Source organism: Ptychodera flava, chromosome 17 (assembly GCF_041260155.1).
Source record: "Ptychodera flava strain L36383 chromosome 17, AS_Pfla_20210202, whole genome shotgun sequence".
NCBI lineage: Eukaryota > Metazoa > Hemichordata > Enteropneusta > Ptychoderidae > Ptychodera > Ptychodera flava.
The window spans coordinates 3,452,919-3,512,500 of NC_091944.1; the positions used below are offsets into that span (position 1 = coordinate 3,452,919).

At 38.9% G+C, this 59,582-nt stretch overlaps 1 protein-coding gene across 1 annotated transcript; it reads right to left on the minus strand.

Moving 5' to 3' along the window:
• Positions 1 to 3,588: 3,588 nt before the first annotated feature.
• On the minus strand, positions 3,589 to 53,458 carry LOC139116592 (NACHT, LRR and PYD domains-containing protein 3-like). The gene is made up of 5 exons (XM_070679187.1): positions 53,321 to 53,458; positions 51,316 to 51,477; positions 49,076 to 49,204; positions 4,677 to 6,128; positions 3,589 to 4,148 (listed from the first exon to the last, which is right to left on the minus strand). The coding sequence occupies exons 2-5, from the start codon at positions 51,323 to 51,325 to the stop codon at positions 3,589 to 3,591; spliced, it is 2,151 nt and encodes a 716-aa protein (XP_070535288.1). The 5' UTR covers positions 51,326 to 51,477; positions 53,321 to 53,458.
• Between the last annotated feature and the right edge of the window lie 6,124 nt (positions 53,459 to 59,582).

Consider the following 59,582-nt stretch of genomic DNA (forward strand, 5'->3'; position numbering starts at 1 on the left):
AGCAGCCCATCAAGAGAAAAAAGCATTTAAAATAATTCAAGAAATCTGTAATTAACTAACTTTTCCTCTGACATTCATGTAATCAGTTCGCCCGCTCAGTCAAATTTACACAATAATGACTGAATCAAATTCACTCTAATGAAAGAAAATTGTACATGTTACACATACTAGTATTTAATAGGTTAAAAGAAATTCCAGAAATTCCTGAATTAATGCACTTTGTTTGTCAGTTTGAGGGCGAACTGACATGTAAGTAAGAAAATGTAATACAAGTAGTCAAATAAGAAATATTATCTTATGCGTGTAAAGTTCTTGGCATGCCATTCCCCCATGATTGTAACTTCATGTTTAAAGGATCAAACTTGAAAACTGATGAGTGACACAGTGTACTTCAAACACTAAAACTCTCATAACAGTGCATCCAATGTCATATAAAAGTCATATAACTTACTCTCTTATGTAACGCACCAGGTGTGCATGCCAAAAGCCAAGCAACCATGTTATATATTTCCTTATGTATTGTGTCAGTGGGGATCGACATACAGTATGCAGACGCTAATTGAGAATTTACAGAACGTTGATTGCTGTGGCCATAATTGTAAAACAAGACTATAGAGACATAGGCGTACCCAGTGTTGAATTGTAATGTCTGTTCTCAATTTGTAATCTATGAAAATTGTAGTAATTTCAGAAATAACACCATTATTATCTGAGAGCACAGACAAATATAGACAAATATATTTGTCTGTGCTGAGAGTAACAACATGTAAACAAACTCTGGTGTCATATTTATTTTAGTGTTATATTTATATATTTGTTGTTGCTGATTGACACTTTATATTTTCTATTACAATTACCACTCATTTGCTGACACCCGTCTGTCTCATAAACGTACCTATGATTGCGTTGTTATACTTTTTTCTTTGAGATTGGGGCCGTGGACTAGATTAGTCTCTATGGACTATTTCCATGATCCTGATAACCAGAAACACTGTAACGAGGTATACTTTGACATTTGTTTTTGTGTTGTAGTTGTTTTTTTCTTTCTGGTGAAATAAATTTGATGATTGATGATTGATGATAAAGACATACACAAATTTCAGACCCTGCCATATGCGTGTATGCAAAGGCCGATGTCCTTTCAATTACAACAGGGCACTGATACCAGCTTGACTCTGCAACATTTCTCAGTCAATCTGATTAAATCGGATGTTGAGTACGGCGACGTCTACTTACGACAGCAAGAGAATACCGCGCAAATACAGATGTTGCCGTACTGATTTTAATCAGATTTACTTCTCAGTGAGCGCATAATTGTACACACAAACATTTTTACAACACAGTGTTTTTGTTAAGGCAGGTACCCCGGTAAATGTTACCAGGGCTCCCCAGTCATTTACCGGGGTTCCCCTTGTTATATCAATGCAATCAGATTGGGGGACAGTAGAAATGTTACCGGGGCTCCCAAATCATTTACCAATGTTCCCTAACCTTAGCAAAAACACTGCAACATTACCAGTATACCGGTACAGATAAAGCATTCAGTGCTGTCTTTGCTGACATAGATAACTATACACACATTTAATAGGGACTAAACAGATCTTGTCACAGTAGTGAATTTGTTTGCTGTAAGTGTGATATATGAAGACATTAAGTTTTGTCTTTTGTAACATTTTTAAATCATTCAATTTTGTAGATCATTCACACATCACAATACTGTATTTGCTTTTCCTTGCGTACACTTGTGTTCCATCCATTACTCAGATGTGTATGGCAACTTGAACAAGTCAGTTGGTCATGTGACCAAAATGGCTCATGTTATGCAAGCACACAAACATTACTTTCCAGAGAAGGCAAAATTGTAAGATATTACCATGATAAAAACTTACCATTTATTTTGAAATATCAACAGTTTTCTAAAATAACAAAAATTACTCCAAATATACTCAGAGGTGTGTAGCCTTGCCTTGGATGAATCAAAAACAAACTGATTTATTGTAGTTTTATTCCATCATTATGTATCATTATTTCCTTTTCCTTCACAGAATCAGCTCTAGACTTTGGTGAAGTGTAAATCTTTGCAAGTAATGACAGTTGTTGGAATGCTGATAAGTATTATCATCACAAACAATTTTTTTCTATCCTACGATGAGATCTAGATCAGAAATATTTCAAATGAAGTTCAAATGTCAGCTTGAAGAGACAATATGTATGTGTGAATTTTGTTAATGTTTTCATTCTTATTGTACCAGAAAATATGACAATTTTCTCATTCCTCTCACTAAAGTAAACTGAAAATATAAAGTAGAAGCCTTGCCATCACAATGGATTGAGTATTATGTGCAATGTTATTTTTGACAATTGAATTTCCCCTGCAGCAAAGACACTCTAGTGGAAGATCTGGAGGCAAGGCAGTGTAAAGCACAAATTGTCAACAACAACAACAACATCAGCCATAACACACTTACAGGCAGTGTTTACAAATTTAAAACTGGATATTTGAGTGTAATTTTGAGAGCGGAAAAAGAAATTAAACAAAACAAATATACTGGAAAAATGATCAAAATTTACAATTTAGTATCAATGGGATTTCAAGGTATCTGTTGTTGTCATTTCTTAAATTGAACATGCAATTTACAAATTCTAAAGATTGCTTTAATAACTTTTACTTTCTGGAAATGAAATGACAGTGAATGGGGATCCAAAATTCTTTCTCACTGAAAATGTTTGAGGTTTTCTAATGCATACAAACAGGTGGTTGCATATACTTTCATTCACAGAAAAAACCTACAGTCTCATAGCTGTAGGGAACCCAGTGGGATTAATGCCACTTCTTAGACTGAATGGTTTTAGAAGAATTAATGTTACATTTCAGTACTCATGCATCAATGACATTGACAATGGCAGTGAATAATGACAATCATGATTTAAAGAGGAAAAGTACTTGTCACAAAATCAATATTACAGGAGTTCATTCAGCCTCAACAATTCCATCACAATTGATCTATGGCTACACTCTGTACCTCCAACTCCAAGTGCATCATGGGATAAGTGCAGAAGTTCCAACCACCTCGTTCCAGCAATTTTCAATTGCTCAATGGACAGTCATTACATGTTACATACATTAAAGTGATGTAGGTAGACAAAATATACTCTTCATGATTATGGAATTAATGCACTGCATTTTAATTTTTATTTTTCCATTATATTCAACATATAATAACTGTCCATAAACACAATATTGACAAATGTCAATGATATAAAATGTACAGAACATTTCACATATACTGGTAATACCATACATTTTACATCCAATATTTTATATACAGAAAATTGATAGCATGACAAGTTGAAAAAAATAAATAACAACAACAACAATAATAGTAATAGAAGTATAATAATAAAATAATTATGAATATTACATAACTTAAGGTATATTCTATATCAGACATTCTGCATTCTATATTCATGGAAACTTTCTACTGTTCTATATTTACATAGCATTAGAAGAATGCTCAGAGGTGTAGCGTATTAGGTGATGGTGTCTATCTGAATAAACTGATGGATAAACTTGATGGTACCAATTGTCTAGTTTTTCCAGCTTGATACTATTGACAGTAATTTAGTACATCCACAGTTGTTCGTAATGAGTGTCCTTAGTGTGATTGAATCCAGAGTAACCTGATTTGTTTCTATTTCTTTGCTGACAGGTATAAGTACATTTTTCATTACAATCCATGTATAGCCATTATACATGGTTTCAATCTTCAAGTGTTTCAGAACCTTGTTTTCCCTCAGAGCTGCTGCTATGCTCTGACACATCTCATTATTTAAAACACCGTAGTCATAAATTGTCATTGACTTGGCATACTTATTCTGTTTTATATAACTGCAAATTAATTCACCATCTGTGTCAAGTTTGATCGCCATACCTATATCATTCAATGCCGTGTTAGCTGACAAAGCATTGTACAATTCATCAAAACGTTCCACAAAGTGCAGTGATTTCAAACTGGGACTTATTTTCATCAGTGCTGCTTTCATTTTCAGAATTAAATCTGAACTGCTCACATAACGCATATGCAATTTTAATGACTCTGTAGAATCACAGTTTTCAAGGAAAGTGCACAAAGCATTGACTTCTGCATCTGTCATGGAAGAGTCATTGTCCCTAATGCAAACAATTTCTTGTGTACCATTGTGTGTCATTGTTTGCAGTATGTCATCACATTGATCTGATTTAAATTTGAAACATTTCACTGATGAGTTTTCTTTAATTCTTTCGATTATATTTTTTAGCCCAGAGATATTCCCTGCATCAACATTTAATGATAGGGAAATACTTTCACCCCTGAAATTGTTTATTATACCAGCCAAATTATCAATATCTTTTAGTGTCCACCTGGTTTCTGAATAAATAGTGAGAAATTTCACATAAACTGTACTTTCATTTAATATTCCTAGACAGCTGTTGATCTTTTTGTCTGGAATTCCTAGTACACATAGTGTGTCAAGAGTGATATCAGTTTTTCCAAGGAGTTGCAACATGCGTAGAAAATTTTGAAAACTGCAGCATTCTTTATCTAGATACATTGGAATGGTAGCAGATATAGCATTCCAAGAAATCGTATAAAGTTTATCTATAGGAAAAGATAATTTTTCGTAAACAATAGTACCTTCTTTCAATATGTCAAGGCACCGGATCAATTCTTCAGAATATTTAGATTCCAAGAAACATTTAATAAACTGACCGATCAGGTTTTGAAGATACTTTGATGTTTCTGTTCTCTTCTTATAACCACAGGTCAATGACCCAAACTTTTCACGCACGACCCTGTTGAATTCATTGAATAAGACTCTTCCTTCCTCTCTGGTTGCAATACCAGCAATAAATTTCAAAACAGGGAAGTATTTACGTGGATGTTCCAGAAATGCCTGATGAATTCTGGTATCTTGTGATTTCAACTGAGAATTTACATGCAATGCTGTAAAGTATTCAAGCCATGTTTTGTGGTAGAAAAAATAAATTTCAGTACATTTTCTTATAGCATGTCCAAGGTCTTTGACTAGAAGTCCAAAATTGAGAGAGATTTCAGAGGAAATCTGAGTCTTATCAAAGTTAGTCTGTTTATTTTTGAAAAGTTTATAGGAATCTGCGGCTAGTTTATCTCTATCCTCAAGAATATTTTCTGGCACGTCACCATTGTTTAATTCGATCCCGTACGTTACACAATATCTTTTAAGAATACATTCAAGGATGTCTGAGTATAATTCACTGAGTGTCTCTGGAAAGTGATCATTTTCCAATTCCTGATACTCCCAAAGAATGCACAGAAATGAAACATGTAATGGATTTCTCAAAAGATCTGTTAGAGAATCTGTACTCTCTTTCTGTTTCTTAATCTCTGCAATCAGGGAATCACCTCTCTGGGTGTCATCCTTAAAATACTTTAAAATGTACTCTTCCGTTCTTCGTGATGTAAAACCCTTCACTAATAAATACAAATCACAACTTTCCAAGTACTTATCGCATAGATGTGGTCTTGTTGTGATAACAACTGTGCACCGAGAATACAGATCCTCTGAAATAAGTTTTGGAATTTCAGAACTTGTCACCTGACGTTCATCAGGCTCATCTAAGCCATCACATAAAAATAAAACGGAGTCTATGTTCTGTGAAACTATTTCTAAAAGCTCTTGCGTGGAAAGGTCGAAGTCATCCGGTATGAGCTGGTTAAATATTTCGCCAATCATATTGTTTTCCGCTATGTGTCTCATTTCCAAAAAGAAAAGGAGTGAGGGCCACTCGAGGGGACGTGACTGCTGTAACCCACCACAAGACCAGTCGTAGGCTAACTTCCTACACAATGTGGACTTTCCCATAGCTGGTGCGCCCTCTATCCTGATACGCCTGTTGTCAGGCGACTTAAAGATGTCATGGAGATTTTCTAATTGTTTACCAGCTTTTGCTGTACCTCTCTTTACTTCTTTTACTTCCAGTGTTGTGTATACTTCATGTAAGTTTAGATGAATGGCACGCCATGGAATTGGTGAAAGTTTTGAATAGTGACGTCTATACTTATCCTTCAGGTGATCAATTAGAGTATTCATCTTGTCCCGTAAAGGTCCTGTCAAAGGACAAATAAGTGATAAATTTCAGACAAAAAGTGATAGATAAATCCAAGCTGTGAGCGATATTGCATGCACATGGTTTCCAACTATCCATGCATCTCTATATCATACATACTTTGTAACAATGATCAACTAGGAGTTCCTTTTCTCAAAAAAATGAACCCTTAAAGCGCCGCGTCGGTTTATAAACCGACACTGCATTCTCGCTCTCAGCGCCACGTCTGTATATAAACCGACAGTGGTTGCGTTCTATGCTTATGCCTAACTTAGCTATGCATTGCTGAACTCAGCCAGAAGAAGGGTATTCCTAACCCTTTGAACCCAGTTTAGTACCATATAAGGACCAAAATAATGACATCATGCAGCCTAACAATAAAAAATTCCAGTAATTTATAATATTTTTAGTCGCGCCAGTGGCTTACTGACTACGCATGCGCTTATTCAAATATACTATGCGAGTAACCGGAAGATACCCTTCTCTCATGGGCGCCGCCATTTTTTTTTTTGAGTACTCGTAAATAAACAAATACGAAACAAATTACTATTATATAACATGCCTTTTATAAAATATACCTCTTTTATTAGCCAGTAAATGTTATTATGCACCTTGTCGCTGATACAAAATATCGTTAATATAGATAAAGGGAGAAAACTGTCGTGCATATGAACGGGGGCATACGCAAAGAATGCTGGGATTGAATTATAGAAGAGCGCCCCCTGTGTCAATAATTAGATTCAAAAATTGCCAGTTTTTAGACGGAACGCTATAGTTTTCAGCTTGCAAGTGGAAGGTGGGCAGTGCGGTTACCATTGCAATGATAATGATTGCATAATACGTCCCTTGTTTAACGCAATAGGCTGTTATCATTGTAAAAATTGCCAATTTTTGTCCAAAATTTTTACACGCTACAGAAAATCTATACCTGCCCTGCTGCAGGGTTTGATGTCGTGTACGTACATGAACTGCTTTCATCAGAGGGAAACTGGGCATAGTTGTCATATAAACGTTTATGAAGTAAAAATTACAGTTTATCATGAATCAATACAAATAACATTGCCAATCTTAACCCTGGCGCGACACCAAGGGCTGAGCCTATATAATATTAGCGGTTCAAAGTAAAGCGTTAAAATATTGTTTTGTCGGCACAGAGATATGTAGCTATGTAGGCTGGGGTGGATCTCAGCTGATAGATACAAAGTATGGAAACTGTAGCAAAGGAATCTAAATTTTACTATAACCCAAACGGGATTCGAGCCCCCACACACTCACGGCAACATCGCCTAGCTGATAGGCCTCACACAAAACCAGTCGGCCACTGCTTCCAACCCCAAAAAAGAGACTTGGTCACAGTAACCGACTTAGATGTTGCAATTCTGTGCGCGACCGAGCAACACGGTGTGCGTGGAGCAGACGACACACAGACACAGTATATACACACACACACACAGTACACACATATAGTAATCGGAAAAGCACGAAGCTTTTTTACTGAGCTATCAGACAGACTCGGGGACAGTAAATATCCACCAGCAATACTGTCCACTCAGGTTAAAGAAATCTAAATTTTATAACCCAAACGGGAGCACTCAGGTTAAAGAAATGACACCAGCTGCAATGCTGTTGTAATCTTGGCGGGATTGCCTTGATCGGTGATTGGTGGGAAGTTTCGAAGGAAACATTTAGAGGCCGTTGATTGGCTGTGACTGTGGATGAAGTGAGGGTGCCACACGAGGTAGCACCAGTCCAGACTCATGCTTCAACGGGCTGGGGCACTGTGAGACACTGAGTCCGCCGTATTTACCGAAACAAATGAATTATTCCAGTAATATGTCTATGAATCAGGACGGACCTCAGCAATCTGCTTCACAAGGTGGGCTGCCAGATCACTTAGATGGTATTACCGCCGAAGTGGACGCACGGATGGCAGGCAGAGACGAGAAACTGTTACACAATATAGGTAAACTGATGGATTCGAAGCTGCACGACTTTCGTAAAGAAGTCAACGACCGGGCGCATGAGAGTCTCAACGAAATCCGAAGCCACCTGAAGTACAGAGAGCCCAGAACATTTAAGAAGAAAGGTTGCGAGAAGCTAAGCAATTCAAACACAATGACCAAGTGCTGGACTGTATTGAAAAAGCGACAAAGAAGATTGACGCAAGGAAACTGGAGAAGGCCAAAGACTCGACACTCGAAGCAGGTACGAAACTTATCCACGATAGTGCTCATTGCCTATTCTGAAAAACTCGGATGGAAGACGGCAGAGGAATATGAAACCCGAGAGCTCGCCAGCGATGAAGAGGATGAGAAGAGACTCTGGAAAGCGGCTCATAGGGCTGAAAAACGAGCAAAAGAAAAGCAGAAAGAAAAGAGTAACAAACGCAAGACGTTTTCAGCAGTAATCCTTGGGCGCCCAATTTCCCCAGCACAGGGTCAGGGTCAGGGCCAGTGGCAGACTGGAGGAAGACGTAATCAACGTGATAAATCACGTGATGTCTGTCACATGTGCGGAAAATCCGGCCATTGGCGATCCGACTGCCCAATCTTAGATGGCAACTGGTGTGAGTGTACCGATATCCTCAAATGGGACACAGATAAGTATTTCTTTTGATATGGAATACGAAACTGTTGTTGGTAATAGTTTGCCTAAAAATTCACAAGGTTTGTGCGATAGGTCAAATCTGAACACACATTTGAGAGAGGGTGTCAGTCATTCAACATTTTTGAATACAAGGGATGCATTTCACGTTTTGTCTGATGATTTTTCACCAAAAGGCCGCCTTGCACTTCATTGGATTTTTGGAAGAAGCGTACATAGTCGTCATTTATTTTAGGGGTGGTGAAGGAAGGCTACAGACTGCCGCTTGCCTTTCACCCGACGCCTAAACTGATGTGTAATAACGGTCCGCCCTTAGAGAGAGGATTTTCGTTTAAAAAGAAATCATTGCTCTACTGAATAAACATTGCATTTCGGAATATAGTTCAAAACCTAAGATTGTTAACCCGCTGACAGTTAATATCAACCCGGGAAAGCGTAGATTAATTCTGGATCTTAGATACGTTAATAGTTTCTCTTTACAGGCATACTTTAAAAATTGAAGATATTGCAGTAGCTAGAGAGCTTTTGAGCGAAGCACAATTTATGTACAAATTTGACATCAAATCTGCATATCACCACGTGAAAATTTTTCCCGTTCATAGAACATTTTTAGGCTTTGCATGGAAGTTTTCAGACAGCGATGTAACATCGTACTTTGTGTTTAACGTATTGCCTTTTGGCCTTTCTTCTGCGCCGTACTTGTTTACAAAATTACTGAAACCCATCGTACGAGGTTGGTGTCCTTGATTTACATTGATGATGGCTTAGGAGGGGCGTCCTCGTGGGAAGTTGCCAGCCGTGATGCAGAACATGTTCACCAAACGATAGTAGACGCCGGTTCCTTATGAGCGAGGCAAACTGTATTTGGATTCCAGTGCCTACTATTTTGTGGATAGGTTACGATATTTATCTCGGAGAAAACAAATTCGCAGTAGTAACGGGACGTATAGGGTTACCAAACTCATAGTCTATACTATCGCATGTATCATGCAGATGAGGACAAATGCAGTCAGAGTACCCATTCTTCTACTAGCAAAGTAGCGGGACTGATAGTGTCGATGAATGTTGGTGGTTGGTTCAGTGTGTAAGCTTCGCACGAGGTATCTATATTACATGATAGAAACAAGGAAGTCATGGAATGATTGTAATTTGTATGATCATACCGTCTGAGGTAGTCTCAAAATTAGAGTTTTGGTCAAGTAATATAGTGTCACTTAATTCAGCTCATTGGCTTGAACAGAGTAGGGAGATTATGAATGCAGACATTCTAGTTTACTCGGATGCCTCAGAACAGGCATACGGAGTATAGCCTCAGTGAAAGGCAGGCTTATGATTGCACAAAGTGAGAAATCGATGAGTTCGACATAGAGAGAAACAAAAGCAGTAGAAAATATGCTCAGAAAATATGGAAATAGGCTAGAGCATAAGACGGTCACTTTGTTTACAGATAAAATGAACGTACACCCCCAGACCAATATCCGGTCGGTACCGTTGCCCGGACGCTTCGCGGAAAAGGCCTTCCTCATTTTTTCTCGCGATACCTAAACGATATTTAAGAATCGCAGTGTTTGATGGGTACACCCATTGGTATTCACTTGAAGTTTCAGCGCCGTACGGGCAGAACTCGAGCGGAAAAGTCAAAAGTCAAGAGGTGGGTACAATCGTTCATTGCCTTCGCACTGTGCATTTTACGGTAGCTAAGCAAGAGCCGCACTTTCAAAATCGCCCTGTCGTCACTATTTTTGACTATTTCCACCAAAATTGCTGTTTTAGTACTTGTCTTTTCATCATGAACAGGTTCATATATCAGATTTCAAAATTGGCGCAAACTTTTACGCGCCTTTCGCGTACGTCGGGAAGGATGTTGTAGACCAGTAAGCCGGTCTGCTAGACTTGTCATAGATATTGCGTGCACTGTTGGCTTGTAAGTCCCGAATTCCTAGCTTTTTTTTGGTAATGAAATTCACTATATTCGAAATTTACCGGGGCATCAGAAATTGCGTACTTTTTCTAATTATCAAATATCTTGGCTTTATTAGCGTTTCAAAACTACATGTGCAACCTTGTCTCAAAACAATAAATCGACAGTAGCTTGAGTAAGTTATTATTAAATAATAAAATGAATATGAATTGTAACGTAAAAATCATGATCAACTTTCTTGTAAACAGGTAAAAGGTCAAAACGATGGAATTTTTGGAAAATTTCTCACGTTTTCCTCACTTTGAGTTAAAAATAGGAAAATATTTTCCCTGAATCTATCTATGTACATCCTATTTCTGAAGTTTGTGTGACAGGAAACACATTTTTAGGCCTTATAGTTAAGCAAACAACTGATAAAGTGGAATTGATGCTGTCTTTAATAAACCATCCAAAATATTATGATAATTCCAACAGGTTATTTACAGTGCACAAGTACACGATCAGGATATTAAAAACAAACAAGTAAGTATAAATATGATACTATGGTGCAGAGTACTATGGGGTAATTTATTAGCATAAACAATGTTTTCCTGTATGGTTTCTATTTATTTAGTGAAGTCATGGAGAGAGAGAAGGTGTTTGCTGGAGCTGTGACAGATGTTGTAGAAAACAAAATGTCACTGAGGAAAGCAGCTGCAAAGTGGGGAGTCAAGCGGTCAACACTGAGTGACAGAGTTACTGGAAAAGTTAACATTGAAAGACGTAAAGGGCCAGCACCAATACTAACCACTGCAGAAGAAAAAAAACTAGCAAAGTGGATTATCCAGATGGGCCAGAGAGGATTTGGTGTCAGTAAGAGCAAGTTATTCCAGACCGTGAAGGCTATCTTAGACAAGGACAAGAGGAACACCATTTTGATGAAGAAAAATCCTCCAAATCTACCCGGTGACCGGTGGTACAAGTCATTCCTCAAGAGGAACCCATCCGTTAAACTTGTAAGTACCAGAAAACTGGACTTAAAACGTGCCAGGGTGACCCAGAGGGAGGTGGACAAGTGGTTTAGAGGATATGAAGAGTTTATTTCTGATCATCATTTGCTCGACAAGCCAGCCCAGATATGGAATTGCGACGAGTCGGGTTTCTGCATGCAAGTGAAGACTGGGAAAGTGCTGGGACCAGCCAGAAATAGCAGAGGTGCCCTTCCCCAAATTACAGCCAATAGCAAGAGTCAAATAACTGTATTAGCCTGTATCAACGCTGCAGGTGGCTCCATACCTCCTTATCACCTGTATCCGTTAAAGACCATTCCAAGATCATGGAATCCGTTGGCTGGAGGAGTTGATGGAGCTAGCTGCTATTTTACAGAAACAGGCTGGATGGAGACACAAGCTTTTTATTCATGGCTTGGGAACCATTTTATCCCCAACATACCAGCAGCCAGACCTGTAGTGCTTCTGTTTGATAGCCACATCTCTCATTTGGATTTTGAAGTCTTCAAGCTTGCAGAAGAGAACGACATCCTGCTATACCGACTCCTTCCAAATGCATCACATTTTCTACAACCGTGTGATGTCTCTCTCTTTGGCCCCTTGAAAGCTGCATGGGTCACTGCAGTAAGAGAATATATGGTGGAAAATCCTGGTGAAGAGGTAACCAAGAAGACTTTTGCCAGGGTATTCCGATCTGCATGGCTACGTAGTGCAACGATGATGAATATATCCAACAGTTTTCTGAGATCCGGGATATATCCCATCAATCGGTCCAAGATTTCAAGTGATATGCTGCTCCCTTCTACTACTTTTCAAGACTGCAGCACCAACGATGACGATGTTGAGGAAGGAAAGAAGGTAGCAGAAGGAGAAGTGAACAGTCTCTTTGAAATGGTTGAAGAGGTACTGTCTACACCAGAGAAGGACAAGTACAGACAACGAATCGAAGAGGGTTACGACTTGCCTGGCAGTCCATCCTTTCGAATTTGGAAAAAAGCCTATCAAGCATCTAACAAAGACGGTGGAGCTGCTGCATCTGCACACTCATCTGTCAACAGTGAAGGTGTGTCAACAACGATGGCTGCAGAGTCTAACAGTCCAACAGGTGCTGCAACAGATTCCTCTGCCAAAATCAACACCATTGTCACACCAAACCAATCAGGCAGTGATCTACATGTAGACATAGCAACTGCAAGCCAAGCAGCCCCATTATCTGACTACGCAAGTACTCCAGTCACTTCAAGTTCCAGAAGAATTACAGGTACAACACCACCATCACAAAAAGTTTCTCCAGTCCTCGATGAAGTGCTCACTTACCCAGAAATTGGAAAAAGAAATAGAAAGCCTGGAGCAAAGAGTGTTGTTCAACGTCTACCAAACTTCCTAAATGGTCCGAGGGCAAAGATGGTCTACCAAGAAGAACATCTCAAACATCTTCGTCAAATCAAAGAAAAGCAAGACAGGCTGCGGCAAAAAAGCGAGCAAAAGAAGGTGCGAGAAGAAACCATAGCCAAGAAAAAACATGAGAGAGAAGAAAAAAGAGAGAGAGAGAAAGGAAGAAGAAAGAAAAAGAGGCGTCAAGGAGGGCTACTGCTTGTATTCCATCAAGAGCAAACACCAGGAAAAGACGCCGTCTTGACTTCCAAGACAATGAGTCAAGTGACTGTTGTAAAGTCTGCCATGTGCCCTTTGGTGATGATGAGTGTATGTTATGGGTACAGTGTGAAAAAAGTGCAGGGGGATGTGACTGGTGGATGCATGTCTCATGCATTCCAGTAGGCCACGACTGTAGTGCCATTGATCATCCCCAGTTACCATTTATTTGTCATGAGTGTGACAACAAATAATGAAAAAGGGTTAGATAAGACAAAACAAAACAGAATTAACTATATCTTCTGTCTTTGTTCTCTAGATATGCCTGTAATATCGATTGGGAATGCTGTCATTAAGGGGTAAGAACTGTACATTTGTTGTTGTTCTCAAAATATCTGCCATTTTCCTCGGTATTCAATCAGTTCAACCCATTAGGGGGAGTAGCTGTCACTTTTTATGTTTGCGCTTTAGCTCCATGTATATCCTTTATTTTCTTGTTAAATTTATGGAAATGTCCAGTTTTATGCTGACCAATACTGCTTTTCTATGCACGATAAACATTGTTACTGATGACATATGAAGTTTTAGTTTCAAAGTAAATTGCATTGTGTTTGTTTTTTTATGATTGTGTAGATGCCCACTTTTTTCCACTGGTTGGCCAGTAAGACTGTAGCACCTATTTATTACTTTACCTTGTTTAAAATTATACACATAATTCAATGTAAGTGAGAAATTATACTTCCATACACATCCTCCTGTATGCTGCAAAGCAATCTTGGTTTGAAAATGACACCATGAAAATATGGCAACAGATCACACCTTAATTTTTATGTCATTTATCCTGATCACATGTAACAGATTTATTAAGATAGAAGTTGCAATGCAGTGAAAGATTTGTAGCATTGTAATGATATGACAGTTTTCTGATGCATTTTGTTGATTATTTACATAACATTTTCTTTGTGTGTTTGTTTTTACTGTTTATTGGACCTGGTAATTTATTTGCCTTGAATGATAATGATTGCTGGAATCGATTTGATGTTATTTACATAAAGAAACCTCCAATCGATTTTTCAAAAGTACAATGAATTCTTTGCTCATGTAGGTACCATATATATCAAGTGAGAGCTCCTGAAAGCTTACACCTCATAGTGAGAAAGGAGTATGGTAATCCCTATGACCAGTATGCTTTAATGATTTGGTTGCCTGAATTGGTAGACATTGATGCAAACATGCACAACATCATAACTGACGATAAACGGGACCTGGTGCTCAAGCAGGTTGCAGGGCTACCAATGGGTCACGTGCCATACATCCTCAGTGAAGGAATCTATAAATGTATGGAGATGGGACTGACATCCAAAGTAACATGGTAAACAGCTTTATTTTTGATTAATTTGATAATTAAATAAAAATACATCCTTAATCTGCCCTTTAAAATATGCAATAGGTAAATCATATAAAAGAATTCATGATTAAGCTCAAAAAAAGAAAATATTTAGGCAAAAAATTGTTTTGTAATTTATTCACCTACTTTATTATGTATTCATTTTAGAATGTCTATTAAAATGTGTTTGATGAGACAAGCCTTGCACTTCATACAAGTTCCAAATTCAATAATTGCACTCTACACAAACCAAGCTACATGGCTGGTCATGTTTGCTTCAATGCCTACCAATTTCTTTTTTCTGTATAGTTGTGTCACTGGTCCACCACAACAAAGCTTTCCACCATGGCCAGCGGTCGATGAAAAGGGAGGTGGCGCAGTGATCCCTGCAAACTACTTTATCACAGTCACCGATGAAAATCTTGGTACTGCCATGAAGCTGGTGCATGATGCTGTGAAAAAAATGGCTGAAAAAGATGTTGTAAAAATCACAGTTTCTTAGTCCGGGTACTATACACTACCTATAAAATAAAACTTGTTCACAGGTTACTCAGGAAAAGTTTGCAATTATAAAGTATTTATAAAAAGGTTTAAACTTGTATTTTCAGATTTGTTTGTTGTTTACTTTTGAAATAAATGCATAATTGTCATTGCAATAGAGCTTTGTTTTCTATTTTTTGTTTTACAACATGACATCTGTACTTGAGTTTTCAAAAATGAAAGAAACATAAGTTAGGGGCACAACACTTGATCATAGTAAGTACATGGACATGTGACTAAAAATTCTTCGCTTTTACAGTAACACAATTTATTGAAATTCACTTAGATGCTACTTTCCCTTGTCCCTATCCCAAACCTTGAAAGAGCAAAAAACATGTACGATTGGATTTATCCCCTGGAGATTTCAAAAAGTGCAAAGTGGGCCAGGTAACTAATTAGTGACGTGTGTATGTTAAAGGGACAGTAACTTTTGAAATTGTTAAGTGATTTTATTGTTTATTTCATTTTCTTCCTTGAGTCAGAAACGTGTAGAAATGTCCAGTACTGTGTTAAGCCAATGAATAAAGTTAATGTATGACGAACATAGTTATTGTAGTCATAAAGTGAGCATGAGAATAATTCAAGATACTTTTTGGAGTTGATCGAGAAAGTGAAGACAAAAATCACCAAAACTTGCCAAAATAAAAGAAAATTGCATGGTTTCAGTATCATGACCTTTAAAAATAGGTTAGGCCTGGCAAAAAGTCCTAATTTTTTCACTCAAAAATTTGGCAAAAATGAGAAACCTTCCAAATACATATGATTTTGAGCATGTTTTGCCAATCTTGCGGGATTTTTCTTTAAGAAAAAATGTTTTGGGTTGGGGGGGGGTCAAACAGGCTAGGTCTGGTTACAAAAAAAGCACAATTTTTTTCTAGGCTTTACAATGAATTTGACAAGTCCAGGGGTCAGTTTGTTATTGGGGTTTTTGGCCACCCTGAGACCATGGCATTTTTCATTTACCTTTAAAATTTTTCCCTTCATGAGAAAAGGTATTCCTACTAATAAGGGGCCACAAATTTTTTATGAAAATTTGCGTTCTAACAGTGCTTGTGCAACTGTTACAATGTGACCGGGCTGCAGGGCCAGACGACCGCATACCGGTCTAGCGCCCTCACTCGCTGAGGGAGCTTTTTTACTTTTACTTTTGTCTGCTTGACCGTGATTTGTGGTTGTTTGTAATGTCAGACCTCCAGGGCAAAAAAAAACATGGCGTTGTTGTAGTATCGGAGTTGCCGATGAAGCGTGAGTATCGTTTTTCATAAAAGTGACCGGATACTGGTCTGGGGGGTGTACCCAGGGTAATTGAGAATGGCAGTACCAAACCTGATCTACATAGTATATCTTTGAGTATTAATAACTGTATAGTACAGAAGGGTCTAACCTTAAACGTAGTCTGGATCCCCAGGAGTCAAAATGATTTGGCAGACTACATCAGCAAAATTGTGGATTGCGATGATTGGGGGAATCAGTCCTCTAATATTCAGTATGTTAAGCACCTTATGGGGACCATTCACAGTGGACAGATTTGCCACATATTATAATGCTAAATGTTCACGGTTTAACTCGAAATTTTGGAACCCAGGAACAGAGACGGCTGGTGCATTTTCTGTTCATCGGGGAGGTGAGAACAATTGAGTTGTACCTCCACCCTACCTGATTCCTCGTGTATTGAGACACATGCAAACATGTAAGGCACAGGGCGTGCTGGTTATCCCAGCGTGGGAAGGGGCCACGTACTGGCCACTGCTCTGCCACGATGGCAAAAATTTTGAAAGTCTGTAACAGAAATAAAATGGCTGCCACAGGAAAAAGGCATAGTGTTGCCTGGCAAGTACAGAAATACGGTGTTCCGACAAACCGTACTCCCCTTCAGAATGCTGGCTCTGAAGTTGGAATTTTAATTTGATTTTTTGCAGAATTCCGCCAATCAATTTATAACTAATATATTCTTTTCTCTCCAACAGAACTGAATCTGTGTCATCTTTTTGACAGAGAAGCTACCCAAGTCATTCACCCAGATTTAAAGAAATACACAGATGTCCTACCAGATGTCATTCTACGTTCAAAGGCACCCGGGACAATTTTGAATTATGTGTCTTACATAAAGCATTGGATAAAGTTTGCTAATGCATACAAAATGAAAGAGTTCCCAGCGAGTCCATTACATTTGACTCTCTTCTTTATGAATTTGAGGATTCCAACAAATCGTCTGTTGTTATTCTGAACGTGTTTTATGCACTCAAGTGGCTGCATAGTTTCACCCCTTTCTGTCTAATTAATCCCACTGATAATCCAGTTGTTGTAGCTGTGATAGAGTCAGCAAAGAGAGTGTTAGCCAAGCCAGCAGTTCATAGGGAGATAGTCCGTGTTGAAGTTTTACTGCAACTGTGTTTGAAATATTCTTCATTGGCAGATTTAATAACAAGACGAGATATTGCTATGTGTCTTTTGATGTTTTCAGGTTTTCTGAGATTTAATGAGTTGTCGAATTTGAAATGTTCCCATGTTTTTGTATCAGATTCCCATCTTGAACTCATGATTGCAGCAAGCAAAACTGATCAGTACAGACAAGGAGATAAAGTCGCCATTGCTCGTACAGGCACTGTCTCTTGCCCAGTGATAAATCTAGAAAAATATGTTTCATTGGCAGGCATCGATTTACATTCTCAAGATTTCCTTTAAAACCCTTAACTAGATCGGGAGGCATTGTAAAATTAGTAAAGGCGATTAAACCATTGAGCTATACCAGAGCTAATGAATTGTGGGGGCAAGATTAGCTGACTTTGCCCCAAATCCGTCCAGATTCACTGTTCATTCATTCAGGGCAGGGGGAGCCACGATGGCAGCTGCCTCAGGGGTGAACGATCGTTGTCTTAAAATACATGGCAGATGGCGATCAGAAAGTTGTAAGGACCGTTACGTGGACGACAAGCTAGATGATAGACTAGCAGTAACTCAAAAATTAGGTCTATGACAACAAGATCTATACTTTGGGGGGTCCAGAATAAAGCACGTGAGCCACACTCCTCATGAACAAAGTGATTAGCATTGTGTATTGTGTTTTCTGTTGGAAGATCGATTGAATGGGAATGTAGACGAAACTAATATTTTATAGCGGTTCGAAGTAAAGCGTTAAAATATTGTTTTGTCGGCACAGAGATATGTAGCTATGTAGGCTGGGGTGGATCTCAGCTGATAGATACAAAGTATGGAAAGTGTAGCAAAGGAAATGACACCAGCTGCAATGCTGTTGTAATCTTGGCGGGATTGCCTTGATCGGTGATGGTGGGAAGTTTCGAAGGAAACATTTAGAGGCCGTTGATTGGCTGTGACTGTGGATGAAGTGAGGGGCCACACGAGGTAGCACCAGTCCAGACTCACACTTCAACGGGCCGGGGCACTGTGAGACACCGAGTCCGCCCCCCACCCACCAGAATAAAGCACGTGAGCCACACTCTTCATGAACAAAGTGATTAGCATTGTGCATTGTGTTTCTGTTGGAAGATCGATTGAATGGGAATGTAGACGAAACTGCGAATTTCTTTAAAAGAGGTCAGCGGTTTTCATGAATATTTAACCAGGTCTGCAGTTTCACACGTACACGGATACGGCCACAGTGCATTGAACAAAAGACGTACGTACGTTTTGAAAGCTTTGCCATGCCGTAGACACGGAAGACAACTATATTATGCCAAGATACTGCCCTCTGGGTGATAGAAATGACAGATTTTACAGTTTTTTCGAGGATATTTTACGGAAAAATGACGCGATTTGCTGACCAAATCGATCGCGTTAGTAAACTTCGAACCTTTCGGCGGCCAAGATTGCGGCACTGTGTGATGCCGAGCTCTCGACATGGAACCCGAGGTTAAGATTTCGAAGCCCAAAACACGCAAGATTGGGAAATTTGTAAGGATTTGGTTAAATTGAAGTGTATTTTGTCGATTTTCAAGCATTGGACTGCCGAAAAGGCCCCTTTCAACTGTTGATATTTGACCTCCGGCCGGCCTTGAGCGAGACTGCCATGACAGTCGACCCGGTTTGTAAATGCAATGTAGTTGTTCCGAACTGTTGACATCACGAGACATTTCATACGTGTTACGCATTTTTTTAACCGAAATAAACCAGACATGAAACTCTTCTCTCGACACTTAGTGGTTTCTTTCCATTTAGTGGCGGATTTTGTGGCGTGCTTGTCAAAATACGTGATCAAATTTGGCGAACCGATTGACTAGTATGTATGGTAGTACGAGTCCGTGATTCGATAAGCCACAGATAGTTACACACGCGTACGTAAATTAAACTAATGTAAGTTGGGTCAAACACCAAAATTAATCGATAAAAAGGTCAGTGAAATGTGTTTTTGTCTTCAAGTGTTGATTATAATTATACTGGCGGTTCAAACTGTACAGAGTCAGTTGATTACGCCCTATTGTTGTGTGCATGTGTTGCACAATAGTTACCCCTCCATGTACAATATGGAACCTTGTTGTCTCTGTGTATGCAAATTAATTGTTTGTGTTTACAGGCAAACAAGACTATAATTGATTTCTTGAAGACAGATTTCAAATAACATTCACTGTATCACGGATCGTGGTGTATTGTGACGTGACATCGTAATACAGACTTTCAGAGAAGGCACTCGCTCGTCCGCTGAGTCGGCCTTGTTCCGCATTCATATCGTGCAAATAAATACGCTAAGTCTTGTTGCGATATTTGAGCATTTAACTTGATCGTCAGTGAAACAAAAAGATATTTCTCCACATCAAAAGGGTATATATTTGATATTTTATGGTTCTGTTTACATAGTAGACGTAAACATTTGGATTTATGATCCGTGATTTCCGCGATCCTCGGCATGATTCAAGCTGGCTGTGAATACACACTGACGTCTTTGAGATGACCCCTGACCCAAGCGCCATTGATACGCTGTCTGTCTGAGTTTCGCTTGCTAAACTTCAAGCGTAAAGTAAATGTATTGGAAGTCTAAAATGCACATATTTTTTAAGTCTGAGAGTATTTTACTTTTGAACTGCTACGAGAATGGATATCTGATTCGTTTGAAAAAAACTAGTATGCTGCACCAAGTTTCGTGCCGTTGTCTGTAGCGATACTAGCGATTTCTGGTTTGTTACTAAAATATAGTTGCATACGCCTAACTTTGAACAAGTGTCGCTTGAAATTGGACAAATTTTACGTTGTATGCGTGGCTGATGTTGGCACCTTGTAATCTGAACCATAAATTGGTGTGACTTTTAGTATCCATAGTAGCACTAACAGGGTTTATTTCCGTCATTCTTACTGATGTGAAGACAAATATTTATTTTTGCATATTAACGAGAAAGAAATTACGTCATTTGTGATCAGTGGTATTGGCTTGGCTAATTGAATATCTGGTTTGGCGAATAATTTTTTTGGGCTTCTAGCCAAATTTGCTACAAGATTTTGGAACCCAGGGGAAACACTGTGTATACCAAATTCCAAAGCTGTTAGACCAGTACTTTTTGAGAAATACATTTTTTTACCAAAAATGGAAAAAATTGCCTCCAAAATTCAAAATTGCAGATTTTATCATAATTTCAATAAATATCATTTAGTTCATCTATACAAACCTGTATACCAACTTTGAAAGCTCTCAGATGAGTACCGGTAGTTTTGGAAATACACATTTTTTGACCAAAATGACAAAAATCGCCCCAAAAATACAAAATTACAGATTTCATCAGAAATTCAATACATATTACTTAGCTCATCTGTAAAAACCTGCATTCCAAATTTCAAAGCACATGTTTTGACCAAAAATGGAAAAAATTGCCCCAAAAATTAAATAGTGCAGATTTCATCATAATTTCAATAAATATCATTTAGTTCATCTATAGAAACTGTACACCAAATTTCAAAGCTATCAGATGAGTAGTTTTGGTAATACACATTTTTGACCAGAAATGAAAAAAATAGCCTCAAAAATACAAAATTACAGATTTCATCAGAAATTCAATACATATTACTTAGCTGATCTGTAAAAACCTGTATACCAAATTTCAAAGCTATCAGACCAGTCCTTTTTGAGAAACAAATTTTTTGACCAAAACTGGAAAAAATTGCCCCAAAAATTCAAAATTGCTGATTTCATCATAATTTCAATAAATATCATTAAGTTCATCTATAGAAACCTGTATACCAAATTTCAAAGCTATCAGACCAGTACTTTTTGAGAAACACATTTTTTTACCAAAAATGGAAAAAATTGCCCAAAAAATTCAAAATTGCAGATTTCATCATAATTTCATAAATACTATTTAGTTCATCTATAGAAACCTGTATACAAAATTTCAAAGCTATCAAATGAGTAGTTTTGGAAATACACATTTTTTGACCAAAAATGGAAAAAATTGCCCCCAAAATACAAAATTGCAGATTTCATCATAATTTCAGTAAATATCATTTAATTCATCTGTAGGAACCTGTATACCAAATTTCAAAGCTATCAGATGAGTAGTTTTGGAAATACACATTTTTTGACCAAAAATGGCAAAAATTGCCCCAAAAATACAAAATACAGATTTCATCAAAAATTCAATATATTGTGATGGAATTTGCCCATTGATACATTCACATGTATTACCATTACTTATTACAGTCATATGTTATAGTTATGTATTAAACTTTCTAAGCGTTATTTAGTGATGTAAACCTGGTACATGCCTTTTTGAACTTATAGCCGATCAAAACAGAGTTCAAAGTCACCTGATCGGTTGGGTGACGTCACATGCACGCATGTACCCAGGATTTTTCAGAAGCAGCTCTGTACCTTGCTGAGGGTGGACGTGTATTTGTCGCCCTGCTGACCGTAATACATCGGCTTTGTACGCTACCAGAACGTACTGTGTTGCATCATTTTTTCCATCCCCGGTTGGTTCCGTTGAGTAGTCTCTAGATCTACATTGATCTGGATTACGTCTACAGGACTGTTTGCTGTAATTTTCATCCCCTGTCTAACCCGCATGGATCCGCATGTTGTGCTCCGAATCGCAACACTGAATATTTTCCACGACACTGGTTGGCAGCGGTCGGGTTTGAATTGCCGCTGATTTTGCGACTTTCGCAATTGTCAGGTTGGTTTTGTGTAATAATTTACGGTGTAATCGTTTGAACCGAGTCACCGTAAGTGATCAGTGTAATTGTATCTTGCTATTTTGTTATTTCGCTATCGTTGTATTTTAGCTAGGAATATTCAAATCGATTAGCCGAGGGCTATATCATTTCCTACCGAATATTCATCTTGTTTTGCTGTAGTCACCTCGGCCGGTTCGATGGCTAGCAAAGAGGGATTTTTCGATAGCGAGATTGCTTTCAATATGGATTCGGGTATTGCATCTGCTCCACGCATTAGTACACCGTTGTCAGTGGGTAAAAGTGGAAGGATTTAGATAGAGTGGGAAAAGGCTTTGCGTCATGAAGAGCATAGACTTGACAAGGAACGTACTGAATTGCAACAGGCGTGGAGTTCTTTTCGGTTAGCTGAATCTGCTTCAGTAAATAAGTCACGGCCTAAAATTGATCATGAACGAACATCCTTGGGGTCAGAAGAATGGCGGGAAAAGTCACCTGAGCGCAAGGGATTGTTTGCGCGGCAAAGGGAGACGCCCGCCGAGGGAAATAATACAATGGTTGCTAAGGAGAAGTGTAGGGTTGGTATAGAAATAACCCCTGACTGGGAGGAGTTAGTAGCTTCTAGTCACATAGACACGAGTCCGCGTTCGGATATGTCAATGAAAGTCAATGTGTCTGGATCACCAGTACAAATAGGGCGTGAAGAAATTGATATATCGGCCTTGCGTAAATTCGCTGATGCCCCAGACGTTTCAAAGTGAGGATGCTCATCTTAGGACGAGATCATGGGCAGAGGGGCAAAGCCATAATTCAGGCCGAAATGCTTATCGTTCTAGACTCGTACCAGAGCGCTATTCTGGTAGCGTCTCATGGGACGTTTATAAAGTTCATTTTACCATCTATTGCGACATGCATCAATTGAATGAGAGGGAACGTAGGGAGTATTTGCTTGCAATGTTGACCGGGCCAGCACTACAACTGTTGAACACATTGGACGTTGATAAACTGACATATGAGCAACTTTGTCAGAGGCTTGCAGCGCGCTTTGGGTCAATCGGTAAACGGGATATATGCCGTTTACACCTAAAGCAACGGCAACGTAATGAGGGTGAATCTTTGCAGAGCTTAGCCCAAGACATAAGGGAACTTGTGGCGATTGCATACCCTGATACTAAGGGCGATATGTTTGAACAGCTTTGTATTGACGCATACTTCAATGCAGTGGATACGCCCGAAATACGTAGAAAGGTTAATGAAACTGGGCGTATAGAGGGCTGTACCTTTGATGACGTAATCAGGGAAAGTATCCATGAAGAAAACTTTTTAATGTTAGCGGGATCTCTACCTGGGGTTAACACTAGGAAACGGGCTGAAATAAAAGTTCTTTGTGAAAATGAGGGCATACCCGATAAGTTATCTGATATTGCAAATACAATGGTTGAATTGCAAAAGAACATGGCAGAATTAAGGACTGAGATTTCGTCTCTTAAGGCGAAGTCTGAAGGTCAAAGGTCAACTGAGATAAGCAAGGGCAAAGGGAAGGCAAGGGTATGCTTTTACTGTAATCAACCTGATCATTTTGTGAGAAACTGCCCTCTGTTGAAACAACAGGGCAATTTAAACTTGAGTGGACTGGGAGCGAGGGTCGACCCCCAGTCCAAGTAAACATGGATACACAAAAAACGGCCCAAGGTGACAACAATTTGAGGGGCCAGTTTAATAATAAAGAAAATGGTGTGGGTTGTCGAGAATCAACTGAGTTATCTTGGTGTCGTAAAACTCGTCTGTATACTGATGTTACAATACAAGGGGTTAAAGGTCGAATTCAAATTGACACTGGTGCCACTGATACATTCTTGGCAGAACACTGGTTTCTGGAAATCCCAGAGAATAAAAGACCTCAGTTGTATTTAGTTAAGGAACCTGTTAGCGCTTTTGGTGATAACAAACAAGACGTAATCGGTTTTTGTTACTGGGAAGTCATGTTAAATGATGAATGTGTTCAGGCACCGGTTTACATCGTTGCTTTGGAACCCTGGGATACGGGTGTACTCGGTCTATCTAGCTTAGGGCCTCTAAATTGTAAAATTGATGCAAATGCAGGGGTAATAGAAATGGATGGCAAAATTATCTCTTGTGATGATAAACCAAATAATGTCTCTAACCGGAAACCATACTTGACGAGAATAAAGGTTGAAAGGAACACTATCATCCCTGCATGCAGTGAAACTATAGTGGTGGGTAGAAAGGCCACTTCGCCAAAGGAAGGGCATGTAGGATTTCAGGGAAAATATCCCCAAGTGGCCAGTGTTAAGAGATTAACCCCATGTGTGATGCCGCTTGAAAATGAGGAGCACCTCACTGCCATGGTCATGCCCACAAGGGCAACTCGGGCTTTCGAAGATGGGATTGGGGTATGTCATGCTATAGTTAACCCTTGGAAACCTAGAATTCCCTTGCGGGTACTTAATGTAAATGAAACTGATCGACTTGTTAGGGCTAGGTCTGTTTTGGGAATTATGAGGGTTGATGATGTGGAAGTCAAGTCGTTTGATTTGTCCCAGTGCAGTAAGCTTACTGATACGGATGGGAATTTTGCAAATGATTGTAATGAAGGGAGAGATGTCAACAACTTCCCTACTGTTAATCCATATGCGGTAATCAGCGCCTGTGAATCTAAGGTACCTACTCATTTACTCGATTTATACAGGAGGAATACTGAAAACCTAGACAAAAATTGATTCTTGAAGACAGATTTCAAATAATATTCACTGTATCACGGATCGTGGTGTATTGTGACGTGACATCGTAATACAGACTTTCAGAGAAGGCACTCGCTCGTCCGCTGAGTCGGCCTTGTTCCGCATTCATATCGTGCAAATAATACGCTAAGTCTTGTTGCGATATTTGAGCATTTAACTTGATCGTCAGTGAAACAAAAAGATATTTCTCCACATCAAAAGGGTATATATTTGATATTTTATGGTTCTGTTTACATAGTAGACGTAAACATTTGGATTTATGATCCGTGATTTCCGCGATCCTCGGCATGATTCAAGCTGGCTGTGAATACACACTGACGTCTTTGAGATGACCCCTGACCCAAGCGCCATTGATACGCTGTCTGTCTGAGTTTCGCTTGCTAAACTTCAAGCGTAAAGTAAATGTATTGGAAGTCTAAAATGCACATATTTTTTAAGTCTGAGAGTATTTTACTTTTGAACTGCTACGAGAATGGATATCTGATTCGTTTGAAAAAAACTAGTATGCTGCACCAAGTTTCGTGCCGTTGTCTGTAGCGATACTAGCGATTTCTGGTTTGTTACTAAAATATAGTTGCATACGCCTAACTTTGAACAAGTGTCGCTTGAAATTTGGACAAATTTTACGTTGTATGCGTGGCTGATGTTGGCACCTTGTAATCTGAACCATAAATTGGTGTGACTTTTAGTATCCATAGTAGCACTAACAGGGTTTATTTCCGTCATTCTTACTGATGTGAAGACAAATATTTATTTTTGCATATTAACGAGAAAGAAATTACGTCATTTGTGATCAGTGGTATTGGCTTGGCTAATTGAATATCTGGTTTGGCGAATAATTTTTTTGGGCTTCTAGCCAAATTTGCTACAAGATTTTGGAACCCAGGGGAAACACTGTGTATACCAAATTCCAAAGCTGTTAGACCAGTACTTTTTGAGAAATACATTTTTTTACCAAAAATGGAAAAAATTGCCTCCAAAATTCAAAATTGCAGATTTTATCATAATTTCAATAAATATCATTTAGTTCATCTATACAAACCTGTATACCAACTTTGAAAGCTCTCAGATGAGTACCGGTAGTTTTGGAAATACATATTTTTTGACCAAAAATGACAAAAATCGCCCCAAAAATACAAAATTACAGATTTCATCAGAAATTCAATACATATTACTTAGCTCATCTGTAAAAACCTGCATTCCAAATTTCAAAGCACATGTTTTGACCAAAAATGGAAAAAATTGCCCCAAAAATTAAATAGTGCAGATTTCATCATAATTCAATAAATATCATTTAGTTCATCTATAGAAACTGTACACCAAATTTCAAAGCTATCAGATGAGTAGTTTTGGTAATACACATTTTTTGACCAGAAATGAAAAAATAGCCTCAAAAATACAAAATTACAGATTTCATCAGAAATTCAATACATATTACTTAGCTGATCTGTAAAAACCTGTATACCAAATTTCAAAGCTATCAGACCAGTCCTTTTTGAGAAACAAATTTTTTGACCAAAACTGGAAAAAATTGCCCCAAAAATTCAAAATTGCAGATTTCATCATAATTTCAATAAATATCATTAAGTTCATCTATAGAAACCTGTATACCAAATTTCAAAGCTATCAGACCAGTACTTTTTGAGAAACACATTTTTTGACCAAAAATGGAAAAAATTGCCCCAAAAATTCAAAATTGCAGATTTCATCATAATTTCAATAAATACTATTTAGTTCATCTATAGAAACCTGTATACAAAATTTCAAAGCTATCAAATGAGTAGTTTGGTAATACACATTTTTTGACCAAAAATGGAAAAAATTGCCCCCAAAATACAAAATTGCAGATTTCATCATAATTTCAGTAAATATCATTTAATTCATCTGTAGGGACCTGTATACCAAATTTCAAAGCTATCAGATGAGTAGTTTTGGAAATACACATTTTTTGACCAAAAATGGCAAAAATTGCCCCAAAAATACAAAATACAGATTTCATCAAAAATTCAATATATTGTGATGGAATTTGCCCATTGATACATTCACATGTATTACCATTACTTATTACAGTCATATGTTATAGTTATGTATTAAACTTTCTAAGCGTTATTTAGTGATGTAAACCTGGTACATGCCTTTTTGAACTTATAGCCGATCAAAACAGAGTTCAAAGTCACCTGATCGGTTGGGTGACGTCACATGCACGCATGTACCCAGGATTTTTCAGAAGCAGCTCTGTACCTTGCTGAGGGTGGACGTGTATTTGTCGCCCTGCTGACTGTAATACATCGGCTTTGTACGCTACCAGAACGTACTGTGTTGCATCATTCTTTCCATCCCCGGTTGGTTCCGTTGAGTAGTCTCTAGATCTACATTGATCTGGATTACGTCTACAGGACTGTTTGCTGTAATTTTCACCCCCAGTCTAACCCGCGTGGATCCGAACGTGTGATCGGGGTTTGTTGTGCTCCGAATCGCGACACTGAATATTTTCCACGACATGGTTGGCAGCGGTCGGGTTTGAATTGCCGCGATTTTGCGACTTTTCGCAATTGTCAGGTTGGTTTTGTGTAATAATTTACGGTGTAATCGTTTGAACCGAGTCACCGTAAGTGATCAGTGTAATTGTATCTTGCTATTTTGTTATTTCGCTATCGTTGTATTTTAGCTAGGAATATTCGAATCGATTAGCCGAGGGCTATATCATTTCCTACCGAATATTCATCTCGTTTTGCTGTAGTCACCTCGGCCGGTTCGATGGCTAGCAAAGAGGGATTTTTCGATAGCGAGATTGCTTTCAATATGGACTCGGGTATTGCATCTGCTCCACACATTAGTACACCATTGTCTGTGGGTAAAAGTGAAAAGGATTTAGATGCGTGGGAAAGGGCTTTGCGTCATGAAGAACATAGACTTGACAAGGAACGTGCTGAATTGCAATGGGCGTGGAGTTCTTTTCGGTTTGCTTAATCTGCTTCAGTAAAGAAGTCGCGGTCTAAAATTGAAAGTGAACGAAAATCCTTGAGGTCAGAGGAATGGCGGGAAAAGTCACCTGAGCGCAAAAGATTGTTTGCGCAGCAAAGGGAGACGCCTACCGAGGGAAATAATACAATGGTTGTTAAGGAGAAGTGTAGCATTGGTATAGAAATAACCACTGACCGGGAGAAGCGAATTGCTTCTAGTCACGTAGACATGAGTCCGCGTTCGGACATGTCAATGAAAGTCAATGTGTCTGGATCACCAGCACAAATAGGGCGTGAAGAAATTGATATATCGGCCTTGCGTAAATTCGCTGATGCCCCAGACGTTAAAAGTGAGGATGCTCTTGTTAGAACGAGAGCATGGGCAGAGGGGCAAAGCCATAATTCAGGTCGAAATGCTTATCGTTCTAGACTCGTACCAGAGCGCTATTCTGGTAGCGTCTCATGGGACGTTTACAAAGTTCATTTTACCATTTATTGCGACATGCATCAATTGAATGAGAGGGAACATAGGGAGTATTTGCTTGCAATGTTGACCGGGCCAGCACTACAACTGTTGAACACATTGGACGTTGATAAACTGACATACGAGGAACTTTGTCAGAGGCTTGCAGCGCGCTTTGGGTCAATCGGTAAACGGGATATACGCCATTTACGCCTAAAGCAACGGCAACGTAATGAGGGTGAATCTTTGCAGAGCTTAGCCCAAGACATAAGGGAACTTGTGGCGATTGCATACCCTGATACTAAGGCGATATGTTTGAACAGCTTTGTATTGACGCATACTTCAATGCAGTGGATACGCCCGAAATACGTAGAAAGGTTAATGAAACTGGGCGTATAGAGGGCTGTACCTTTGATGACGTAATCAGGGAAAGTATCCATGATGAAAACTTTTAATGTTAGCGGGATCTCTACCTGGGGTTAACACTAGGAAATGGGCTGGAATAAAAGTTCTTTGTCAAAATGAGGGCATACCCGATAAGTTATCTGATATTGCAAATACAATGGTTGAATTGCAAAAGAACATGGCAGAATTAAGGACTGAGATTTCGTCTCTTAAGGCGAAGTCTGAAGGTCAAAGGTCAACTGAGATAAGCAGGGCAAAGGGAAGGCAAGGTATGCTTTTACTGTAATCAACCTGATCATTTTGTGAGAAACTGCCCTCTGTTGAAACAACAGGGCAATTTAAACTTCAGTGGACTGGGAGCGAGGGTCGACCCCCAGTCCAAGTAAACATGGATACACAAAAAACGGCCCAAGGTGACAACAATTTGAGGGGCCAGTTTAATAATAAAGAAAATGGTGTGGGTTGTCGAGAATCAACTGAGTTATCTTGGTGTCGTAAAACTCGTCTGTATACTGATGTTACAATACAAGGGGTTAAAGGTCGAATTCAAATTGACACTGGTGCCACTGATACATTCTTGGCAGAACACTGGTTTCTGGAAATCCCAGAGAATAAAAGACCTCAGTTGTATTTAGTTAAGGAACCTGTTAGCGCTTTTGGTGATAACAAACAAGAAGTAATCGGTTTTTGTTACTTGGAAGTCATGTTAAATGATAAATGTGTTCAGGCACCTGTTTACATCGTTGATTTGGAACCCTGGGATATGGGTGTACTCGGTCTATCTAGCTTAGGGCCTCTAAATTGTAAAATTGATGCACATGCAGGGGTAATAGAAATGGATGGCAAAGTTATCTCTTGTGATGATAAACCAAATAATGTCTCTAACCGGAAACCATACTTGATGAGAATAAAAGTTGAAAGGGACACTATCATCCCTGCATGCAGTGAAACTATAGTGGTAGGTAGAAAGGCCACTTCGCCAAAGGAAGGGCATGTAGGATTTCAGGGAAAATATCCCCAAGTGGCCAGTGTTAAGAGATTAACCCCATGTGTGATGCCGCTTGAAAATGAGGAGCACCTCACTGCCATGGTCATGCCCACAAGGGCAACTCGGGCTTTCGAAGATGGCATTGGGGTATGTCATGCTATAGTTAACCCCTGGAAACCTAGAATTCCCTTGCGGGTACTTAATGTAAATGAAACTGATCGACTGGTGAGGGCTGGGTCTGTTTTGGGAATTATGAGGGTTGATGATGGGGAAGTCAAGTCGTTTGATTTGTCCCAGTGCAGTAAGCTTACTGATACGGATGGGAATTTTGCAAATGATTGTAATGAAGGGAGAGATGTCAACAACTTCCCTACTGTTAATCCATATGAGGTAATCAGCGCCTGTGAATCTAAGGTACCTACTCATTTACTCGATTTATACAGGAGGAATACTGAAAACTTAGACCAAAAACAGAGACAACAATTTGCACAATTGCTTGAAAAATCTGGTGATGTATTTAGTTGCAATGATAGAGATATTGGTAGAACAGCAACGATTAGACACGACATAGTTGTGGAAGGTAATCCTGTCAGACAGAGGCCATACCGCACCCCCATTTGGAAACAGGAGGAGGTAGATAAACAGGTCAACGACCTTTTGGATAGGGGCTTAATTGAGGAGTCTACAAGTCCTTTGGCCTCCCCAGTGGTCTTAGTGAGCAAAAAGGATGGCTCACAGCGCCTATGCGTAGACTACAGAAAACTCAATGCTGTGACTGTAATTGACAGTTTCCCCCTACCAAGGATAGATGATGCCTTGTAATCTCTCCATGGAGCCAAGTGGTTATCGACCTTAGATTATCAGTCCCGGTATTGACAGATTGAGTTGGAACCAAAATGCAAGACTTATACTGCCTTTTGCACGAAAACTGGATTGTACCATTTGAATGTGCTCCCCGTTTGTTTAAATAATGCCCCCATAACATTTGAACGAATCATGGAGCGTTGTTTTAGTGGCTTATCCTGGAAGGTACTGCTATTGTACCTAGATGATGTAATCGTTTTCTCTAGGTCATTTGAGGAACAGTTGGCTCGGTTGAAAATGGTTTTCAATCGGTTGCGTCAGACTGGCCTTAAACTGAAACCAAACAAATGTGTTTTGTTCGCAACCACTGTTCAATTTCTGGGACATAAGGTCTCTGCGGATGGCGTTGCCACTGATTCAGAAAAGATTGAAGTCGTACAACAGTGGCCAACCCCTAAGTCTGTGACTGAAGTGCGCGCTTTTCTTGGACTTTCTTCGTATTATAGGCGTTTTGTGCAAAATTTTGCCGAGATAGCTCGACCCTTACATGACCTAACTAAGAAGAATGTTGTTTTTGATTGGTCAGAAAATTGTCAGTGTTCTTTTGACAGGTTAAAAACTGCATTGACGGAAGTCCTGTTCGGGCTTTTCCATCTTCAGGTGACACCTTCATATGGACACTGATGCTAGTGGCACAGGGATTGGTGCGGTTTTGTCCCAAGTGCAAGGTGGTGTCGAAAGACCTATAAGCTATGCAGGTAGAGTTTTGTCAGCTACAGAGCGCAAGTATTGTGTGTCAAGGAGGGAACTACTGGCTGTCATAAGTTATGTCAAATACTACCGCCACTATTTGTTGGGTCAACAGTTTATCTTGAGAACTGACCATGCATCCTTAGTGTGGTTGATGAATTTCAAGAATCCAGAGGGACAACTTGCCCGTTGGATCGAATCACTACAACAGTTTGATTTTACTATTGTTCATCGGCCTGGTTTGCGGCATTCTAATGCAGACGCACTAAGTCGTGCACCTGCATATAAATGCAAACAATGTGGGCAAATGCATGCTAGCACTGATATTTCCGAATGTCGGCCGAAGGTAGATAAATCTAGTGGAAATTACTCTGGTTGTAATTCACCAACCAAGGAACATAAACCAGTGGAGGACACCAATATGGTGCTTGAGGTCTGGAATGATGCCCGATTTGCCGATGGCAGTGCTTGGTCTGAAGTGAAATCTATTGGTATGAAAGGTCAAGGCTTGATCAGCAAGGACGAGGTTGAGACCAATTATGGAATGAAAAAGCAATCCAATGTTGGTACAGTGGTATTGGAACCAATTTGGACCAACCAGGAGCTTCGTGATAAACAACATCAGGTCACTGGCATGGAATTGCTGATTTCAGCTGTGGAATGTAGGGCAAAAAGGCCTACATGGGAGGATGTTTCCATGCTTTCTCATGAGGTGAAGGCTTGCTTGGCCTCTTTTGATCATTTGCGTGTTGTAAATGGGGTATTATATAGGTTATTTGAAACGGCTGATGGTTTACATGTGAGATGGCAGATGTTCCTTCCTCCTTGTTGTAGAGAGCACGTAATGCAGGAGCTGCATGCTACAAAAGTAGGGGGGGCACCTTGGCATGGAGAAAACGTTGTGTAAGCTGCGCATGCAATAATTCTGATATGGTATGACTTCAGATGTGAGAGCCTTTATAAGGGCTTGTGATGTATGTGCATGCCGTCAGACAGTAGACAGGCGCAGGAAGGCACCCCTACAGACATACATTGTGGGATGTCCTATGGAAAGGACAGCAATAGATATCTTGGGGCCATTTCCCGAAAGTTATCTAGGTAATAAGAAGGTATTGGTCTTTGCAGACTATTTCACAAGATGGATGGAGTGTGTACCAATAAAAGATGAGAAAGCATCAATGGTGGCAAGCGCACTGGTGGACAGCATTTTCTGTCGTTTCGGGATGCCTGCTGAGATACACTCTGACAGGGGAAGAGACTTTATCTCATCTATTTTTCTTCTAAGACATACACGACCTCTCGTCGCCCACAAGGTGATGGTTTAGTTGAGAGACACATGAAGACGATTGTGGGATCTCTCAAAACCTATCTAGAGCCAAAGGCCACCAGCGTGACTGGGATACATACTTGCCATACATTGGCATGGCCTACAGATCTGCTGTACATAACTGCACTGGAGAAAGTCCAAACATGATGATGCTTGGTTGTGAAGTGACTTTACCAGTCGACCTAATGTTTGAGGGTAGAGGTGATCTTCACAAAAAGGAGTCTGACGTCGTTTCTACACTCAGGTCAAGATTGCAAGAAGCACATGCTTGGGCTAGAGAGAAGCTTAAAGCAAGTGCACGTACCCAGAAAAAACACTATGATAGGTATGTGGATAAACATGGGTTCAAAGTCGGGGACTTTGTTTGGCTAAAGAATGAGAGGAGGAGGAAGGGGCACGCTCCAAAATTGCAACTTAATTTTGAGGGTCCCTAGCGATTGACAAAATCTCTGATGTTGTTTACCGCATACAACAAAGTGCCCGTAGTAAGTTCAAAGTTGTACATTATGAAAAGTTGAAGAAATATGAGGGAAAACCGATTGCTTCATGGTTGGAGCATGTTTCCCTGCCAACGTTGGAACAACGTATCCAGGATGGTATGCCTGAGAAGTCTGAACAAGAATTATGTACTAGTACTATGCTGCGTGATGATGAATCGACTGTGTTGCCGGAGGCAGATAATACGACTGATGATCACGCCGCTGTGTCGCCAGCAACGACTGTGTTTGATGTGGATGACTTGTTCCCTGATCATCATGAACCACAACAAATATCGGAACTAGAGCATGACATTGAGGACGAGGATGTCGCAGTCACAGAATATACACTGAGGCCAAAACTAGAGGGACGTCATTGCAAGATGAGGACAATATGGCTACAACGCGGTATCCACGATGAGAGCGAAAACCTGTGACATTCTATGGGTATGGACATGTAACCTAATTAGCAGCGACATGGACATATGCTATGTACTCTGTGAACATGAGTGAAATGGTTGACAGTGTGTTGACCGTTTGCTTTCTACCAACGGAGATGATGGTGATGACGATTATAGCAATGTTTACATGGACTTTGGTATTCATATCATAGGAATTGTTGACTTTAGTGACAAAATATAAATGTATTATTGTTTGCTTCTTGATGGTAGACAATGATTTCTCTTTCGGGTTAGGTAAGTATGTAATTAGGAAATTTGCCTTTTTTTATAAGGCTCCCGTATTGGTTTTGCTTACATAATTCAATTCTACAGGGTTACAGGACAGCTATTGTTGGGAAAGTCGTACTACTCCGTAAACGTTTTTTTTACGTTTGGATGATCATCTCTATCATTCGACACAAACATACATGTGGTAGTTTGGTCTAGAAGGGGGGAATGTGATGGAATTTGCCCATTGAGATATTCACATGTATTACCATTACTTATTACAGTTATATGTTATAGTTATGTATTAAACTTTCTAAGCGTTATTTAGTGATGTAAACCTGGTACATGCCTTTTTGAACTTATAGCCAATCAAAACAGAGTTCAAAGTCACCTGATCGGTTGGGTGACGTCACATGCACGCATGTACCCAGGATTTTTCAGAAGCAGCTCTATACCTTGCTGAGGGTGGACGTGTATTGTCGCCCTGCTGACTGTAATACATCGGCTTTGTACGCTACCAGAACGTACTGTGTTGCATCACTTTTTCCATCCCCGGTTGGTTCCGTTGAGTAGTCTCTAGATCTACATTGATCTGGATTACGTCTACAGGACTGTTTGCTGTAATTTTCATCCCCTGTCTAAACCGCATGGATCCGAACGTGTGATCGGGTTTGTTGTGCTCCAAATCGTGACACTGAATATTTTCCACGACAATATATTACTTAGTTCATCTATAGAAACCCATGTACCAAATTTCAAACTATCAGACCAGTTCTTTTTGAGAAATACATTTTTTGACCAAAAATGGCCAAAATTGCCTTAAAAATACAAAATTACTGATTTCATCAGAAATTCAGTACATATTACTTAGCTCATCTGTAAAAACATGCATACCAAATTTCAAAGCTATCAGACCAGTCGTTTTTGAGAAACACATGTTTTGACCAAAAATGGAAAAATTGCCCCATAAATTCAATATTGCAGATTTCATCATAATTTTAATAAATATCATTTAGTTCACCTATAGAGACCTGTATACCAAATTCCAAAGCTATCAGATGAGTAGTTTTAGTAATACACATTTTTTGACTAAAAATGAAAAAAGCCCCAAAAATACAAAATTACAGATTTCATCAGAAATTCAATACACATTACTTAACTCATCTGTAGAAACCTGCATACCAAATTTCAAAGCTATCAGACCAGTCCTTTTTGAGAAACAAATTTTTTGACCAAAACTGGAAAAAATTGCCCCAAAAATTCAAAATTGCTGATTTCATCAAATTTTCAATAAATATCATTTAGTTTATCTATAGAAACCTGTATACCAAATTTCAAAGCTATCAGACCAGTACTTTTTGAGAAACACATTTTTTACCAAAAATGGAAAAAATTGCCCCAAAAATTCAAAATTGCAGATTTCATCATAATTTCAATAAACATTATTTAGTTCATCTATAGAAACCTGTATACAAAATTTCAAAGCTATCAAATGAGCAGTTTTGGTAATACACATTTTTTGACCAAAAATGGCAAAAATTGCCCCAAAAATACAAAATTGCAGATTTCATCATAATTTCAGTAAATATCATTTAGTTCATCTGTAGGAACCTGTATACCAAATTTCAAAGCTATCAGATGAGTAGTTTTGGAAATACACATTTTTTTGACCAAAAATGGCAAAAATTGCCCCAAAAATACAAAATTACAGATTTCATCAAAAATTCATGTATATTGAATATATTGTATATTGTATAGCCTCTCAGCTAGCGACTGATGCCGTATGTTGTGGGTTCGAATCCGATTGAAAACTATCCGTATTACTAAGTTCATCTATAGAAACCTGTGTACAAAATTTCAAAACTATCAGACCAGTTCTTTTTGAAAATACTTTTTTGACCAAAAAGGGCCAAAATTGCCTTAAAACTGCAAATTTGCATATTTCTGCACAATTTGAACAAATCTGAAGAAGATCATCCCTACGGGACATATGTACCAAATATCAAAGCTATCTTACCAGTAGTTTTGAAGAAGAAGATTTTTAAAGATTTTTTTACCAAAAATGACAAAATTGCCTGAAACATGCAAATATGCAAATTTCACCACGATTTGAAGAAATCTGACTGAAGTCACCCTAAGTAAACTGCATATCAAATTTCAAAGCAATCGGACAAGTGGTTTCAGAGAAGAAGATTTTTTTACCAAAAACACCAAAAAATGCCCCAAAAATACAAATATGCAAATTTCACCATGATTTTAACAAACTTAAGTAACGTCACCCCAAGTGAACTGCATATAAAATTCTAAAGCAATTGATCTTGCGGTTTCAAAGGAGAAGGCAAGTGTTGATGAACGACGGATTGAGGACGACAGACGACGACGACAACGACAACGGAAAATCAACCTATTTGATAAGCTCCGCGTCGCTGACAGCGGAGCTAAATATTGACCGTACCCCAAATTGCACTAGCCCTCCCGTTATCAATTCTGTCGAGGCCCTTACTCAAGGTGAATTTTCCGAGGTTCTGATATTTAAAAATAGCGTCAATGACACCATAGCTCCCATCCTGGACTATTTAGTGTTCGTTCTTTGGTCAGATATTTGAACACGTGTGAAAGGGATAAAGTGCATGAAGTGAAAATACTTAAATGTCATGTACTGGAGACAGTGAAATATGTTTAATGTATTTATTCAGAACATAAAATGGAAAAAATACAGAATTAGAAATATCGAATACTGTGATACAACCATTAACTCAACAAGTCATTGACAATGACATAGTCCCCACTTGTAATAGGAGTATTTGTCTTGACGGGGCGGGAATGTGGTCATTAAGAAGTATTACTGGAGTGTGTATGTTGAGATCTATGGGCACATAGGTCTATGTCGTTGTTCCCAATTTGAAACACATGAGGCATGTCTAAGTTATGGTTCTAAATCGGGAAAGAGATCAGACACTACACTAGCATATTGGCCAGCCAAGAAATACATATGTGCATAATAATAAGATAGAAAATACATGTTTATTCATTGTTTTTCTTCTCGAATATGAAAGGGTAATTTAAAATACTAATATGACGATGACGTTGCAAGGCTCGGGTATAATGGCACGCACTAGAAGTTAACGAATATTTCTACAGACAATGCTGTTAAACAGCTGTCAGCTAAGATCGTTTCCTGTTCGCCGAAAATGCCTTGGTGAAAAAAATCGAAAAATGAGCAGGTCTTTAAAATCTGCCACAGTTATTTGCGTTACACTGTCTTTCTTTGTGCTGTTGTGTTGTCTATGTCGCCCCGACCTGATCGATGCTTTCGTTGTGAAATATCAGTCCATATGATTATAGAGTAAAAACCCACTAATTTTCCGAGGAAGTTGAATTAATAGAGGAGTCGATATTGTTTGGGATTTATTTACAGATGTATTTACTTAGTTACTTATCGATTGGTTGGTTTTTTTGTAGTGCATGGTATGTATCGTTCCTGTTAGCGTTTTGTACATTACATGCACTAACACGCTACGATCAATGAATGCAAACAGAATCACTGTTCTGGGCATGAGTATAGAGGTTAAAGGTTTCCTCAGACGATGAGTCATGTAGTGTGTACACGAGGCAACTAGTCGCCTGGCCTCTGGTGGCGAACTCTGATAGTTACAAAATGTCTGAATGTATGAATTTTGATGCACATTATCTTTCCATATGTTCCTTGTTGTGACAAAAAAGCGAGTTTCAAAATTGTATTGAGTTGTGCTTGGAGAATGAGATTGCCCAGTTTCAGTTGCCCTTGGATTAGGCAAATCTTCTGTAACAGCAAATAGATATCATAACAAAACTTTCAACTGTCAAGTTACATTTTATGCGCGATTTTTGAATAAAGAAATGAATTTTGTTACGTGTCTCCTACTCACGTGAAGAAAGAATCAAGAAGAAAAATGTGTCTTTTAAAAAATTCATTACCTCCAACGATTATTCAGAAAGAGTGCATTGAATATAATGTAAAAGGAACGGATTATTCGATGATCGATATTTGAGCTGAATTATGATATGGAGTTTAAATACTTCCATTTTGTTCTGCTGTAACATTATTTGTTAGAATAATGACGGAGTGATTTATCGGCCAACAAGGAAAGGCAGCACAATCTGTATTTACGAAACTGAAGGACTAGAGGAAACAAGATAAAAAAGTTTTATAGCATACACTAAAATCTTAAATTACAAATATAGCATGATATGACAATCATCCTAGCGTCTGTGCATTCAAAGAATCCATTATGCCACACTACAAGTGCCAGGGTTTCCACTCACCTGGGAGGGTGCACTACCGGTATATACCATATGAAGGTATATTGTAAAACGCTTTGAATTGGCTGCATGCTTTTTTAGCGATTTGTATGTTCATTACGATCAGCGGGGTTTAAAATTTAGCTGAAATACATCTTAACCATAGTAAATATGGGGAAAGGCTAAATTATCGGCGTCTTAAATTAGCAAGTTGAAACAGTTAGCTGAATAAGCTAAAAATACTTGATTTTGGATTTATGTCTTCATGTTTGGGGAAGATGTCAATGTTAGAAAGTAAAAAGAAAGGACATTGTGACTTTCGGCAGAAAATGAGCAGTAGGGTGAAAGATAAAATTAAAAACTTATATATATATATATATATATATATATATATATATATATATATATATATATATATATATATATATATATATATATATATTGTGTAGCTTCTTCAGTGAAGACACGCTCTTTTAGTCGCTCCGCTACTGGTCTTCTTTTTCCGTGATTTATCCGTCACTATCACGGTAATGTTGCGATGTCAAGATTGTGGAACTTGCCAGAATGTCAGAGTTTGCCAGGGTGACTTGGATTTGTGCCCAAATTGCAAGAAAATGCTGTTTCCTGTACTTGACCATGACCATGACCGTGGCGAGTTGCCTTTGTCTTGCAACAATGGCGGCACTGGTGTATCGTCTGACCCTTTAGTATCTGGTACTTCTGGAAGTGGGACTGCTGGTCATCAGAAAGTGCGAAGCTCCAGCTTGCATCTCAAACCTCATCAAAAGTCACATTTTCTTGGTAATGTCATCGCTTACGAACTTTTATGTTTTGTTGTTAATAAGATGAACATGCTGCCAGTTTATCATATTGTGAAACTGCTTGTATCTGCGTACAATGATCACGCAATTGAACAAGCCAAGGTGATTCTATATGATGTATGTGGTGAGTTAACCACTCGACGCCTGAAGAGACGACAGGGTCAGAATAAATCGCAATCGAATGTTCAAGACATTGTGACGCTTTTATTAGAAATCGATCCTGAGAATATTCCTGTCTTCGTGGCTAAAGATCTGTCAAAGCTACCTCCAGTTGATTATAATTATATCGATGTATCAACCTCGTTATCAAAGATAAATGGAATGCAAGTCGTGTTTGATAGACTTCAAGAAGATGACAATAATATGTCCAGTCTTTATTTGCGAACGTCTGATGACATTCGGCAAATTCTGCAATCCTGTTCTTAGAAATTCAGTGCATCAAGCTATAGCAGTAGATAGAGCAGAAAATGCTTTCACTGTTTGGAATGTAAATTTGCATATGAGTGGCTCTGGTGATAAAACGCCTGTTGATGATCCACCTGTTGTAAGTGTGAACTCTGATGATGCTCTCTGTGCAGATGACGCTGTGCATGCCAGTGAAAATCCAATTCCAAGGTGCGAGTCAAGGGAAAACAGTGATGAAAACAGTATCGATAATGCTGCGGCTGTCAACACAGATGATGGGTTTACCATGGTGTCGTACGTTCGACGTAAACGTAATCGATCAAGTTATGCCGAGGCAGTTGTCAACGGTAAACCCGATGACCAAGCACATAACTCAAACCTAGCAGTAAGCTTGTGTCTTCCGGATCGTCAGCTGAGTCTGCACTTGCAGCATCAACAGGACGTCGCAAATATATAGTTGGCAGTAAGAAGCATTCAGGTCTTCCAGCTGTTTTGCAAAGTAAGTCACTGTTTGTCAGCAGACTGAAACCTGACACGAAACCCGTCCAAGTTGTCAGATATATTGCAGATACAGCTCAACTTGACGTGATGAACTGTGAACAGTTAGCAACAAAATATGGATCGTACGCGTCTTTTCGTGTAACTGTTAATGCGCGGAACTTTCAGAAACTGCTGAATCCCGATGTCTGGCCAGAAGGAGTGCTGATTCGAAAGTTCTATAAACCAAGAAACTAACCAATGAATCTGCGTATAGCATCATATAATTGTCGCTCTGTCAAGAACTCGTTGAATGCAGTTCGTGATCTGTGTGATAGTCACGACATTTGTTTATTACATGAACACTGGTTGACAAGTGATAACATATCCTTTCTACATAAGATTCACCAGGATTTTGATTACTTTGGTGAATCTGCTGTTGATACTAGTGAGAGCTTATTAATAGGTAGACCGTATGGTGGTCTTGCGTTTTTATGGCGCAAATCGATAAGTCATGCTGTTAAAGTCCGTTCCTTTAATGATAGCAGAATTTTAGGCATTGAGCTCAATATAGCCAAATTGTCAAATGCTTATTATTAATGTGTATATGCCGACATGTAATAGTGAAAATCATGACGAATTTATAGAGCGATTGGCTAAGGCTCACGCCATTGTTCAATCTAGTGATTGTTATAGTTGTATGATGATCGGTGATTGGAATGCCGATACGGATTCACTATTTGGTACAACTCTGCAAAGTTTCTGTGATGAGTACGACTATCTTATCTCTGATAAACTTTTGCTGAGAGATAATCCATTTACTTATGTCAGTGACGTACATGGTACCACTTCATGCTTGACCACTGTATTTCGTCATTCTCTACTCACCAGTGTATTAATTCGATGTCTGTTTTATATGATGTTATATCTTCTGATCATTTCCCACTCAGCATAGTTCTCAATACTGGTACATTGCCGTCATGTGAAAATCTTAATAACAACAATAAGCAGTACTCTGGGAAATCTGTAATTGGTCTAAGGTGAACTGTAATCAATGTAATGAATATCGTAATATCTCTGACATGCTTCTTGCTGAGATTCACACTCCAACTGATAGTCTTGTTGTAAGGATGTTCATTGCCACAACACAAATCATGCTCGGTGTATTTCTCAGTTTTATGATGATATTATTGATAGCTTGTATTCAGCAGGTCTTCAGATTTCACCATGTATTCGTGATAATGTTGATCATACTGTGACAGGGTGGAATGATTACCTCAAAGACATCCATTCTGTTGCTCGGGATGCATTTAAACTATGGCGTGAAAGTGGAAAACCGAGGAATGGGCCCCTTTTTGAATTCAAGCGTCGTACGCATGCGAGATTTAAATATGCTTTAAGAAGTTGCAGACGTAATGAGGAGCAAATCAAAGCTGATGCGGCTGCGAATAGTTTGTTTACTGGTAATTGTAATGCATTTTGGCAGTCCATCAACAGAATTAATGCAAAGACTCCGCCTAGACCCAACACTGTAGATGGCTGCAGTGGTGATGTCAATATCTCTGAAATGTGGCGGAACCATTTTAGTGATCTCTTAAATGTGGTGCACTCGGTTAGAGACAAAGAATTCGTGTTGAATAAGGTTGACGATTGCAACCTTGATCAAATGAGTTTTGTATCACCTAGTGATGTTCGTAAAGCCATTGACAAGTTACAACAAGGGAAATCTGCTGGTCCAGATTCTCTCTCATCTGAGCATTTTTTATATGCTAGTAATAAGTTAATTGTACTTTTGAGCATGTGTCTCACTTCAATGCTTATTCATAATGTATGTCCTCCTAGATTATCTGAAGTTTTGTTAGTGCCCATTGTTAAGGATAAGAACAAAAATGTAAGCGATAAGAACAACTATCGCCCGATTGCTCTGTCTACTATTACCTCGAAAGTTTTTGAATTAGTCATTTTGAATAAGATTGAGTCGTTTCTTGGATCTTCACCTTACCAATTTGGTTTTAAAACTTGTCATTCTACTGATATGTGTATGTTTGTCCTGAAAGAGGTCATCAGCTATTATAAAAGTCATGGTAGCAATGTTATCATTACTTTTATTGATGCTTCTAAGCTTCCGATCGTGTGAATCACTGGTCATTATTCAAGAGGCTGATCAACCGTCATGTTCCTATTTGTTATGTGAGATACCTTTTAACCTAGTATAGAACGCAGGAAATCTCTGTTCGATGGGGCTCCTTATTTCAACACATTTTACTGTTAAAAACGGTGTGAAGCAGGGTGGTGTCTTGTCCCCAAAACTTTTCAATGTGTATATGGATCATCTTAGCCATAGATTGATTAATTCTAAGGTTGGTTGCAACATCGGTGGTATTTTTGTTAACCATCTGATGTATGCAGATGATATATGTCTGATAAGCCCGTCAGTGAAAGGAACTCAGATACTTTTAAATATATGTAGCAATTATGGCAATATTCATGATATTGTTTTCAATACAGAGAAAACTGTATGTATGTGTATAATTCTCAAGCGATGTATGATTGAACATATTCCGGCTGTTTATCTCAATGGAGTTAAACTGCGATTTGTTGAAAAGAAAAAAACACCTCGGCTATCTGTTGGCAAATACCTTCAGTGACAATTCTGATATCGAGCGTCAGAGGAGATCTTTTTATATCTCTGCTAACATGCTTTTGAGAAAATTTTCTATGTGTTCTCAGAGTGTTAAGTGTAAACTATTTAAAGCATATTGTTATCAATTGTACGGTGGTAACTTATGGATCAGCTATAATAAAAGCGCCCTGAAACAATTGAAAGTTGCTTACAATAACGCTGGTCACATATTTCTACGATATGACAGACGAAGCAGTGCTAGTACTATGTTTGTATATAATAGGATTGACACTTTTGATGCTTTGCTTAGAAAGCAAATCAATAGTTTGATGAAAAGGGTTTCTATGAGTGAGAACCTAATTATACGTAAGGTGTATGATTTTGTGAACTTCACTTCTGACTTGAGGAAAAGATGGATAAATTCAGTCTTCTAATCTGTGTTCAGAAATATGTCTTTATGGTCTACCCATAAATGAATATTTCTTGATGTAACCTTTTTTGTATCATTCTTTTTTGCCAATCCTGTAACCATTTATATATATGGACATGCTCATTGTCCGAAATAAAGAATTAATAATATATATAAAGGCAATAAACATGAAAAATGATTTAAACCTGTTAAGTCAATGCCGGGCCATATTGTTTAATCTACTCAAAATCATCAAACCAAAACAAACCAAGATAAATCTCTGCGTCATAATTTTTTCTGAAATTTATTGGCTAGTAGTGCAGCTGCTAGTTTGCCCTCTGACAAGTCGTATGTTTCTAAGGACGAGATTGAGGGAGAAGGTTTCTTCTTTGTTGGCAGGTTTTCTTGCTCAATCTCAGAGTGCTGGTGTAACAGAGGGCAATCATGTGGAGCCCCAACACCAAAAGCAGTCTGAATAGGGATTTACATGTGGACCCTACAGAGGTGATAAGTAATCAGGAGACGGCAACTGTGTCGGGAGTTGTTCCACAGCCGTCCTACAAGTATAGAGATCCTGATTCTGTTTCTTTGTTTGCTCCAAGTGATCTTGATGAGAGCGCAGATGGAGACAGTCATTCTATGTCTAAGTCACAGGATTATGTGCGAAGTGACATTGCTCATTCTGATACTCATTCAGAAATTTCTACTACTGATGCTGACATGTCAGAAGCTTTGTCTGGGAAATGGCATGACATTATTAACATTATTGGCAATGTGCTTGGCTGTACAAAAGATGATAGCAATCATAGTCAACGTCAGTCTTTTTTACTTGGTGGAGATAGTACAGTTACAGGTGCTCCTCGTTTGCCCATTGAGGGACTGATTGCACAAAGATGGACAGCTATTGAGAAGAGTTTGCCCAGAGTGTCTAAGTACACAAAGTCTGTAGACAAGAATTTCAGGTTCCTTGAAAAAGACTTTGAGGAGTTTGCCAGAGCGCCTAGCATAGAAAGTTTTGTCCACACTAAATTGGCAGCTGATAAGAAACATTTTTTAGCTAAGGATTTGAGAAGTTTTATCAATAAGGCTGATCTTGGACATCTTATGGTAGATAGAACTCTGAGAGTTTTGCTGAGATGCATTTCACATTCATTGTTGGCAACCGCTTTTGTACATACGGCAGTTTCGCCAGGCTCTAATATTCCTGATGACCAATTGTCTAAGGGTTTGGAATTTTTGCAGTTTTCTCTAACTTCTTCAGCAGATCAACTCTTGCATGCCATTGCTTTGTCAGTTTCTGCCAGAAGGGAATTATTCCTTGATCAAATGGATTTTCCTACAAGATCAACTCGAAATCGTTTGACTAAGCTTCCTATTCGGGGTGATAAACTCTTCCATGGAGAAGTCTCAGATATTTTTCACCAGGAAGCTGAAGCAGCTAGAGATTTTAGGGAAATAGTCTCTCTTTCTAGACCATGTCAGGGAGTTAAGCGACCTGCTTCTTTTCAGCCAAAGTCGCAGCCTTCCGCTAAACTAAACAGACTTTCTGTAAAGAGGTCTGTTTCTGCTACACCTAGTACTTACTTTAAGGGTAAAAGGGATAATAAGAGCTTTAGACCACCAGTGCCGCCCTTTCCGGATAAGCCCAGAGACCATTCTTTTAAACAATGACGGTTTGCCAGGGGCTCAGTGTGTAAATCTAGCACAGTTAAATATTCAAATTCCATTTCCGGAGGTGCCAGTAGGGGGAAGATTATCTCTTTTCAGTCAGCACTGGGCCAAGATAACCAATGACCCATGGGTGTTAGGGGTAGTTTCAGAAGGTTATCGATTGGAATTTCTTCAAGTTCCCCCTCTTACAAGCAAGGTTATAAATTTTCCTCTTCCGTCGGGTTTAGGAAAGAGAAATGCTATCCTACAGGAAATAGATTCATTAATCTCAAAGAGGGCTATCGAGCCTGTCGCAGACAGATAAAAAGTTTTTACAGCTCAATGTTTCTAATTCCAAAGAGATCAGGGGGTTGGAGACCAATTTTAAATCTCCGCCCGTTAAACCATTTTCTCAAAAAGAAACACTTCAAGATGGAAACTCTACGTTCAGTTTTATCAGATCTGTCAAAAGGGGATTATGAAGTTTCAATCGATCTATCAGACGCTTATCAACATATCCTTATTCACCCAGACTGAAGACGTTTTCTCAGGTTTGCAGTGCAGGACAAGGTGTTTCAGTTTCGGACACTGCCTTTCGGTCTGTCGTCAGCACCCTGTGTGTTTACCAAGGTCACAGTAGTTTTGGGTGCCTTTCTTCGAAAGCAACAAATTTATGTCCACATGTATCTGGACGATTGGCTAGCCAGGCAGACGCAGATCAGGTTATTGCACGTATTTTAAGGACAGCTGTCAGTCTAGGCTGGCTACCAAATGAAAAGAAGTCAGAACTTTGCCCCAGTCAGAGCATTCATTATATAGGGGCGAAAATAGATTTGGAGGAAGGGATTGCTACTCCAATGCCAGAGCATTTTCAAGCTATTTGCGAAATGGTAAGTCATCTCTTGCCCGGCAGTTTTCAGACGGCGCGGCATTTTCTTCACCTCCTAGGTCTTATGGCATCTTGCGTTCAGCTCATACCTTTGGCAAGGTTGAACATGAGGCCAGTTCAAATTTTCCTTCTGTCTCAATGGAGACCGCATCAGAATCCTCTCAGTCATCCTATAAGGGTAGATGCCCTGTTAACACAGCATCTTCATTGGTGGACCAACAGAGTCAATTTTTTCAGGGAGTTTCACTGTCCGGGAGGCCCCAGAGGTTACAATAACCACGGATGCTTCAATGCAAGTTTGGGGGCTCATATGGGACATTTGACATTTCAGGAATTGATCAGTATCCCAGAGACAAGAGCACATAAACTTTCTCGAGCTTCAGGCAGTATGGGAAAGTTTAAAGGCCTTCGTCCCTCATATCTTAGGGAGATTGGTTCTTGTAAGGTCAGACAATTCAACCGTAGTATCATATTTGAACAGGCAAGGGGGAACACGGTCTCCATCTCTCTGCATCCTCACTTGGCATCTAATGAATTGGTGCATTATCAGAAATATCAGGATCAGAGCAGCTCACATACCAGGCAGGTGCAATCTGATAGCAGATGCTCTGTCCAGAAGACGACCTATCCCGACAGAGTGGATGTTAAAACATCAGGTGGTAGAGTCCCTTTTCAAAGTGTTAGACAGGCCTCACATAGATCTGTTTGCAACCGCACACAATGCCCATCTGCGGTGTATTGTTCTCCAGTTCCAGACCAAAGAGCAGAGGCAGTGGATGCCTTTTCAGTCCCTGGACAAACATGTTTGCATACGCGTTTCCTCCAGTGTCTCTGATTCCCAGAGTACTAAGCAAGATAAGACACGAGGAGTGTGTTGTTATTCTGATAGCGCTGAATTGGCCAAGACAACCGTGGTTTCCTCGATTGCAGGAGTTGCAATAGAGATTCTAATAAAGCTACCAGGGACCCCAGACATTCTGAGCCAACCGTTGTCGGGTTTTCTTCACCCAGATCCATCAGTGCTCCAGTTGACTGCTTGGAAACTGTCAAGAAACGTTTTTGCTCAGAGGGATTTTCAGCGAGAGCTGCAGAATATGCAGCGAACTCTCGTAGATCATCAACCATTAAATCATACAATTACAGGTTCAGAGTATTCAGTGATTGGTGCAAAGAACATGATGTCGATCCCATGCATCCACCTCTAAGTTCTGTGGGTGACTTTCTGGTTTTTCTTTTTGAGGCTAGAGGTCTAAAGCCCCAAACTATTTCAACATATCGTTCAGCGTTGAGTTCTTTCCTTCCGAGTTATGGTGAACATAGTGTAGGTCAACATCCTCTTTTGGATAGTCTGATTAAAGGTTTTTTTTGTTAAGCGTCCTCCTCAGAGGAGACTTTTGCCTTCTTGGAGTCTTCCATTAGTGTTAGACTCATTAAAGCCAGCTCCTTACGAGCCTATTAGTGAATCTGGTTTGAAGTATTTAACTATGAAGACTGTTTTTCTCATAGCTGTGGCGTCTGGGCGTAGACGTAGTGAGATTCATGCTTTGTCTATCAACAGTGCTTATCTCAGATGGGAGCCTACAGGTGTTAGATTGTTGCCTAGGGCAGGTTTTCTGTCAAAGAATGAATCTGTATCTCATGTTGGTACAGATATATTTATTCTGAGTCTTGAAAATATTTCAAGTGATCCTCAGGATAAATTTATTTGTCCTTGTAGGGCTCTTCGTTACTACATTAAGATGATTGCACAACTTCGTGGTAATACAGAACAGTTGTTCATTAAGGTGTCTCCATGTCAACATGGACCAGTGTCCAAGGACACTATTTCTAGACGGTAAGGGATACAATCCAACTTGCCTATGATTCTTCTGATGGCCATTGTAGACTTGTGCATTCCATCAGAGCACATGATACGCGAGCTATGGCTGCCTCGTGGGCTTTGTTTAAAGGAGTGTCAGTGGATGACATTTGTAAAGCTGGGTTTTGGGCGTCTCCAAATACCTTTTAATTATTAACTTTTACCTCAAGGATGTGCCTATGGAAGCTGGCTTTGCTTTAGGTTCTTTGAGCTGTGGCTCTACCTAGGTTGTTTGACATACCCTCCTCCTATTAAGCTTTGGATTCTGTGTAACCCAAAAGTAACAGTGACAGGTAAGTAGGAGGATGAAGCAGAATGAAAGTTCCCCCCAGGAAACATCTTTCTGCGAGAACTCCTACTTACCTGTTACTCCTCCCTCCCTCCTCCCCACTATTTTGATAGTCTATTATGGAGGTTGAGAACTGTTTGAATATGGAATCTCATAGAGGTTTCGCCTGGGATGAGATCACGTGTATTTAAATTTTTGCCTCGTTCTGGAAGGCAGCAAATTAGATAACCCAAAGTAACAGTGACAGGTAAGTAGGAGGATGAAGCAGAATGAAAGTTTCCCCCGGGAAACATCTTTCTGCGAGAACTCCTACTTTTACCTGTTACTCCTCCCTCCCTCCTCTCCACTATTTTGATAGTCTATTATGGAGGTTGAGAACTGTTTGAATATGGAATCTCATAGAGGTTTCCGCCTGGGATGAGATCATGTGTATTTAAATTTTTGCCTCGTTCTGGAAGGCAGCAAATGAGATAACCCAAAGGTAACAGTGACAGGTAAGTAGGAGTTCTCGCAGAAAGATGTTTCCTGGGGGAAACTTTCATTCCACAGCTACCTAGACCACAGCTACCTAGACACCAAAGATTATAACAAAATGGACAAGCGGGGACTGTGTCATCAACGATGACTTGTTAATACAATTTCTGATTTCCTGGAACAAGACCGATAGTCGTGCATAATATGATGCAAACGTTTGGATTTCTGGATAGTGTTATTACTACTGTCTTTGGCACAGTTTGAATCTCCTCTCCCACTGGATCAAATATGGACTCAATGTCGAAATATACAATCAGGAATTTCAAGTACACTAATCTTATCGATGTACGAAAACAAATAGCTATAAAAAGGGATTTTATAGATACACTGCAATCGTGAAGAAAACGAGGCCTGGAAAAAAATTAGGAGTACGCTTTCTTTTACGAAAGAGTGAGTTTTGCTAAGAGCAGACGGTTCATTTCACATGACCCGGATAATGCATGAATTTTTATCACCCTTTAGATGTGATTTCTGTCTAAGAATTCGTGGAGTGGGAACACGTTTTAATTCTAGCGTTTCACGTGATCTCTTCTGAAGCTAACTGAATATTTTGGACAAAGCAATGGGTTGTAATGTTGCACAAATTTACCGTCCGAACATGCCCATCCCCTTTCAATGAACCCACTCTGATATCTCTTTATGGATTGAAAGAGGGATAATTCAGCATCCTCTAATTTACTGGTCATTTGGTAGCATTGTTTGCTCATGGGCTCGCCTAAAACCAGTCTGTTTGGTCTTAGGAACACCTTTTCAACGGCGAATCTCAACCTTTAAGGTGTGTACGTAGAGGCCGAAAAGAGACCTTACCTAAAATAGGTTTGAACAATTGGAGTCATCGTGAACCGCAGCAAGTATCTTTTTTAACATCAAGGTCATTCATTCATTCTCTCAAATTTTGTCTACAAGCTAGTTCACTGATAGTATAATTGAAGATACTCCAGCTTGCATTTTCTTACCGACTGTAACTTGTCGCGGACAGTTAGGCTGTTCTGTATCAAACGCACCACTCCGACTATCAGAACTTCCACGTGGTTCCGTTTGTGGTCTAGTTTCAATTCCTGTCATCGCTGGACTAGATGAGACCCCTGTCAAAGATTTACAGTAAAGTCAGCATCTTGACTTTGAGTAGAATTAAAGTGCATAAAGTGCGGTTTATAACTTTCTAATTTTATCTTCGTACATTGGGTACTATAGGCTAATCATTTGTCATTTCAAACGCAGCAGTTTGCGTTCACCCGACACCTACGCGATAGTTTGAAAAAAAGTATATTGCTTGCATTCGTAGTCAATAAATCATCAATGGGACAGTCTCTTAGAGTTTATTCCTTTAATTTACGCTGTTGTGATTTAATGAATCCACAGAAATTGAAGTAAGTCTTGAGACACTTGTCACAAGTCATTGACGATGAAATAGTCCCACTTGTAATAGGAGTATTAGTCTTGATGGGGTAGGGAAATGTGGTCATTAAGAAGTATCACTGGAGTGTATATGTTCAGATCTATGGGCACATAGGTTTATGTCATTTTCCCAATTTAAAACAAAAGGCATTTCTGAGCTAAGGTTCTAAATTGGGAAAAAAGATCAGACCTCTAGCTGTATTGGCCAGCCAAGAAATACATATGCGCATAATAAATGAGGTACAAGATGTGACATCTTAAGGTCTAATATCCTATCAAAATTGAAGCGTATAGAACTTGTGGTTACTGAGTTATGCATATATATGTGAAATCGAGGTTAAAGGTCATCAAGGTCACGTGACATTTTGAAAAAAAATTGTATTGCTAATTAATCCCTGTATGCCAAAATTCAGACCTCTAGCTCTATTGGCTTGCCCAGAATTATATATGTGCATAATTATGAGGTAACGTGTGTGTTGTCATAAGGTCTCCCATCCTACTAAATATAAAGGACATAGCACTTGTGGTTACTTATCTATTGACATAAACCATATATTTAACGTAAAAGGTTATCGAGGTCACATGACATTTTGTCAAAAAATTTCTATCCTATAGTTATCCCTATATACCAAAAAATCAGACATCCAGCTCTATTGGCTTGCTCAGGATAAGATATGTGCATAATTAATGAGGTACAATATGTGGTGTCATAAGGTGTCCCATCATTCCAAATATGAAGGGTGTAGCACTTGTGGTTACCCAGTTATGGACAAATATGTATATTTGAGGTCAAAGGTCATTGAGGTCACGTGAGATTTTGTCAAAAAAAATTGTATGCTAAGTTATCCCTATATACCAAAAATCAGACCTCTAGCTCTATTGGCTTGCTTAAAATTAGATATGCACATATTAATGAGGTACAATATGTGGCGTCATATGGTGTCCCATCATACCATATATGAAAGGTTTGGCACTTGTGGTGACTAGTTGTTGACAAATATGTACATTTGAGGTCAAAGGTCACCAAGGTCACTTGACATTTTGTCAAGTGTCTGAGATATATGCGTGAACGGATGGACTCACGGATGGACTCACGGACGGACATGTCCCAATCTATAAGCCCCCTGGACTTTATTTGTGGGGACTAAAAACTGTGTCACTGCATCCTTTTTGCAATATGAATACGATGAGAAACTAAATTTTTATTTTTCTTGGCCTTATACATGGGAGTCTATGGAGAGCTGCCTTATACATGGGAGTCTATGGAGATGTAAACTAAAAAGTCCTCTAACACGGCCAAATTTGATCGCATTGTGAAACAAATCGACGTGCATTTGTATGAGGTAGGGTACTATTCTTTTGCAAAGTTTGAAAGAAATTGACCTGGGCATCTCTGAGATATCTGCATGAACGGACGAACGCACGGACGGATGGACGGACGCAAGCATGCAGGCACGCACGCACGGACATGACCAAACCTATAAGTCCCCCCGGACGGTGTCTGTGGGGACTAAAAATGATTAAATTCCTCAACATTGTTCAAATTACACTGCACTATTCACATGTTCTACAGAAATTGTTTATGGAATCTTTTAGTCAACGAACTTATTGTAGAGTTCATATACCGTATTTCTAAATATTCGTTGACAACCTATCAATTCTAAAGCAAGCAGTGAGCTGGCTGTGATCGCTAACTTCAACTTGTTAATAAATCTACCATTTATAAACATTTTATTCTTCATTGACGAGGCAAACGGAAAGAACATCTGGTAATCATGACTTCAAAATCTTCACTTACCTTGTGTCATTGGTGTAGGCTGGTCAGATTGCTTTCTATTCAGCGAATCAATGTCACTTTCAGAAATCGATGAGATCGTCTGGGGTACAGGATAGCGTTGTCCTTGATAACCATGCACAGCTTGAATTTCTCTTCCCGTTTGAGTTGGATGTGATGAGGTCCCTGTATTAAATATACAAGGATTGTATACAGTTTGAGGACTGCATTATCTGAGCAATGAATTTACACTTCCTCCTTACTTTATGGGACACCGACGAAAATTAAGAAATTCGCTACTGGCACTATATTGACCTGTTCGAGCTGTCGGAATACCAAAGTTTTAAAGCAAAGACAAAAATCTGTAAGGACAAATTGTCTGGATATGGCAATCATCCCCACTGTCTATGCTCTAACAAATAACTATTATTGCATACATACCAGTATACTGCATAGCAGTAAAGGGTTTCACCATAAAAAGAGAATGCTATAGAGGGCGCTAGACTCAAATCAAGATCACAATTGCTACAACCCAAACATGACGCATGCGAACCAACTACCGAGGACAGAATACCACTTGTAATTACTTTCAACCCCAAACTACCAAACATACCTGCAATTATCAACAAATACTGGGACATACTCCAGGCAACTCCAGACACAAGAGACATTTTCTGCAAACCACCCATAGTTTCATACAGAAAACCTAGCAATCTCTCCAAAATTCTCGTCATAGCCAGAGTTAACAACAACCAGAAAAACAAAACTCAGCCCAGGATCATGCAATAGATGCGGCTACTGCAACCAGTGTAAATTCATCCTCAACACAGGCTGCACAGACAGAGCAAAGACAATAAAACTGGTTCAATTCATCCATCGTTGGAACTTTAACTTGCAACACCAGCAATATCATATACGGCATCAAATGTTCACCATGTGATAAGCTTGTATGCATCGGAGAAACTGGTGGGAAACTAGAAAGCGGACATACGAACATGTATATATTATAAAAACCAAAAAAGACACACTGGTAAGTGAACACCTCAACATGAGGGATCATATTATTAAAAATTTCACAATATTTGGAATCTGCAAAATATCATCAACACAATCAAAAATCAGAAAACAAATGGAAATAAAATATATTTATAATCTATGCACCATCCATCCTATAGGAATTAACAAAAAGACTGGTAGATTTACCACACCGGTTAAGGGCCCCCACCATTCATCTGGAAACCTAGGGAGCCCATTTTTCTTTGTTCACTGTCACAGCTCAAATCGAACAGACGTGTTCCACAAACTTGTAAGTTTCTTTCTGGTTTCTTTTAGGAATTACAGTATCCACCTTTCAATAAATTGCATTGTTTAATTTTCCCACTCAACTTCATTGCCGTTTTCAGCTATTTCATTTTGTGTTTGTTCCTTCTTTACAGTAGTCACATTTCTACTATAGACTTTACATTCTACCAAACCGTCGCTGCATTGTCTAATATACGCTAAATATCTGCGTATTTGTTCTCATATTCCTTGACCGTGTAGAACATAACGTAATTTTCGTCCTTCTTTTCCATTGTGTCTGTATAGCCTCTGATGAAGGTCGTCCGTGTACGTCCGAAACGTTAGGAAGAATAAACATCTATTGTGTAGTAGCGGATGGGTCTTGTCAACTATTTTTACACCTCATGTATATATTTTAGTATACTCATATTTACTATCATTTTGGTAACACCATACATATGATCGCTCAAGAGCCGTAAAGTCGCTCAAACAATATGTTCGGCTATAGGCCGAGGTAAATGGGACCCATAATTATAAGTAAAACTATATTAGACCTACTCCATTCACGTTATTATTTTGGTTTAGGGAACACTTTCTTAAGGGCTAGTCTCAGTTGCTTTATTTTTGGACACATCAACTCAACTGTCATTCATCATTCATTCATTCATTCATTCATTCATTCAAATGTTGTTTACTAGCTACGGAAGGGAGAACATAATGAAATATACTCTTAGTTGCATTTTCTTACCGACTGTAGTTTGTCGTGGAAAGTTCGTTTGTCCTGTATCAAACGCATCATTCTGACTTTCAGAACTCCTGCATGGAGCCGTCTGAGTTGAAGGAGAGTGTTGACTTTGATAACTTCCTCCCACCGTTGGATTAGATGATACCCTGTGTCAAAAATTAGCAATAAAGTTAGTATCCTGAGTGAGTACAATTAGAGTTCTTATCCTTTCTCATACCGGTGACGTATGATTACACCAGCTTAATACAGGTAAACGTAATTACTTTATATGTGCTCTTGTTGCGTTCTGATGATGTCACATGTTCTCTTGTCATTTGGCAATTGTTTTCGACATGAAATTGTCGCGTTTCACGTCAATCTTTTCCGAGAGTGGTTTTTACACTCGCTTCACCATTGACTTGATGTTCAAAACTGACAGTCCTTTCGTTTTTATTAATGCTCTTATTTTTATCAACTGTTGTCTGATTTGAGATAGTTTGGCAACTGAAAGAGTCCAACGTTGCACTGAACAAAACCGAAGTACCTCAAGAAATGAAATAAACGTAATGAGCACGTTAGTATTAAATTACCTTGATTTGCAGAGGGCGTGAAATACATTTTTACCATAGCATTCAGACCAATTTTCTGCAGCAGAGTTTCTACCGGTTTAGTGTTTTTTCATGAATAAAACCCTTTGAACGTAACTTGTCGAAAAATCATAGGGATGTTTAAGTGTCTGTACTTCTCTTTTGTCAACATAGTCCCTTGGCAGAGACGTTTAATGTCCTCCAAGTTGTCTGTTGGAAAGGGAAAATAAAAGAGAGAAGTTTTTACCGAGGAAAACCATTGGTCCTAAGAAGTAAAGAACCATTGACTTCACGCTGGAATCACGACAAATTGCAAAAGAGTTATAGATTGGATTGGGACTGTAGGAGTTAATACAAGCACCCTATACATTTCAGTGCCATCTAAATATCTCAAACTCTACATCGAAAGGAAGGAGATTTTTCCGACATTATTTACATGGCCTATGCGAGAGAAAGTACATGACCGCTTTGCAGTCCAATACAGAAAGATGAAACCTTACGCACTCTAAACTAAAGAAATAATATTATTTTTAAGCACAATTTAAAGGGACAATAGCTGTCACAGTGTATAATAAAATATCTTCATCACTTTTCTTTTGTATGTCGAGGTTTTATTTCTACTCATCTCCTATGCATAATAAAATACCAATTATTAGCCCTGAACTTAAACGAGGGACACTGAAGGACAGTGAAGGACTTCGAAGGGCAGTATTTCTGAATACAGAAATGGCAAGGATAGTTTTTCAGTCCAGAATTGAGTGAAGGACAGCATAACCTCTCTAGAGTAAGCTGATGGACTATATGTTCCATACAAAATTAAAATGGGTTGAAGGCCACCAGGTTCGTCGTACCAATGCGATGAAGTGATATATTGTCACTGTATATTGTCAAAATGACATTAAACTGGTCCAATAATCATTTTCATTCAAGGTAATATATTACCAGGTCCATGGCACAATTGTGATTTACAAATTTAAGTAGGACCATCCTGAACTACTGATAGTTAGTGGTGGTACAAGGTGTCCGGAATGGGTAAGCGTACCCTGCTAGCATGCTACACCCGTCAGGATTGGTCCCAAAATTGTCTAAATATTGTATGAAAAGATACAGGATATGAATCACTGTAATAAGTCAAAGCCGGGAATGCTGTCGTTAATCATTTGAGTGACCGAGGTGTCATATTTGGCCACAATGTCGTCATATCGACCGTAGAACGTTTTGAAAGTCCTAACGAGTCTTTTTGTTGTGTATCCTTGTCTCAGTAATTTTGATGCCAATGAGCTGTGTCTCAGTTGAAAATCAGTGTAGGAATCACAAGCCCTACAATACCCGAGAAGTTGAGACACGTACACACCATAAGCAGGTGCAGATGGAATATTACTTGACAAGTGGGGATAATTTATGATTTCAAAATCGAAATCATCCCTTTTGTCATACAGCTTAGTGTGTAGCCCATTAGTACCCACTTGTAGGAACAGATCAAGATATGAAGCAGAGTTCCTACCCTCTGTTGTTTCTTTGATTTCCAACTCATCAGGGTAAATATGACGTAAGTAATTTGATATGTCTGGATTGTCTAGACTAATCAGATCATCGATATATCTGTGCGTGTTGTTAAAACGCCTTGCAAGTTTTTTAGACCCTGTTTTGTAGAGAGATTGTAGGAACTCTGCTTCATATGAATACAGAAATAAGTCTGCAAGAAGGGGTGCACAATTTGTACCCATTGGTATGCCGATAGATTGTTGAAATGTCATACCGCCAAACTTAACAAATATGTTGTCGATTAAGAAATTAAGCATTTTAATAATTTCTTCATCTTGTATTGTGCACGGCATCCATGTTGTGTTGTACTGAAATAACCTGACCTATGTTTGATGGTAATGTATTGGCCCCTTCTACTGCCATTTTTATGCAGGAAAGCTTGTTTAACAAGAAATGACAGCCTGTTATTGCAGGATTAAGTTTATCGTGGGGAATTGTGGTGTATAATGTGGAAAAGTCAAATGTTCGGATTGAGCTGAACTTGTTTTCTTGACTTTTAAATCAAGCAACAATTCCTTCGAATTTTTAGTATCCACATTTGATTCAACCCACTCGTTTCATACATTTTGTCACAATATCGAAAAGACCATTTTTGATGGTTGTTAAAATTATAGTCAATAATTGTGACAGATGTTTGGTAGTGCAATTGCTTGATCCTGCAATAAAACGTTGTTTGTAAGGGTTCTTGTGCAGTTTAGGTATCCAATACAACATAGGCAGTTTTTTGTCCTTCTCTTTCAAAGGAATGCCAAATTCATTGAGCACAGATGAATGATTTGAAAAAATGTCTTCATCAGTGAGGGAGGAAAGAGTGTAGGTTGTATTACTCTTATCTGAATGAAGATTTAATTCATCTATTATACACTGGATATAATAATTCCTACAGACAAAGATAATGTTGTTTGAAGCTTTGTCTGCAGGAACTACAACATATTTGTTGTGTAAAGCATCGAGGCATGCTTTGACCGATGAGTCATTTAAATCTTTACTGTGAGAACGGAAATGTGAAATACGTGATTTTAATTTATCTCTGACTTTGCTCAGCCAGTCAGAGAGGCATTCCACATCAACTTCCTCAACTGCAGCCCACTGTCTTGCATATTTTTCGGCGGCATCCATGATAATTCTAAAATTAAAATTTCCAATTAATATTTTGTGGCTCTCGATATTTTGGGCCATATTGAAAGAGTTGCCGAAGTTTACTGTTGGTAATGATGGTCAGGTCACCAGTTATTATGTGACCAAGTGGTTTATAGCAAAAGGGGATGACAAGCAATTGCAAGTTCTGCTGTTGTTTAAAGGAAGTTGAAATTTTTCAAGACATGTTTATAGTTGAAACGTATGAGTAGGAAACTATAGGTGGTTCTTGAAATGTAAAATATGGAGGTATTTTTTCCACAACTTTCTTATCATGCAAAATATTGCTATGTTTATTCGGTCATATGCGCGTTGCGCTGGCGTTCGCTGTTGATGACGTCACAACAGCTGTAGCGTCCCCTCAAAGAGTGGGTACGGTGTGTCGTGTTTGAGAAGAAACTAGCCTTAATCGGCCGTAAAGTATACAGCTACTTTGAAACGTCAGTATATTCTCGATAAGCAATATTCTTGATAAGGAAAGTGGGGATCTTTTTATTCCTAATCGATTTTCAGCGCTAAATCGGCGTTTGATTACGCTATCGTGTGAAGGTCATTTTCATTGAATTGCGCCTTTCCTAATGTGTCAGGAGAACATGAATTTGTGTTCGCTCTACACTGCAAAATTGTGACGGTCTGTTTCATTCTGATGTCTGTTCTTGTGATTAAAGTATACGTAAAATTAAACTGACGAACCCAGTTTTTGAATAAAGGTTTATAATGAGACGCAAACTGATTGTTTATTGTGTAATGCTTTGCTCCGCAATTTAGAAAATGGCGTCCACTGACAATCTGTGTTCGCGTGTGTGCGAAGAGTCGAAATATTCATGGTTTTTCGATTTTATGACTGGTCAAATAAGTTCGATTGGGACCTATTTATCTGATTGAAAGTAATTTCAACTTATTTTAGCGATTCCCTAACTGTAAATCAAAGTATAAAGGAAGGATAGAAAAGCAGATGACCCAAATTTTGTTTTGCGACCCTCGCGGAGTCAACGTTCGATTCTTTGAAATCTTTTTTGATCGCTGTGCCTTGCGTACTACATGGTATTTTAACGTAGATTTTCTTGATTTGGTACTTGTAACACCATTTAAAATAAACTGACGACGCAATTTTTGTGATCAAACGTATCCATTGGCGGGAATTTTACGTGAAAAATATTGTTTTGATTCAAACCCCATTGCGATTTTTCTGGCGTGTCATGAAGCCCTATCGAGCCATGTGCTTGATGTGTCACACAGGTCTCCCGGTAGCTGTAAAACAATGCCGCTACGAATAGAAAAATTTTACATTTAAGAAAGTGCGAGGCGCCAAATGTAAAAAAATTAATTTACACAATCAGCCTTATTTTAGAGATAGAACAGCTACTGAGGATATGTATATAGAGAGAATTTAATATATATATATATATATATATATATATATATATATATATATATATATATATAATATATATATATATATATATGCATATAGGGTATTCATTTATACATGTAGAATACATACATACATACATACATACATACACACATACATACATACATACATACATACATACATACATACATACATACATACATACATACATACATACATACATACATACATACATACATTACATAAGGACATAGAGCCTGGACTTGGATAAATTTACATTCAGCCTCGCTTTCGACATACAGTTGAAAACGAGGTTGAATGTAATTTTTTTCAAATGTAAGCTTGTCTCGAAAACATTTACATTCAACCTCGCTTTCGACATAGTTGAAAACGAGGTTGAATGAACATTTTTTCAACTGTAGCTTGTCTCGAAAATATTCACATTCAACCTCGCTTTCGACATACAGTTGAAAACGAGGTTGAATGTACATTTTTTCAACTGTAAGCGTATGTCTCGAAAATATTTACATTCAACCTCGTTTTCACTTTGCATACATACAGCTGTAAATTTTATATACACGTAATACCAGCTGCAAAACTTTATATACAGTGTCGTTAACATTTTCACATAGATGGGATTCGGAAATTTATTTTCACATAGATGGGACTCGGCAATTTATATATATACACGCTCGTTTTCGAAATATGATAGTGACTTCCACACTCGTTCTGAAGAGGGGTATAGCTGAGAAGTTTTATACAAAGACTCGATGGGAAAGTTTTACATACAGCACGCTGGGAAGTTTTATACACAGACTGGGTGGGAAAATTTTACATACAGCACGCTGGGAAGTTTTATATACAGACTGGGTGAGAAAATGTTACATACAGCTAGCTGGGAAGTTTTATACACAGACTCGGTGAGAAATTTTTCATACAGCTAGCTGGGAAGTTTTATAATCACTTTATGCATAACAACACCTTCGGAAAGTTGCAGTATAGCAAGAACAAACTAAACATTGCATATACACAGACTCGGTGGAATATTTTACATACAGACTCGTCTTGGATTAAGTGTAATACCTAGTGATGCTTGTGCTCAGAAAGCGTGATTGAACTCTGCCCGGTATCGTACGCGGCTAGACCCTGGCAAGACGAAAGCTAATACACGCATAGTGCTGGCGCTTGTGCTATTCAAGTGCATTTGAACTTTCCGGTTTATTTTGATCTAGTAAGCTAGCCACAACAATGATCGTGGTATTGCTATCAGGTGAGATCACCACTGATCTGGGCTGCTCATAGCCTAGCCCTGCAGCCCTGTGTACATGTCTGTGTGTTCCCGGCGTTATACGGCTGTGGTGGAGGCCGTATAATGCCCGGAACACACAGACCTGTACGCAGGGCTACTCGTCAACCGTACAACGGCGTCAACCATACAACGATCGTTCACTGAGACCGCTGCAGTCCGTCATCATCTGTGCAATGAACTTTCGCGGTCTACGCAGTTACGAGAATAAAGACAAAAAATTAATACTGAAATCTTGGTGCAATAAACCCATGCACAATGATGGCTGAAGATAGATTTGAGTAAAACGACAGCAATTCTTGGTCTTGGACTTTCCTCGGGGCAGTTGACACAAGA

Bases quoted from the DNA above. Each gene is read 5' to 3' on its own strand.
- LOC139116592 (XM_070679187.1), bottom strand. The intron at 6,129-49,075 runs GTAAGAAAATGC...GTCCTTTGACAG, and splicing joins TCCGCGACAAGTTACAGTCG to GACCTTTACGGGACAAGATG. The intron at 4,149-4,676 runs GTACTATTGTTT...CTTCCATGACAG, and splicing joins CCTTGACATATTGAAAGAAG to ATGCAGAAGTCAATGCTTTG.